The sequence below is a fragment of the Rhinoderma darwinii genome, chromosome 7 (genome assembly GCF_050947455.1).
Source record: "Rhinoderma darwinii isolate aRhiDar2 chromosome 7, aRhiDar2.hap1, whole genome shotgun sequence".
In the NCBI taxonomy this organism is placed as follows: Eukaryota; Metazoa; Chordata; class Amphibia; order Anura; family Rhinodermatidae; genus Rhinoderma; species Rhinoderma darwinii.
Window position 1 is genome coordinate 3,374,232 of NC_134693.1, and position 72,089 is coordinate 3,446,320.

The following is a 72,089-nucleotide window of genomic DNA, read 5'->3' on the forward strand; positions in this document are numbered from 1 at the left end:
AGACATGGCAGGCTGGGAGAGGATGACTGTAGGACAAGTGAATACAATCTATTGTTCTCTGTTGTCAGACATGTCAGGCTGGGGGAGGATGACTGTAGGACAGGTGAATACAATCTATTGTTCTCTGTTATCAGTCATGTCAGGCTGGGGGAGGATGACTGTAGGACAGGTGAATACAATCTATTGTTCTCTGTTATCAGACATGTCAGGCTGGGGGAGGATGACTGTAGGACAGGTGAATACAATCTATTGTTCTCTATTATCAGACATGTCAGGCTGGGGAGAGGATGACTGTAGGACAGGTGAATACAATCTATTGTTCTCTGTTATCAGACATGTCAGGCTGGGGGAGGATGACTGTAGGACAGGTGAATACAATCTATTGTTCTCTGTTATCAGACATGTCAGGCTGGGGGAGGATGACTGTAGGACAGGTGAATACAATCTATTGTTCTCTGTTATCAGACATGTCAGGCTGGGGGGGGGGGGGTGACAGGAGGTGTAGCAATCTCCCCTCCCCCATGATGGTGAAATTACATTCCCTGCCAGACCTCCCTTTTAATAAATACAATCATATACTTCCAGATATCATGTGGCGGACATCTTGCCTCCTCTTCGGTCAGGAACTCCTGAACACGTTGCCCATCGCAGTGAATGTGGGTGACGTCGGCTCTACCCGAGTATGCAGGGATTCTCATGTATCACCCACAGAAATGAGGCATCATTATAACCGGAGAGTATTAGGGGATGTTCACACTCAAACGTAAAATACGTCTGAAATAACGGAGCCGTTTTCAGGCGGAAACAGCTCCTGAATTTCAGGCATTTTTCACGGCGTCCAATATGTACGTAATTGGAGCAGTTTTTCAATGGAGTCAATGAAAAACGGCTCCAATTATGTCCCAAGAAGTGTCCTGCATATAATGTATAGAAGTGTCCCGCATATAATGTATAGAAGTGTCCCGCATATAATGTATATAAGTGTCCGGCATATAATGTATATAAGTGTCCGGCATATAATGTATATAAGTGTCCCGCATATAATGTATATAAGTGTCCCGCATGTAATGTATATAAGTGTCCCGCATGTAATGTATATAAGTGTCCCGCATATAATGTATATAAGTGTCCCGCATATAATGTATAGAAGTGTCCCGCATATAATGTATAGAAGTGTCCCGCATATAATGTATAGAAGTGTCCCGCATATAATGTATAGAAGTGTCCCGCATATAATGTATAGAAGTGTCCCGCATATAATGTATATAAGTGTCCCGCATATAATGTATATAAGTGTCCCGCATATAATGTATATAAGTGTCCCGCATATAATGTATATAAGTGTCCCGCATATAATGTATATAAGTGTCCTGCATATAATGTATATAAGTGTCCCGCATGTAATGTATATAAGTGTCCCGCATGTAATGTATATAAGTGTCCCGCATATAATGTATAGAAGTGTCCCGCATATAATGTATAGAAGTGTCCCGCATATAATGTATAGAAGTGTCCCGCATATAATGTATAGAAGTGTCCCGCATATAATGTATAGAAGTGTCCCGCATATAATGTATAGAAGTGTCCCGCATATAATGTATATAAGTGTCCCGCATATAATGTATATAAGTGTCCCGCATATAATGTATATAAGTGTCCCGCATATAATGTATATAAGTGTCCCGCATATAATGTATATAAGTGTCCTGCATATAATGTATATAAGTGTCCCGCATATAATGTATATAAGTGTCCTGCATATAATGTATATAAGTGTCCCGCATATAATGTATATAAGTGTCCTGCATATAATGTATAGAAGTGTCCCGCATATAATGTATAGAAGTGTCCCGCATATAATGTATAGAAGTGTCCCGCATATAATGTATAGAAGTGTCCCGCATATAATGTATATAAGTGTCCCGCATATAATGTATATAAGTGTCCCGCATATAATGTATATAAGTGTCCCGCATATAATGTATATAAGTGTCCCGCATATAATGTATAGAAGTGTCCCGCATATAATGTATAGAAGTGTCCCGCATATAATGTATAGAAGTGTCCCGCATATAATGTATATAAGTGTCCCGCATATAATGTATATAAGTGTCCCGCATATAATGTATAGAAGTGTCCCGCATATAATGTATAGAAGTGTCCCGCATATAATGTATAGAAGTGTCCCGCATATAATGTATAGAAGTGTCCCGCATATAATGTATATAAGTGTCCCGCATATAATGTATATAAGTGTCCTGCATATAATGTATAGAAGTGTCCCGCATATAATGTATAGAAGTGTCCCGCATATAATGTATAGAAGTGTCCCGCATATAATGTATATAAGTGTCCCGCATATAATGTATATAAGTGTCCCGCATATAATGTATAGAAGTGTCCCGCATATAATGTATAGAAGTGTCCCGCATATAATGTATAGAAGTGTCCCGCATATAATGTATAGAAGTGTCCCGCATATAATGTATAGAAGTGTCCCGCATATAATGTATAGAAGTGTCCCGCATATAATGTATATAAGTGTCCCGCATATAATGTATATAAGTGTCCCGCATATAATGTATATAAGTGTCCCGCATATAATGTATATAAGTGTCCCGCATATAATGTATATAAGTGTCCCGCATATAATGTATAGAAGTGTCCCGCATATAATGTATAGAAGTGTCCCGCATATAATGTATAGAAGTGTCCCGCATATAATGTATAGAAGTGTCCCGCATATAATGTATATAAGTGTCCCGCATATAATGTATATAAGTGTCCCGCATATAATGTATATAAGTGTCCCGCATATAATGTATATAAGTGTCCCGCATATAATGTATATAAGTGTCCCGCATATAATGTATATAAGTGTCCCGCATATAATGTATATAAGTGTCCCGCATATAATGTATATAAGTGTCCCGCATATAATGTATATAAGTGTCCCGCATATAATGTATATAAGTGTCCCGCATATAATGTATATAAGTGTCCCGCATATAATGTATATAAGTGTCCCGCATATAATGTATAGAAGTGTCCCGCATATAATGTATATAAGTGTCCCGCATATAATGTATATAAGTGTCCCGCATATAATGTATATAAGTGTCCCGCATATAATGTATAGAAGTGTCCCGCATATAATGTATATAAGTGTCCCGCATATAATGTATATAAGTGTCCCGCATATAATGTATATAAGTGTCCCGCATATAATGTATAGAAGTGTCCTGCATATAATGTATATAAGTGTCCCGCATATAATGTATATAAGTGTCCCGCATATAATGTATATAAGTGTCCCGCATATAATGTATATAAGTGTCCCGCATATAATGTATAGAAGTGTCCCGCATATAATGTATAGAAGTGCCCCGCATATAATGTATATAAGTGTCCCGCATATAATGTATATAAGTGTCCCGCATATAATGTATATAAGTGTCCCGCATATAATGTATATAAGTGTCCCGCATATAATGTATATAAGTGTCCCGCATATAATGTATATAAGTGTCCCGCATATAATGTATATAAGTGTACGCATATAATGTATATAAGTGTCCTGCATATAATGTATATAAGTGTCCCGCATATAATGTATATAAGTGTCCCGCATATAATGTATATGTGTCCCGCATATAATGTATAGAAGTGTCCTGCATATAATGTATATAAGTGTCCCGCATATAATGTATATAAGTGTCCCGCATATAATGTATAGAAGTGTCCCGCATATAATGTATATAAGTGTCCCGCATATAATGTATATAAGTGTCCCGCATATAATGTATATAAGTGTCCCGCATATAATGTATATAAGTGTCCTGCATATAATGTATATAAGTGTCCCGCATATAATGTATAGAAGTGTCCCGCATATAATGTATATAAGTGTCCCGCATATAATGTATAGAAGTGTACTGCATATAATGTATATAAGTGTCCCGCATATAATGTATATAAGTGTCCCGCATATAATGTATATAAGTGTCCCGCATATAATGTATATAAGTGTCCGGCATGTAATGTATATAAGTGTCCCGCATATAATGTATATAAGTGTCCCGCATATAATGTATAGAAGTGTCCCGCATATAATGTATAGAAGTGTCCTGCACTTCTTTGAGGCGGTCGTCTTTTAATAGCGGCGTATAAAAAAAAAAGCCTGTCTGCACAGAACGCCGGAAGACCCATTGCAAGTAATGGGCAGATGTTTGCCGACGTATTGGAGGCGTTTTTTCAGGCGTAAACCGCCTCCATTATGTCTGAAAAGAAGTCGTGTGCACATAGCCCGACAGCCGCAGATTCCGGGGGGATCATTTATATGGAGACGCAGCGCAGTCCTATGTAAATAAAGCTGAATCTTTGTATAATGAAACATTCTGCAACTTTCTAATGGATTCCGGCTTTTGATTCCCCACAATTTTAAAAATCTCGGTCTGTGGTCGGCAAATGGGAACATTTACATCCAGAAGTTAAAACCCGTCCTGACCTGATCCTTCTCATAGCTGAGGATTTGTCACAATTGTATCCAGTCCAAACAATCCTCTCCTGTTCTGATCCCCTATATGCACAGAAGTATTACCTCCCCCCCTTTATTAATCACTGAATTCAGGTGAGTCCCTCAGTCCATTCCCACAGGTGTATAACATTCAGCGTGGGGGTGGGGCAGGGACACCTAGCACTCCACATAACCATGATGTCCGGCTCCCTGAACTGTGTTTGGTCCGGGAAATGCGGCCGGCATGTGGTCTGTATATCACGGACCAAACGCGGCCGTGTGAATATGGCCTTAGGCTGAGTTCACACAGGGCGGACACGCTGCATTAAAGCGCGCATCGTATCCGGCCTGTGCGCCACATCGAATTCCAGGTGACAAATCACACCGAACTGTGGTGCAGTTTTTCGCCCTCAATGTCCGCTCCGGAAGACTGCAGCACTAAGCCGGCCTGCTAGCAGCCTGTGATTGGCTGCAGCAGTCACATGGGATGAAGCGTCACCCCAGGAGGCCGCGCTGGAGGAAGGAACACAGACTCCTGGGTAAGTACAAGATTTTTTTCCCGCTCAGTATTTACGCAGCGTGTGGAGGAGATTTGTTTTATCTCATCCTCTTTGCTGCGGATTTTCCGCAATAAATTCCGTTGTGGAAAAACCGCAGCATTTACGCAAATTGTGAGCTGAACTTACAGACATTAGTGATAGAACGGGTCGTTGTAAAGAGATGACTGAATTCCAGCGCAGTCCTGTAATAGGACGTCACCGGTGTAAGGCCCCCGGCACACGACCGAAAAATCGCCCTATTTATGGGCCCATTCATTTCCATGGCCGACGGACATGTCCATGCCGTAAAAACCTGGCGAAAAAATAGGACATGTCCTATTTTTTTTATTTTATGGACCGTTCTCCTATACTTTTTAATGGGAGCACGGCCCGTAAAAAGGGCCGACTGTGACTGTAATTACGGGGTCACGGTCGTGTGCATGAAGCCTAACAGGGCGCCGATTACTCAGGAGCATGGTCGGGGGAGTTTGGTTAGTTAGTTGGTTGGTCGGCTGGTTGGTTGGTTGGTTGGTCGGCTGGTTGGTTGGTTGGTTGGTCGGCTGATTTGTTGGTTGGTTGGGGGAGTTTGGTTGGAAGAACTTGATTGGCCGCACAGAGTCCTGACCTCAACCCCATCCAACACCTTTGGGATGATCTAGATCGGAGATTACGAGCCTGGCCCCCTCCCCCAACATCAGCGTCTGACCTCACAAATGATCCTCTGGATGAAGGGGCAACAATTCCCACAGACCCCAAAATATTATAGAAAACCCCAGAAGAGTGGAAGGAATCGGGGGGGGGGGGGGGGATACATATTAATGTCTATGGATTTATAATGGGACGTCATAAAGCTCCTGCAGTGTAATGCGGAGGGGTCACTTACTTTTCTCCATGTACTGTATCTCTTCCCTACACACTTCTACATTGTAACAGAACCCCAGCTGTGGGTCTGGACTAGATAATACGTAGTGTAAACGCTGCAGAATATTCGCAATGGAATTGTGTGTGGAAATTGCGCAGTAGCAGCAAAGTGGATGAGATTTAGTAAATGGCCACAATGCGGGGAAATACGCAGCGTAAACGTTAATAGATTGACGTGCGGAATTTAATGCTGCGTTTTCATTGATTTTCTGCTGTGGGTTTTGACCATTGAATTCAATGGGGATACAAAACCTGTAATAGAAAGCAAAGTGTTGCGATTTTTGCGGCGTCTTCGCAGCTTTTACACCGCAAAAATCGCAACGCCAGAAAAATCAATCACACTTACCCAGAACGCCCTCCTCCTTCCTCCGGTCCGGCCTCCTGGGATGACGCTTTATCCCATGTGACGCTGCAGCCAATGGCCGGAGCGGACGTCAGAGGAGGGAGGGGGTAAGTATGTGCGCTTAATTCCGCAGCACGTTTATCCCTATTAAATGGTTCTGTGTGTGATCGGACGTCCCCTGTAGGGCTTGTCCACACGTAACGGAATTGCTGCAGAGAATGGTGCGGATTTTGCTGCGTTTTTCCCAATGTCGGGGGATGGTGACGTCTCCCTTGAAAAACGCAGCAATTCTGGAATAATTCCGCAGCAGGAATTGACATGTACGAAAAATACGCAGCGCAGGTCAATTTTGGGTTGGAGTTTTTACGCAGCGTGTGGATGAGGCCGGATTTACACGAGCGTGTGCATTTTGCGCGCAACAAAAAACGTGCCGTTTTGCCCGCGCAAAAGGCACTTACCTGTTCCGTGTGTCAGCAGCGTATGATGCGTGGCTGGGTGATTTTCGCGCAGCCGCCATCATTATGACCCTCCGTTTGTATGTTTGTAGCACGTGGTGCTTTTCTGTTTTCATTCATAGTTTTCACTGCTGTTGCGCGAATCACGCTCGTCCCACGGAACTGCTTCCGTGTGCTGCGCTTGATTTTCACTCATCCATTGACTTTAATGGGTGCGTGAGGCGCGAAAAACGTAATATAGGTCCGTGCGAGGCGCGTGAAAATCACGTTCATGTAAATCTGCCCTGAGAGTTGTTAAATCCCACCCACTATGCTGCTACTGTATTCTGCTGCGTTTTTATTCATCCGAAATTCTGGACAGATAAAACGCAGCATGTGGACGACCCCTTACTACGTTATTACTGTCTGAGGCGCGTTCCTGTGAGGGTATGTTCACACGCACTATTTACGGACGTAATTCGGGCGTTTTTGCCCCGAATTACGTCCGAAAATAGCGCCTCAATAGCGCTGACAAACATCTGCCCATTGAAAGCAATATGCAGACGTTTGTCTGTTCACACGAGGCGTGTATTTACGCGCCGCTGTCAAATGACGGCGCGTAAATAGACGCCCGCGTCAAAGAAGTGACCTGTCACTTCTTTGGCCGTAATTGGAGCCGTTATTCATTGACTCCAATGAATAGCAGCGCCAATTACGTCCGTAATGGACGCGGCGTTCAAGCGCCTGCACATGCCGGTACGGCTGAAATTACGGGGATGTTTTCAGGCTGAAACATCCCCGTAATTTCAGCCGTTACGGACGCCCTCGTGTGAACATACCCTAACACGGTGATAACTCTCTGATTACAGATAATGTAGTAGTGTTACCTGCAGTCCTATGTAACACCACAGATAACACAGTGATAACTCTCTGAGTACAGATAATGTAGTAGGGTTACCTGCAGTCCTATGTAACACCACAGATAACACAGTGATAACTCTGATTACAGATAATGTAGTAGTGTTACCTGCAGTCCTATGTAACACCACAGATAACACAGTGATAACTCTCTGAGTACAGATAATGTAGTAGATGTTACCTGCAGTCCTATGTAACACCACAGATAACACACAGTGATAACTCTGATTACAGATAATGTAGTAGTGTTACCTGCAGTCCTATGTAACACCACAGATAACACAGTGATAACTCTCTGATTACAGATAATGTAGTAGTGTTACCTGCAGTCCTATGTAACACCACAGATAACACACAGTGATAACTCTGATTACAGATAATGTAGTAGATGTTACCTGCAGTCCTATGTAACACCACAGATAACACAGTGATAACTCTGATTACAGATAATGTAGTAGGTGTTACCTGCAGTCCTATGTAACACCACAGATAACACAGTGATAACTCTCTGAGTACTGATAATGTAATAGATGTTACCTGCAGTCCTATGTAACACCACAGATAACACCGTGTTAACTCTCTGATTACAGATAATGTAGTAGATGTTACCTGCAGTCCTATGTAACACCACAGATAACACCGTGATAACTCTCTGATTACAGATAATGTAGTAGATGTTACCTGCAGTCCTATGTAACACCACAGATAACACAGTGATAACTCTCTGATTACAGCTAATGTAGTAAATGTTACCCGCAGTCCTATGTAACACCACAGATAACACACAGTGATAACTCTCTGAGTACAGATATTTTAGTAGATGTTACCTGCAGTCCTATGTAACACCACAGATAACACCGTGATAACTCTCTGATTACAGATAATGTAGTAGATGTTACCTGCAGTCCTATGTAACACCACAGATAACAGTGATAACTCTCTGAGTACAGATAATGTAGTAGATGTTACCTGCAGTCCTATGTAACACCACAGATAACAGTGATAACTCTCTGAGTACAGATAATGTAGTAGATGTTACCTGCAGTCCTATGTAACACCACAGATATCACAGTGATAACTCTGAGTACAGATAATGTAGTAGTGTCACCTGCAGTCCTATGTAACACCACAGATAACACACAGTGATAACTCTCTGAGTACAGATAATGTAGTAGATGTTACCTGCAGTCCTATGTAACACCACAGATATAACAGTGATAACTCTCTGAGTACAGATAATGTAGTAGATGTTACCTGCAGTCCTATGTAACACCACAGATAACAGTGATAACTCTCTGAGTACAGATAATGTAGTAGATGTTACCTGCAGTCCTATGTAACACCACAGATAACAGTGATAACTCTCTGAGTACAGATAATGTAGTAGTGTCACCTGCAGTCCTATGTAACACCACAGATAACACAGTGATAAATCTCTGAGTACAGATAATGTAATAGATTTTCCTGCAGTCCTATGTAACACCTGTCTTGTCCTGTGTGGCCTGGGAGGTGTAAGGCCAGGTTCACATGGAGTTTTTTGCAGGCGGAAATTCTGCCTCAAGATTCCGTTTTGAAGTTTGAGGCAGATTTTCCTCTGCCTGCACGCCGATTTTCACAGCGTCTTTCGCTTCGTTTTTCGCCCGCGGCCGTTGAGCGCCACGGGCATAAAACTCTGCACAATACGCTTTCTCTGCCTCCCATTGATGTGAATGGGAGGTCAGAGGCGTAAATGCCCGAAGATAGGGCATGTCTGTAAGGGGATGTTCACACGCAGTATTTTCGGGCGTAATTCGGGCATTTTACGCCTCAAATTACGCCTGAAAAAACGCCCCTAATACACCTACAAACATCTGCCGTTGCTTTCAATGGGTTTTACGATGTTCTGTTCCCACGAGCCTTTATTTTACGCGTCGCTGTCAAAATACGGCGCATAAAATGACGGCTCGTCAAAAGAAGTGCATGTCACTTCTTGGGACGTTTTTGGAGGCGTTTTTCATTCACTCCAATGAAAAACGGCTCCAAAAACGGCAGAAAAAACGCGAGTTGTTAAAAAAACGTCTGAAAATCAGGAGCTGTTTTCGCCTGAGCTCCGTATTTTCTGCCGTTTCTGGTCGCTGCGTGTGAACAGAGCCTAAGGGTATGTTCACACGTAGTCAACCAAAACGTCTGAAAATCCAGAGCTGTTTTCAAGGGAAAACAGACCCTGCTTTTCAGACGTTTTTTACCAACTCGCATTTTTACCAACTCATTTTTTTACCAACTCGTTTTTGGAGCTGTTTTCATTGGAGTCTATGAGAAAACAGCTCCAAAAACGTCTGAAAGAAGTGTCCTGCACTTCTTTTGACGAGGCTGTATTTTTACGAGTCGTCGTTTGACAGCTGTCAAACGCCGACGCGTAAATAACAGGTCGTCTGCACAGTTCGTCGGCAAACCCATTCAAATGAATGGGCAGATGTTTGCCGACGTATTGTAGCCATATTTTCAGACGTAAAACGAGGCATAATACGCCTCGTATACGTCTGAAATTTGGCCGTGTGAACATACCCTAAGGGTTAATGGCTCAGACATTACGTTGGGTCTGTCAGGGGGCTCTTGGGTGGTCTGTGGCCATTGTTTCTGTCCCCTCCCTGTAGATAATTCCCAGGAGTGCTGCCGACCTGGCGACTGAGGTGTCTGCTCCTGGGTGGCCCCCATTACCACCCCAGCATCAGCTGTACATTATCAGGGACTATAAGGGGTTAAAGCCCCCATAATCCAGTACACTATATCACTGTGGTTATCTTTTGGGGGCATTTACTTATAGTCCCAGCTGTCACTGATATAATGCATCTGTCTCCGGGATAGCTTCCACATGAGTTGTCACCCAGCTTTCCCAGGACCCTGAATGGAAGCTCTGGATGATTATCTGATTATACTTTCCCTAATTTTCTTTCATAATATGATGAGGCAGATTTGACTTCAGGAATCGGGGGAGGTTGGTTGTCACCCAGCTTTCCTGGAAACAGATATAACCGAGAATTCATAAGAACAGAACGACCCAATGACTTCACTTTTCCCCAGAGAATGTACGAGAATCCATCCCTAACGATACAATATACAGACCGCACCGAAGTCTCTCACCCACTTGACCAAGAGCTTACATTCTAATGTCATGGTTTGGGCGTATAGGTGGAAACCAAAGACAGAAAACCCATACAGATCATATACAGACTATGTGCTGAAAGCCTCTGTGCTGCAGTTCACTACTAAATACTCCAGTTTTTTTTTACATTGTATACAAAATACAACAGGAGTTCTGTGCATTGCCCTCTAGTGGTCATACCTGGCACAGCGTATTTAATAATTATATATAGCGCCAACGTATTCCACAGCACTTTTCACTATATCCCCCAAACCTGTCGATTAGGTCCATCCTTCAGACCGAGCTGTTTGACCCAGAGGAAGACAAAACACGAATTCCCTGAGCCACTGACACCGGCGGTGGACGACTTCCCTGGATGAATTATTTGTGACTCAACTATGTTATTTGTAACCGCCACCGCCATTTGTCAGTAGAAAAACATCTCGCCCTGTTTTGAATTCCGTCGGTGTATCAGCCATTACTACGTTTTGGGGTTGGATATTCCATTATGTTATTGCTTTTACTGTGAAGAATCCTTTCCCATATTTATGTTGTTGTTGTGATGGATCCCGGGTTTGGACTGCCCACCAGAGTAGCAGAGGATTCTCAGGGGGGGGGGGGGGCAGACTCTGACACAATAATGGACCCCAAAGGTCCAGCAGAAAACAACCTCATTTGGAGATGACAATCATTCACCACTCGGGTCTATTTCTAATAAGATGAATCACAGAAAACCTATTAGACTAAGGCCCTGTTCACATCTGTGTTAGAGGCCTCCGTCACAGATTCTGCTGGAAATAACGGAAACAATGGCGCAGGATGCTACACTATTGTTTCCAATAAAACCACAGACACCCGGACAGAAAGCCGGCGGAACCCATTAAAGTCGATGTGTTCCGTCGGCCGCATGTGGCGTCCGTGGTGCAATGGAAGCACCACTTCCGGTTATTTCCTTGTTCTCTCTTCTGATGGAACAGAACGGAATACCGAACGTGATGTGAACAGGGCCCTAATGACTTTGTCCGGTGTGCAATGTGTCTGTAAACGGGGGGCTCACAATTATATCTTCTGGGGGATACAAGCTACCCGAGTCCAACACTGAACAGCAGGTAGGAAAAAGCATTTCTGGGTGGAAATACCTCTTGACGCTGCATTTAGTAGTGCGGATATTGAAGATACAGTGATCCAATTATATTCAGCGAGGGGGCGGGACTGTGACAACTTCAATGTTTTCATGACAAAATGAGTGACTGTCACAGATGAATGAGCATAATGAGTGCGTGGCACAGTGAACCCCAAGAACAAAACTGAGGGGATCACTTGTCTAGCGAATGAATTGTCTTACAGTAAAGTTTCATATACCTACACTGATACACTGTGCCAAACCTAGACAGACACTGATACACTGTGCCAAACCTAGACAGACACTGATACAGTGTGCTAAACCTAGACAGACGCTGATACACTGTGCCAAACCTAGACAGACGCTGATACACTGTGCTAAACCTAGACAGACACTGATACACTGTGCTAAACCTAGACAGACACTGATACACTGTGCTAAACCTAGACAGACACTGATACACTGTGCCAAACCTAGACAGACACTGATACACTGTGCTAAACCTAGACAGACACTGATACACTGTGCCAAACCTAGACAGACACTGATACACTGTGCCAACCCTAGACAGACACTGATACACCGCGCTAAACCTAGACAGACACTGATACACTGTGCCAACCCTAGACAGACACTGATACACTGCGCTAAACCTAGACAGACACTGATACACCGCGCTAAACCTAGACAGACACTGATACACTGTGCCAAACCTAGACAGACTAATACGCTGCGCTAAACCTAGACAGAAACTGATACACTGTGCCAACCCTAGACAGACACTGATACACTGTGCCAAACCTAGACAGACACTGATACACTGTGCCAAACCTAGACAGACTAATACGCTGCGCTAAACCTAGACAGAAACTGATACACTGTGCCAACCCTAGACAGACACTGATACACTGTGCCAACCCTAGACAGACACTGATACACTGTGCCAAACCCAGACAGACACTGATACACTGTGCTAAACCCAGACAGACACTGATACACTGTGCTAAACCTAGACAGACACTGATACACTGTGCTAAACCCAGACAGACACTGATACACTGTGCTAAACCCAGACAGACACTGATACACTGTGCTAAACCCAGACAGACACTGATACACTGTGCTAAACCCAGACAGACACTGATACACTGTGCTAAACCCAGACAGACACTGATACACTGTGCTAAACCCAGACAGACACTGATACACTGTGCTAAACCCAGACAGACACTGATACACTGTGCTAAACCCAGACAGACACTGATACACTGTGCTAAACCCAGACAGACACTGATACACTGTGCTAAACCTAGACAGACACTGATACACTGTGCCAACCCTAGACAGACACTGATACACTGTGCTAAACCTAGACAGACACTGATACACTGTGACAAACCTAGACAGACACTGATACACCGTGCTAAACCTAGACAGACACTGATACATTGTGCCAAACCTAGACAGACACTGATACACTGCGCCAAACCTAGACAGACACACAGTCTGTATCAGGAAAAGTTCTGCAATTTGCCAATAGTGAAGACTGGATAAGAGAGAGGTCAGACGTTGCAGATTTTCCGTGTGGATTCCAGTTTACAGAACAATACATGTAGCGGGTTTCAGGGCAAGCTGCAGGTTTTCACTTTTTGCAATGCAGAGGGTGAAATCCACATTTAATGTATGCAGATTCGCAGCAAAAAAACTTTGCTACGTCCAGACTTACCCTAAATCAGGGTTTTTTATATTTGTAAATCGTTATGGTAAAAGGTTTTATCAATTTACAGATTGGATCTACATGGGAAATCATTCATGTAAATATAGATTCCACTAGTCATCACCGGTTGGCGCTAGAGACCATACAACTTTCATATAGAGGATGAGCGGCTGCATGACACCTGGAATGCTCTCATACCCCAAGAGATCAGCAACGGGGCGAGCAGCTGCCCACATACGTTAGTTTGTCCTGTTAGGTGATGTTTTTTTTGTGGACCAAAGTTGTGCCCACTAAACGTTGTCTTGCAGGGGGATTGAAAAACATGCGCTCCATTCAGTAGATCCAGCAATACTGCCCCCTACATACAAGAATATAACTACTATAATACTGCCCCTATGTACAAGAATATAACTACTATAATACCGCTCCTATATACAAGAATATAACTACTATAATACTGCCCCCTATATACAAGAATATAACTACTATAATACTGCCCCTATATACAAGAATATAACTACTATAATACTGCTCCTATATACAAGAATATAACTACTATAATACTGCCCCCTATATACAAGAATAGAACTACTATAATACTGCCCCTATATACAAGAACATAACTACTATAATACTGCCCCCTATATACAAGAACATAACTACTATAATACTGCTCCTATATACAAGAATATAACTACTATAATACTGCTCATATATACAAGAATAGAACTACTATAATACTGCCCCTATATACAAGAATAGAACTACTATAATACTGCCCCCTATATACAAGAATATAACTACTATAATACTGCCCCTATATACAAGAATATAACTACTATAATACTGCCCCCTATATACAAGAACATAACTACTATAATACTGCCCCCTATATACAAGAATATAACTACTATAATACTGCCCCTATATACAAGAATATAACTACTATAATACTGCTCATATATACAAGAATATAACTACTATAATACTGCTCCTATATACAAGAATATAACTACTATAATACTGCTCCTATATACAAGAATATAACTACTATAATACTGCCCCTATATACAAGAATATAACTACTATAATACTGCTCCTATATACAAGAATATAACTACTATAATACTGCCCCTATATACAAGACTATAACTACTATAATACTGCCCCCTATATACAAGAATATAACTACTATAATACTGCCCCCTATATACAAGAATATAACTACTATAATACTGCCCCTATATACAAGAATATAACTACTATAATACTGCTCATATATTCTTGTATATATGAGCAGTATTATAGTAGTTATATTCTTGTATATAACTACTATAATACTGCTCCTATATACAAGAATATAACTACTATAATACTGCTCCTATATACAAGACTATAACTACTATAATACTGCCCCCTATATACAAGAATATAACTACTATAATACTGCCCCCTATATACAAGAATATAACTACTATAATACTGCCCCTATATACAAGAATATAACTACTATAATACTGCCCCCTATATACAAGAATAGAACTACTATAATACTGCCCCTATATACAAGAATATAACTACTATAATACTGCTCCTATATACAAGAATATAACTACTATAATACTGCCCCCTATATACAAGAATAGAACTACTATAATACTGCCCCTATATACAAGAACATAACTACTATAATACTGCCCCCTATATACAAGAATATAACTACTATAATACTGCCCCTATATACAAGAATATAACTACTATAAGGGCGGGTTCACACATGGCGGAATTGCACTTAAATTCCGCTGCGGACACTCCGCAGCGTTAATCCGCAGCGGAGCCGTTTCTACATTGACTTTCACTTTAATTTCGCAGTGTTCGTTTACACGATGCGTACAATTCCGCTGCGGAGCATAGGCTGCGGAGCGGAATTTGGTGTCCGCAGCATGCTCTGTCTGTTGCGGAGCAGTGGCGGACTCATGGCGGAATTTCTCCATTGACTTCAATGGAGATTCAAAGTTCCGCAATGAAGTCCGCAGCTGTCATGCACATGTCATGTGTGCTGCGGATGCGTCTTGCTTTTTTTACTTGACATTTCTTCATTCTGGCTGGACCTATGTATTTCTAGGTCTACAGCCAGACTGAGGAAGTCAATGGGGCTCCCGTAATGACGGGAGCGTTGCTAGGAGACGTCAGTAAATAGTCACTGTCCAGGGTGCTGAAAGAGTTAAGCGATCGGCAGTAACTGTTTCTGCACCCGGGACAGTGACTACCGATCTCAATATACATGTATCTGTAAAAAAAAATGAAGTTCGTACTTACCGAGAACTCCTTGTTTCTGTCTCCAGTCCGGCCTCCCAGGATGACGTTTCAGAGTAAGTGACGGCTGCAGCCAATCACAGGCCAAGCACAGGCTGCAGCGGTCACATGGACTGGCGCGTCATCCAGGGAGGTCGGGCTGGATGCCGAAGGAGGGACGCGTCATAAAGACAACGGGCGGTAAGTATGAATTTCTTTTACTTTCACTAGGGAAAGTGCTGTCCCTTCTCTCTATCCTGCACTGATAGGGAGAAGGGAAGCACTTTTCCCGCAGTCCGCAGCAGCTAGTCCGCATCAATTTTCTGCACATTTTGTGCAGATCCGCAGCCGTAATCCGCAACCCGGATTAGGTGCGGCATTGATGCGGACAGTTGCGGAGGAATTCCGCCATGTGTGGTCATGCCCTAATACTGCTCCTATATACAAGACTATAACTACTATAATACTGCCCCCTATATACAAGAATATAACTACTATAATACTGCCCCTATATACAAGAATATAACAACTATAATACTGCTCCTATATACAAGAATATAACTACTATAATACTGCCCCCTATATACAAGAATAGAACTACTATAATACTGCCCCTATATACAAGAATATAACTACTATAATACTGCTCCTATATACAAGAATATAACTACTATAATACTGCCCCTATATACAAGAATATAACTACTATAATACTGCCCCTATATACAAGAATATAACTACTATAATACTGCCCCCTATATACAAGAATATAACTACTATAATACTGCTCCTATATACAAGAATATATCTACTATAATACTGCCCCTATATACAAGAATATAACTACTATAATACTGCTCCTATATACAAGAATATAACTACTATAATACTGCCCCTATATACAAGAATATAACTACTATAATACTGCTCCTATATACAAGAATATAACTACTATAATACTGCCCCTATATACAAGAATATAACTACTATAATACTGCCCCCTATATACAAGAATATAACTACTATAATACTGCCCCCTATATACAAGAATATAACTACTATAATACTGCTCCTATATACAAGAATATAACTACTATAATACTGCCCCTATATACAAGAATATAACTACTATAATACTGCTCCTATATACAAGAATATAACTACTATAATACTGCTCCTATATACAAGAATATAACTACTAATACTGCCCCCTATATACAAGAATATAACTACTATAATACTGCTCCTATATACAAGACTATAACTACTATAATACTGCTCCTATATACAAGAATATAACTACTATAATACTGCCCCTATATACAAGAATATAACTACTATAATACTGCTCCTATATACAAGAATATAACTACTATAATACTGCTCCTATATACAAGAATATAACTACTATAATACGGCCCCTATATACAAGAATATAATTACTATAATACTGCCCTCTATATACAAGAATATAACTACTATAATACTGCCCCTATATACAAGAATATAACTACTATAATACTGCCCTCTATATACAAGAATATAACTACTATAATACGGCCCCTATATACAAGAATATAATTACTATAATACTGCCCTCTATATACAAGAATATAACTACTATAATACTGCCCCCTATATACAAGAATATAACTACTATAATACTGCCCCTATATACAAGAATATAACTACTATAATACTGCTCCTATATACAAGAATATAACTACTATAATACTGCCCCTATATACAAGAATATAACTACTATAATACTGCTCCTATATACAAGAATATAACTACTATAATACTGCTCCTATATACAAGAATATAACTACTATAATACGGCCCCTATATACAAGAATATAATTACTATAATACTGCCCTCTATATACAAGAATATAACTACTATAATACTGCCCCTATATACAAGAATATAACTACTATAATACTGCCCTCTATATACAAGAATATAACTACTATAATACGGCCCCTATATACAAGAATATAATTACTATAATACTGCCCTCTATATACAAGAATATAACTACTATAATACTGCCCCCTATATACAAGAATATAACTACTATAATACTGCCCCTATATACAAGAATATAACTACTATAATACTGCTCCTATATACAAGAATATAACTACTATAATACGGCCCCTATATACAAGAATATAATCACTATAATACTGCCCTCTATATACAAGAATATAACTACTATAATACTGCCCCTATATACAAGAATATAACTACTATAATACTGCCCCTATATACAAGAATATAACTACTATAATACTGCTCCTATATACAAGAATATAACTACTATAATACGGCCCCTATATACAAGAATATAATTACTATAATACTGCCCTCTATATACAAGAATATAACTACTATAATACTGCTCCCTATATACAAGAATATAACTACTATAAGGGCATGCCCCCACGTGGCGGATTTCCTCCGCAACTGTCCGCATCAATGCCGCACCTAATCCGGGTTGCGGATTACGGCTGCGGATCTGCCCAAAATGTGCAGTAAATTGATGCGGACTAGCTGCTGCGGACTGCGGAAAAAGTGCTTCCCTTCTCTGTATCAGTGCAGGATAGAGAGAAGGGACAGCACTTTCCCTAGTGAAAGTAAACGAATTTCACACTTACCGGCCGTTGTCTTGGTGACGCGTCCCTCTTTCGGCATCCAGCCCGACCTCCCTGGATGACGCGGCAGTCCATGTGACCGCTGCAGCCTGTGCTTGGCCTGTGATTGGCTGCAGCCGTCACTTAGACTGAAACGTCATCCTGGGAAGCTGGACTGGAGACAGAAGCAGGGAGTTCTCGGTAAGTATGAACTTCTATTTTTTGACAGGTTGCTGTATATTGGGATCGGTAGTCACTGTCCAGGGTGCAGAAACAGTTACTGCCGATCGCTTAACTCTTTCAGCACCCTGGACAGTGACTATTTACTGACGTCTCCTAGCAACGCTCCCGTCATTACGGGAGCCCCATTGACTTCCTCAGTCTGGCTGTAGACCTAGAAATACATAGGTCCAGCCAGAATGAAGAAATGTCATGTTAAAAAAGCAAGACGCATCCGCAGCACACATAACATGTGCATGACAGCTGCGGACTTCATTGCGGAATTTAGAATCTCCATTGAAGTCCATGGAGAAATTCCGCAATGAGTCCGCAACCAGTCCGCCACTGCTCCGCAACAGACAGATCATGCTGCGGACACCAAATTCCGCACCGCAGCCTATGCTCCGCAGCGGAATTTTACGCATCATCTAAACAAACACTTCTAAATTTAAGTGGAAGTCAATGGAGAAACGGCTCCGCTGCGGATTAACGCTGCGGAGTGTCCGCAGCGGAATTCAAGTGAAATTCCGCCACGTGTGAACCCAGCCTAATACTGCTCCTATATACAAGAATATAACTACTATAATACTGCCCCTATATACAAGAATATAACTACTATAATACTGCCCCTATATACAAGAATATAACTACTATAATACTGCCCCTATATACAAGAATATAACTACTATAATACTGCTCCTATATACAAGAATATAACTACTATAATACTGCCCCCTATATACAAGAATATAACTACTATAATACTGCCCCTATATACAAGAATATAACTACAATAATACTGCTCCCTGTATACAAGAATATAACTACTATAATACTGCTCCTATATACAAGAATATAACTACTATAATACTGCCCCCTATATACAAGAATATAACTACTATAATACTGCTCCTATATACAAGAATATATCTACTATAATACTGCCCCCTATATACAAGAAACTACTATAATACTGCCCCCTATATACAAGAATATAACTACTATAATACTGCCCCTATATACAAGAATATAACTACTATAATACTGCCCCCTATATACAAGAATATAACTACTATAATACTGCTCCTATATACAAGAATATATCTACTATAATACTGCCCCCTATATACAAGAAACTACTATAATACTGCCCCCTATATACAAGACTATAACTACTATAATACTGCCCCCTATATACAAGAATATAACTACTATACTACTGCCCCTACATACAAGAATATAACTACTATAATACTGCTCCTATATACAAGAATATAACTACTATAATACTACCTCTATATACAAGAATATAACTACTATAATACTGCCCCTATAAACAAGAATATAACTACTATAATACTGCCCCCTATATACAAGAATATAACTACTATAATACTGCCCCCTATATACAAGAATATAACTACTATAATACTGCCCCTATATACAAGAATATAACTACTATAATACTGCTCCTATATACAAGAATATAACTACTATAATACTGCTCCATATATACAAGAATATAACTACTATAATACTGCTCCTATATACAAAAATATAACTACTATAATACTGCTCCTATATACAAGAATATAACTACTATAATACAAGAATATAACTACTATAATACTGCCCCCTATATACAAGAATATAACTACTATAATACTGCCCCTATATACAAGAATATAACTACTATAATACTGCCTCTATATACAAGAATATAACTACTATAATACTGCTCCCTATATACAAGAATATAACTACTATAATACTGCTCCTATATACAAGAATATAACTACTATAATACTGCTCCTATATACAAGAATATAACTACTATAATACTGCTCCTATATACAAGAATATAACTACTATAATACTGCCTCCTATATACAAGAATATAACTACTATAATACTGCCCCCTATATACAAGAATATAACTACTATAATACTGCTCCTATATACAAGAATATAACTACTATAATACTGCTCCCTATATACAAGAATATAACTACTATAATACTGCTCCTATATACAAGAATATAACTACTATAATACTGCTCCTATATACAAGAATATAACTACTATAATACTGCCTCCTATATACAAGAATATAACTACTATAATACTGCCCCCTATATACAAGAATATAACTACTATAATACTGCCACCATATACAAGAATATAACTACTATAATACTGCTCCTATATACAAGAATATAACTACTATAATACTGCCCCCTATATACAAGAATATAACTACTATAATACTGCTCCTATATACAAGAATATAACTACTATAATACTGCCCCTATATACAAGAATATAACTACTATAATACTGCTCCTATATACAAGAATATAACTACTATAATACTGCCCCTATATACAAGAATATAACTACTATAATACTGCCCCTTATATACAAGAATATAACTACTATAATACTGCCCCCTATATACAAGAATATAACTACTATAATACTGCCCCCTATATACAAGAATATAACTACTATAATACTGCCCCTATATACAAGAATATAACTACTATAATACTGCCCTATATACAAGAATATAACTACTATAATACTGCCCCTATATACAAGAATATAACTACTATAATACTGCCCCCTATATACAAGAATATAACTACTATAATACTGCCCCTATATACAAGAATATAACTACTATAATACTGCCCCTATATACAAGAATATAACTACTATAACACTACCCCTATATACAAGAATATAACTACTATAATACTGCACCCTATGGATAATAATATGACTTAAATTTGACCTCAGAACAGTCAAGAAATGACACAAATAAACACAAAAAAGAATAAAAACTCTGGAGCCGGTGATTATAATCATATATAATATATATTTTACTCTTTAAAAATAGACTTCGGTTGATGGCTACGACTCCTGTACAATCTACAAAAATAAACCTTTGTTTCCATTTAATATAAATAATTTAGATACATCACAGTGACACCTTGTACCGAGCTTCAGTCCACAGAACAGACACAAACACTTAGAACGACCCTTCACGTCATGGCCGCTGGAAACCGCAGGGAGATACGTCGCAACCTGTGCATCGCCCTGCGGATCCCAGCAGTGACACAAGGGTTAATATTTATATATATATATATTTGTTAGAGAAGCTGCCGATTCACAAAACATTATATATACACCACACTAATAATAACAATAATAATTATATTAATTAACAAACAAACACCAGAATACTATCAAGGTCCCTGAACCGGGACAAATATAACGATGTCCTATAAAGGACAGGCCACATATATATAATCCTATATATTTATATAGAGAGATTTATAACGGTTCACAGCGAAAACAAAGTGGCGATTAACCACTTTAGTGCTGGACAACATTCTGGCAGTGAAGGCATTAATAAAGAGGTTAATTAGTCATGTAGTAATTGAGAATCTGCAGTGCTACAAGTTTTGGGGGGATTGGGGGGTAAACTGAGTACAGGGCAGACAAGAGCTTTATATCTGAACATTGCTGGAGGTAGGGGGGGGGGGGATTCGCGTTCACAATGCCGGACCCTCTGCTTCTTGGATCAAGTGGAGGCGTCCAAAAAAAAAAAAGTAAGGCCATTTGGAGCTTGTAACATAATTGAGGCTCGAGGCATTCTGTACCTCCCACCTCTGGCCAGCTCCACATTAGTGGATAGAGGTCATATTGGCCTTAAGGTGACGCTTTAAAGCTCCAAAATAGAATTTTTTCGTTCACCTTTGAGACATTTGTCACCAACTGCAGGGAAAACAATCAATGTGGGAAGTTGCATAGATGCAGATACAATGTATCCAAAGAGATAAAGTAAATGACGGCGGATTACATATCCCGATACAAAGTAACGACAGCATTGCATTAATAACAGTCAGCGCTGGAACGTCGGGAGCAGAGAAATCGAACATTTTTTCAGGGTAGAAAAGTGCCTTGTTTTATCCTTTTAACGTTTTCTCCCAATTTCCGGAAGTGAAGGAACACTGCGTTCTAAAGAAAACGACTCCAGCAACAAAGGAGTTAACAGATAGCAGCAAAACTGGCGAGTTTGATTTTCAGGAGACATAAAAGGGTGGATGGGAGGGGGAGCAGGGCGAGGTTTGGGGTCTCACCCCTCCCCCATCTCTACAGTACATTATAAGCTTATTAAATAGAAGTTCCTTTACATTTCCGTAATCTGTGGTGCGGTCGCAGTCTCTACTCATTGATTTAATAATATCATGTCTTTAGTATCACTTCTTCTTCTCTTCTTGCAGACGGCTCCAGGGATTGGGGATTTCTGTACAAAGTTGCAGCTTTTCGGAGTTTGCAGCGGACGCTCCCGGTTTACGCTGTAAAAGAATAGAAGAAAATTGTTAAAAAACGTGCCAAGTCTGCGCCATTGAGATACAATGTATGGAGCATCTTATAGGGGAGTAAAGTAAAGGGTCAGCCATGTGTCCACCCCATTGGTCAGTGCATTTTACTGTATGTTGTTATACAAGATGGCGGCTTCAGAGCGAATCTACCACCAACCACAGAGCGAATAAATCATTTCTGACTAGTACAATTCTGCATTGTTATCTACACGCTGCTCACGTTAGTGATGACTGGCAGCTGCAGTTCCACTGACAACCACTTGATGGCAGTGTTCCTCCTGCCTCCATATACTGACCTAGCGTACAACGGACGAGCGCTCCATACTTCGGTTCTGCCCCAGATCCTCCAGCTCAAACACCTCCGGGTGCCGGTTTTTACTCCTGGCCCACGTGGGCCTGTGTTCCATACAGTCCGCATCACTGTCCTCATAGCCCTCGTGGCTGTAAGTCCGCAGAGCACCTGGCAAGCTTGGATGCACTGCAACAGTCACTAAGGCTGTAGCGGTCACGGTGGTGATGGAGCCGCTGGGGCCCGTCACCTTTGTACAGTAGGCTGGAGGTGTAGTTCTGTGGCCCTGGGGCCTACTACTGTACTGAGTCCTGGAATTGGGGAGATGCTTAGTCCATGCAGACCCCTGGTGACACTTTCTCCAGTCTTTAGGCTGCTTTGATTCTTGATTATCGTTCCTGGATGAATCCTGCACAGGAAGCGTTTTGTCACCATTGTCCTGAAGGACTTCGCCTTGGCTCCCCTTGCAAGGCTTTACCAACTGTAACATAATAATAACAGAATTTAGTCTTCCAACCCAATTTGCCACATGCAATAACATTATTGAAATAATCACAGCTAAAAAAAATATTCTAGAAAGTCACGATTGCAATGTTTCATGGTAGTCTGGCCACTAGGTGGCACTGTTCCATTGCAGCCTAAGGGGTATTACTGAGTCTCTTGATAACTCACCATGATTTTGGGGTATGAGGGGCTTTTGCTGGCTTCCAGCAGGATGTGTGATGGTTTTGGGGGGATGATATATGGGTTGCGCTCATAGAGCTGGGGATCATCCTCCTCAATCCCTGATGTGGCAGTGGTCTCAGAGTAATAGTCTGAGGAATCCTCAGGGTCACTGAAGCCCCCAGGTCCTCCGGCCTTGTGCTGCATATAGAAGGCGTGGTGGTTGAGATGTGGCGGTTCCGGCGTGGGGGTTGGGAGGCGGTTACTATTGTCTGCAGGGGTCACCTATGGATACAAGGATCGTGTTATAAAATATCTGTCCACAATCACACAAACAATACCCCAAATATACGCTCAGCTCGACATTCTTCTACTTCTACAATGTCGTCTTTTTGGCGATCTGATCACATGACTCACCTCAGCCGGGGGTCCAATTAGGGACAGCAACACAGGAAGCAAGACCAACCCGTTCAGCAGCCCCAGGATGGTGAGAATTGTGAGCACAGCAAAGAAATATCTGCAGAGAAGAGGGGAGATCATTGACGCACAATTGTAGAAAACATTCCAGACATTTCTAAACTACAACTCCCAGCAAGTTGTATCGGTTAGTAAATCCTGGCCTTGAAGGGGTTAATTAAAGGGCCAGTGCCACTGATATTAGCTTCAGAGCATAGCAGCTTCCCTGAGGATTCCTTCCCTGTCAGTGGGGGTGCCCCGGCTTCCTGAACTCTCCCTCCCCCCTATCCATCCATTACACAGGGAGGGGGAAGGGAGAGTGTCACACACAGTGTGAGAGCACAGGATAGATGGAAAGAAGAGCGTCCTTGGCACGGAATTAAACTGAAGGGTTGACGTGAGCAGAACTGGGTCACCTGTCCCGATGCCAAGAACAGGGTCTGTCCGGACCTTAATGGAGGCTTCAACTCCACAGCAAATAAATATAAAGAATCTCTGGGAGGTCCACATGGCGGAGCGTGACACCAGCGCCACATTACCCCCCTCTATGCACGTGGCGGAGGAAGGGTTAAGTGGCCTCTGTTCCAAGATGTGAATCAGCAAAGTTCTTAGAAGTGGGATGTGATGTTTATGTTGGGTGCAGTAATCTCTCCCATTGAATGTTTGGTTTAGGAGGGGGGGGGGGGGGGGTCTCTGAACGACTTCAGCTGTTTATACCAAACTGTGCACAGAATGTCTGTTTACATGAGGGATCGTTGTGCTATTTCCTGATCAGTCAGGACTTGCTCGGCCTCCCTCCTCCCTGTTCCTCTAAACAAGACCTCCCAAGTGGAAAAAGGCTTTTGGATGAGATTCAGACACTGCGTCTTTAAAAACACAGAACACAGGCTGTAATCTCCCGCCAGCTCAGCCCCCGACCCCAGAAATCGCTGCAAGCCCAAACTATGTCAGACCGCTGTGGAGGGTTTTTCGGAGGGTCTAAATATTTAACTTAACCACTTCATGACAGCGCAGGGCAGAACCTCCAGAACAATAAATATTTCCCTAAAATGCAGTAACTCTAAAGCCTAAAAGGGACAAACATTGAGGTTTTCTGCTGTATAACAAAAAACAAACCTAACAGATCCCAAAGAAGGACGGAGGACGTCAACTTTAAAGTACATGCATTCGTTGCATATTTTGCCGTGGAAAATACGCACCAAAACCGCAGTAATACGCAGGAAATTCGCAGGTAAAAACCGCAACTAATCGTGCATTTTTGGATGCGTTTTTCGGTGCGGTTTTTACATTTTGATGTGTTTTTTGGCGCACTTCCATGCTGCGGATTTTGGGGCTATTTTCCTCTGCACTAGGCATATACAATTCGCAAGTGGAAACGCAAGATAAATTGACATGTTGTGGATTTGAAAATCCGCACCGCAGGTCAAATTACGTGGAGAAAAATACTGCAGCGTGTGCGTGAGATTTCCCAGAATCCCATGCTGATATTGTATTACGCAGCGGTTCTGCCGCACGCAAATACGCGCAGCAAAACCGCACATAATACGACGCATCGTGTGCATTGACCCTAATGGGGATGTTTGAAAAATATTTTTTGGGGTTTGTTTTTCCAGAAACAGCCCCACTCTTACCCATGGGCTCTGTGTGGTATTGCAGCTCATTCCTATTCACGTGAATGGGGCTGAGCTGCAATAACAGACACCACTGTGGTCACCATGCAATGTGTATAATGACCCCGCACGGTGAGAGGCTGAGTACACATAGTCTATGCTGAGGCTGCAAATCAATCACAATATATTTCATGGGTGTGAACAGAGAACACGAGGTTATGACACGACAACCGTACCTTAAAATAAAGTCAAACTCGGATCCGGCCAGCATCAGCACCCCGAGAAGAGTGGAGATAGCGCCATCCAGAACCGGGGCAAACATATGTTCTAAGGCAAGTACACAGCGCTGGTTTCGGTCTCCAATGGCAGTGAGAAATCCCTGCAAGCAAAATAAAGACACTATTCATTTCTGGGGGAAAATGATTCCTATTACTACTGGAATTGTATTCATCCCAAGACATATAAGGTCCCGCAAATGGTTAAACTGGCGACTTACCAATGCCACGTGAACCGTGAACTCTACTCCAATGCCAACAGAAGCGATGAGGATTACCACGGGGATGGCGCTGAGCTTGATACCGATCAATCCCATAATTCCAAACAACTCCACCGTCATCATTGCCAAGATGAAAACCTAGTAATGCACAAAATAGGGGAACATTAGAAGCGCAGTCCTGGTACCTCCAGCATCATTCGGACTGATAATTTAGCATTTTATGGGCTCTTACAATGATTCCGGCCGTCCATGGATTGAGCAGGAGGAGGGCGCACACCAAAAACGTACACGCCAGGACGATGCTGATCGCCAGGAGGAACCAATGACGCAGACCGATGTACTGCTCCCAGAAGAGGAAGGGGTAACCACTGGGGTAGCTGTACACCCCCTGCTCAGCAAACTCCTTGCAGACTGAGCGCACACTCTCAATGGCTTCAATAAAATCTGACGTCTGGCGTAGACCATTCAGGTAGAAGGGAAACTGGGCAAATTCTATGGGTTCTGCAGCTGGAACTGGGAGAAAAAAGGTAAAGGGTATTTTAATTTTCACAGATGACATCACTGGAGAATGAGGCACTGCATGCCTGACGCCTCAGTGACGTTGTCGGCTGTGATAATAGGATCCTTCTACATAATGGGATACGAGGTCCAGAATATAAACTCACTTCTTAGATTTTCCCCAGTGGTGTCATATCGATCATGGATCCATTCCGGAGGTTGGGGGTAAAAATTTGCCTGTGAGGCGGCATAGCCCAGGGGATCATTGCTGACCCACACGGTCAGGTAGATATAAAAAGCATCCTGAGGAATGAGGCCGTTCTCGTCCACCAGCCGCCGACCCGTCAGCTGCGCAGGAGAGAAGAATATGCAACGTATTAAGGGGACAGCTCATTAAGATCCAGAGCAAGAATTCACTAAGGCTGGGTTCACACGAGCATGTTCGGTCCGTAATGGACGGAACGTATTTTGGCCGCAAGTCCCGGACCGAACACACTGCAGGGAGCCGGGCTCCTGGCATCATAGTTATGTACGACGCTGGGAGTCCCTGCCTCGCTGCAGGACAACTGTCCCGTACTGTAATCATGTTTTCAGTACGGGACAATATTTCCACGGAGAGGCAGGGACTCCTAGCGTCGTACATAACTATGATGCTAGGAGCCCGGCTCCCTGCACTGTGTTCAGTCTGGGACTTGCCGCCAAAATACGTTCCGTCCTTTACGGACGTAATGACCTCGTGTGAACCCAGCCTTACAAGTCTGTGAAACTCTCAGCCCTGCGCAGAGAAAGGAATGTACCTGCTCAAGATTGAAGTGGTCCTTCTTATTCCCTGTCTGGATGAGGAGTTTATAAGCCAGGATGCCGTCCTCGGTACCGTTACGGTAATTATCCTGCGTGATGCGGCCCGACTGCCAGTCCTTGTCAAAAGAATCCTGGAGGCCTGGGGGGGGGGGGGGGATGGAAATTATTATAAATCTTTTATTATGTTCTGCATTTCAAACTATCCAACAAAAAAATCCAGCGAATTCCTGAAATTCTTCAATATGCAATAGGCCTTCAGATACAATAATGGGAATGACATTATTTAGGTCACTTGGGATCCTGTCCTGGTCATAGCCGTCCCTCCCGTTATATTACTAGCCCTTGTACAACATTAGTTCTGGGAAACACATCGTGGATACAGTCCGTGCTCACCTCTCAGCCAGTCCTGGAAATAATGCAGCCACATTTTGGGTAATTCTCTTCCCTCCTCTCGGACAACGAACTTGACTGAACCAAAGGACTCGTGGAGTTGGTACAAGGATGTCTGAGCCTTGGGGTAGTCAAACCCCCCCTTTGTAACAATGAACATGTTGTAGAAGGAGAAATATTTGAACTGAGCGGAGATAAAGTTGTATTCCTTGGTCTCTCGAGGAATAATGTCCGTCAGGTAGAGTCCGTCATGAACCATCGTGGTGCCGTACAAGCCGAGGCCTAGGAGCGCCATGAAGAGAGCGACCACGATCCCCTGAGAAAGAAGAGCACGAGGTCTCAGCACAGGAAGATTATCAACTTCTGCCAGATCAGATTATCTCTCGGCCACAGAACTCACCTTCATTTCTGGCTTCAGCAGTAAAGGGGCGTACTTCTCACGGGCGAATTCTGACAGGCTCCACTTCAGGAAGGGAAGAGGGACGCACTCGCGCCTTCCTTTAGTTTCATTCAGCTGAGACAGCAAATCCCGGGTGGAGCTGGAGGGGCTGAAGACCTGAGACCCCAATGGGTCTACAGTGGGGACAATGACAGAGGGCGAGGTGGAGATCTGGGAGGTTGGTGGTAGGATGGTGACCACGTGGTGCCCAGATGAGTCACATTGGGTGAAGGCCTGGACGGTGGTGGTGATATGGGTGCTGGTAGTGATGGTGGGGTTCCCATAAGATGATGGATGGTAAGTGTGATTGTCATTGGCATCGGGCATTTCTTGAGGCTGGATCTGGATCACTCTGGAGGAGCACGGGCTACAAATAGGAAACAGGAGTCACCAAAATGAAGCTTCCAGATATACCCAAAAAACCGGGTGAGAATGAGCTGCCTTATTGTGAGTATAAATCTACAAGAACCCCCAGATTAGTTGGGCTAAAAACATATTCCTGCAATCTTATTCCTATTATACATTGATTGTATGTCATGGGTCTCTGTGGTATCTACCTGTAGAAGCAGCAGAGAATGTCCAGCCTCTGATCCTCTCTACGCTGGAGATCCAAGCTCAAAATGGCAGGAAATATTAGCAAAACCATCGCAAAATTGAATACGACCACAATAGCCGCCTGAGAAAAAAGAGGAAGAATATTGAATTATTATTATCAGTAAATTATTTGGGTGATCACTTATGTAAGGTTTCTTCAGTTAACATTCCAGACTTGACATTGTATATAATTAGATGGAAACTTCCTGTAGTCTCCAGTCCACTCTTATCTCACAGACCACCCACAAAGCCGAACGGATGATCCGGGCCCTCCCCCAGCAGCCCCCAGGGAAGTGACATCTTAATGTATCCGAGGCCTTTGTACTGATGTCACCTTTCACCTGAGCAGCCCGGACAATTCCCATTAGAGACCTCTGAGGCAGTCTCACCTTTCACTACCCTCCAGGGTCACTCGTACAGAATTCTAGAGCTGGACGGACCCTCACCCGTATCTACACTGCACATAAAGTAGGGGGTACCTCCAATGTTTGTTTTACTGTACAGTCCAATAAGTGGCTAATGTTACCTGCAGGGAGAACGCCCGCAATGCTGGGATTGGAACCAAAGCCGCCATGAAAAAAGCAATCATATTATTGATAGAAGTCAGCGCCACGCTTGTACCGGTGCGTCTCAGGCATTCACCCGTCCTTTCCTGCCACAATAAAATACATATGTATGAGATGTGTGGACGTCGGCGGAGGCAGCGTCAGGGGGGGCTCTTTGAAGTTGCGGCTGCTGCAATAAATGAAGATGTGGTCACTCACCTTTAATGGGGTGCTCAGGCTGGTCTCAGTGAAAGCATGCGCCAGCAGGAACATATCGTCTACACCTATACCCAGTGCAAGAAATGGCAGCACCTTTAAAGGAAGAGACAAAACTTGTGTAAGATTGTGATGAGCGTCCAGTGAGCGGGTACGAATCCTGCGCGGCACAACTCTTACAAGATGTCACAAGTGGTTTAGTCGAATCATTATTCATGTACCTGGGTTGTTGCAGCATTGAAGGAGATGCCAAGAAGGGAGCAAAGTCCCAGCCCAGATGCCACAGAGAGAGCCACAAGGAGGACGCCAGCCAGACCCACTGCTCCTTGAGACTTGGAACAATCCCAGCGCAGCATGGTGACGCATGCATAGGCCAACTGTGGGGAGAGCAGGAGATTTACTGCACCATGTTCCCTATGAGACAATATCACTGCCGCCCATCAATCACTAGCAATAATAGGTTTGCATTTAAGTATCAGTCCTTACCATCAGCAGGTACCCGCCGGCCACACGGATGGCACTGACGTCAGAGAAAGACTTCATGATGTCATTCAGGGTGGTGGTGGAGAAGGCGTGGATGTCCTGCGACGCGTTCTGCGGGATCGATTGCTGCGCTTGCTGCGGACAGACGACATATTGTTATTAACACCCTCTGTCAACAATGGATTTATAACATTACAGACATTCGACCACCCATGTGAGTACGAGGAGGCGGCTGGACGCCGGGTGCGATCTGCCGGGCATATAATGTAGATTACTGGAATCTCTTCTCTCCTTGTTATCTTATCCTTCCCACCAATCAAATCTCCCTTCTAAACAAAAGACTGATGACTACAGATGCTGGGGGCATAGGGGGCAGAGGTTGGCTGAGGTCATCTGGTCTCTGGAGAAGTAAAGCCCACCCCCATACATTTACCGAGCCGGCAATGAATGTGACCGGTTGTATCTCACCCATAGGACCATTCTTTATAAAGATATTATAATCATTGGATGTAAATTTACTTAGAAATTGGAGGAAATTAATTAGGTATAAATGTCACAACTGAGAAACAATTTCCCACCTCCACAAACTTTCGCTGCCACGACTCCAAGATGGCGGCTGCCTTCTCCTCATTCCAGTTGATGTCATGTATTTCATAGTCGTCTTTGAAATGTTCGTAGAGCTGCCCCGGACTCATCAGGAGGTACATGGTCTGCAGAGCCTCAGCACTGAGAGAAGCAGAAAAATAATGTCAGCATTGGGGAAAGAGGGGACGGCGGGGCCACGGAGCACTATCCGGAGTCTACATATTGGGGTGGGAGCGGAGTTGCTCTTTACCTCTTCAATTCTCTGCTGGTTCCTTTCGTCATTCCTCCCAGAATCAGCTCTTTCTGCCAGTACATAAACTTCTTAGAAAAGCCGTGGCAGCCATTCTGAAGTGCGGTGACAATGTTCGGGCTCTACAATGAAAAGCGTACGTTATTGATGTGTATCGTGATATCCTCCCGCCTCATTCACACGCAGCGTTTCACTACAGAAAACCGGCCACAATCCCAGCGCTGCGGGTAAAACTGCTAACCTCTTGTGACTTCTTGTTGGGTGAACTTTCTGGACACTCGGAATCTGTGGGGTCGAGACAAGGTCGCTCCATATACGCCTGGCCCACCTCGGCCTTGTCCAGCATCTCTTTGAAGCCATCGAGGCTGGTGAATTGGCTGAGCTCCTCCATCAACTGGATTGGGTCCAAGTTTGTCCATTGAATGTCTCTCCTCCCCCTGCAAAAAAAAGTATTAAACATATTATCCCTGCAGATGGGAGAATTCCTAACACTGACCATCAATATCAACAACAACAACCTCTTTCTATAGAGCCGGCATGCTGGAGAGGGTCTGTATAAGGACCAGGGGTCCCGGGCTAACTGATGGTGGCGGGTTGTCGGGTCCACTCTGATGATGATGACATTGTGATCGTCGCCATCCTAGTGTGCCCCACGGCCCGCCAGCACCAGTGACCCTAATGCCGGGTGATTGGAGCGTCCCTGTATAATGAAGTCTACGCCGCCTGTTTCAGCCTCGCACTTGGTCGCAGCCCTGAATCGCAGACGGTTTACATTCCATCTTAAGCGCTGGAGGGAATTTAAGGTGAAAACAAAAATTGATATTAAATCTCTCTTTGTTATTTAAATCATTTGACTGTCACTTTCTCCCCTTCTTCTTCTAAGACCTGAGCTGCTCCTTGGGGCTGCGTCCCCCTTTACCCGATGAGGCGTGCCAGATGCTGACAAAAAGAGCAAGTATTATCCTGTTACACAGGGGAACAAAGCTGCGTACTCCCATTTCATCAGCACGTAGCGCCAGTCAGGGCAATTATCAGCAACTCGGTAACATCTTGATAGACCGGGAATCCCTGCGAGGAGTGCAGGGAAGGGTGGGGGGATCCACGGCTGCAGAAGAACCATAGAACATGTAGCCGTCTCCAGGAATGAACGTATGTGGGAAATACGAGCAGGTGACCCCAACCCAGCAATATCCCAAAAGACACAGATACTATCTGAATATGAGATCTATTATTAGATGACGCGTCCCGTGATCTGTAAAAGATATCATAGTGTATTGAAAAATAATGTCATTTTAAAATATCATCGTTTGTGCGTCACTTTTTCAAGATCTCTGCTTGCTGTTGGTGAATGGAAACATTCAATGTTTACGTTCAGAGACAGAAATCCTGTCCTGACCTAGTTCTGATGGCCTGGTGACAATGTATCAGTATAGGGTAGCGTTATCATCGTGGGAGTTCAGGGAAGGAGAAGGATTTATGTTGCTGATCTGTTCAGCTTATAATAGATAGTAACAAGCACAGCAGCTGTGTGAGCAAGACTAAGGAAGGGGGTTTACAGCCTTGAAACGTAAACAAGAGCATTTATATTCACTGACAGCAGGCAGAGCTCTTGAAAATGGTGAGAAGTTAAAACACAAAAAATGTTTGGACGTTGGAAAAGTAACACAAACATCTAATTGGATGCGGTTTTTAGGGAATAATTGAAAGGATGAGCGCTGCGGTTCTAGAAAAAGGTGCACGAGATGGATGTGAAGAGACGCCTTGGATGCACTCTCTTATTAGACATCTCGTGCCATGAAGGAGTCCGCGTGCTGAGACCCTGAGAATATCACCGCTGGACCCTCTCTCAGGGTTCTCTGAGCTCGAGTGAGTTGGAAATCCAGAGACTGATGGGTTAACAGTGAGCAAAGAAAATTCTCACATGAAAAGGGGGCATCAACTTCGATCTGTGGGCCCCCCAAACAACTGGCTTATAGAGGCTATGGGTCCTTGCATCCCCTCTTTGGATGCTGGGAAATTCACCATTTTACCCCTCCAAAGGATGTGATGACCCCACGTAACAAGTTCTGTGTTTTCTCAAGCCCCCAGATAAAGGGAGGTGAATGAGGGGGAGGGAGGAGAGGGAGAGGGAGGAGGAGGTAGAGAAAGGAGAGGAGAGGTAGGTGGAGGGGGGCAGCTTTATTTTACTGCCTCTCCATGGTCCAAAACATCCCTGAGCGCAGGGCCAAAAAAACAAGAGAACTGGACCCACCAATCATCAGTCCAACCAGAAAGAGAGCGCTGTAGATTGTGTGTAACAAGAACAAGATACAATGTCCTCCTCCCCCAGACCAACTCCACCGGAGGGACATTAGCGGAGAAGGGGACACAGAGAATCGCTCTGGTGGGTGAGGGAGGGGCAGTGCAATAATTCATTAAATCTGGCCAGAAACGAGGCTGATTCTTCCAGATTCCCACATACCAAGCGGCTGGCAGTTGCTTCCACAGTGAAGTCCCTTTATCCGTCCTTTTTTTGCTTCACTGAAGCCAACTCAACGCTTTTGTTTTTTGCACACATTACTGCTCCTTTGTTCTGCGGCCTCTCCCTCTGAATCTCTTTGCCTTAAAAAAAAAAAAGAGGGAGAGATCCCCAAGGCTGAATTCAAGCGGAAGAGGCAAGAGCCTAAACCTCTTAAAACGCTGAGATAGAGAGCGGCAGGTCAGAACCAGCCCGGACATGGGGCCCCGGCGGCCTGCAGACTATCTCACGGGGCCACGCCAAGTCTTGGAGCTGGACGGATTGTTTTAATATTATAATTACTTTATCTATTAGAAGAATCTTCTCTATTCAGACACTAAACTCAACTGCCGGATGAGATTTAAGAGAATGATCCATCACGTGTAGATTTAGGGGACAATCAAAGCCCAATAACAAGTCAATTACAGCACAAAATCACCTCCCCCTCCTCCATCTTTCCTTCTGGTGTTTCCAGTCTCTCGCAGTCTCTTGCACATTGTCTTGATCTATTTCACCATCTCTCCATCCATTGTTCTCTCTTCTTCTCTCTCTCCATCCCTTGCTCTCTCTTTTCCTCTGTGTTTCGCTCTCCTTCTTGCATTCTCTTTCTTTCTCCTCTCGCGCTCTCTCCCTTCCTCCCCATGTTTGGCTCTCCTTGCACTCTCTTTACTCTCACTCTCCTTCACACTCTCTCTCTCTCACTTCATCCCTTGCTCTCTCTCCTCTTTGTGTTTGGCTCTCCCTCTCACGCTCTCTTTGCTCCCATTCTCCTTTTCCCTCTACCTTTCTCTCCGTTTGGCTCTCTCTTTATTCTCGCTTTCCTTCTCCCGCTCTCTCTTCTTCCGTCTCCGTGTTTGGCTCTCCCTCTCGAGCTCTCTTTACTCTCGCTTTCCTTCTCTCGCTCTCTCTTCTTCCGTCTCCGTGTTTGGCTCTCCCTCTCGCGCTCTTTACTCTCGCTTTCCTTCCCTCGCTCTCTCTTCTTTCGTCTCCGTGTTTGGCTCTCCCTCTCTTTACTCTCACTTTCCTTCTCTCGCGCTCTCTTCTTCCGTCTCTGTGTTTGGCTCTTCCTCTCGCGCTCTTTACTCTCGCTTTCCTTACCTCGCTCTCTCTTCTTCCGTCTCTGTGTTTGGCTCTTCCTCTCGGGCTCTCTTTACTCTCGCTTTCCTTACCTCGCTCTCTCTTCTTTTGTCTCCGTGTTTGGCTCTCCCTCTCGCGCTCTCTTTACTCTCGCTTTCCTTCCCTCGCTCTCTCTTCTTTCGTCTCCGTGTTTGGCTCTCCCTCTCGCTCTCTCTTTACTCTCGCTTTCCTTCCCTCGCTCTCTCTTCTTTCATCTCCGTGTTTGGCTCTCCCTCTCGCTCTCTCTTTACTCTCGCTTTCCTTCCCTCGCTCTCTCTTCTTTCGTCTCCGTGTTTGGCTCTCCCTCTCGCTCTCTCTTTACTCTCGCTTTCCTTCCCTCGCTCTCTCTTCTTTCGTCTCTGTGTTTGGCTCTCGCTCTCTCTTTACTCTCGCTTTCCTTCTCTCGCTCTCTCTTCTTCCATCTGCGTATTTGGCTCTCCTTTTTGCGCTCTCTTTCCTCTGTGTTTTGCTCTGGCGCTCTCTTTCTCTCGCTCTGTCTCCCTCACTCACTCAGTTCGCCCCTCTCTTTTACAGTTCTTTATTCCACCAGCGGCCTGAATAATGGCAGCATTTCAATTTGTTTAGCGACTGAAGCCATTTACAGCATCATTAGCATGAGAATACTTTCTGTTACCATTTGCTGACAAAGCAGGCGCTCAGCTTGGGCCCCATATAGATAAACACACTTGTAAACACAAAGAATAGTCGCCATTGTCCGCGCTTCCATCTTCTGTCGTCGCCCCCCCCCCCCCAAGCCTTTGCAGCTCTCCCCACTCCCTCGGCCTTAATAGACACATAATTGCCAGAGTGAAATTGAGGGAGGGCGAGCCGGGGAGACATGTGAAGTCCTGCAGGGTGACACCGGCTCAGTCAAGGTTGCCACAATGTGTAAATCTCGGGATGGATTCTGGAAGGATGACACTTTCCTGCGCTTCCATGATAGTGACAGAAAGCTGACATGCCCCATTATCCGTCTGTCATGTTTGTTTAAAAGGCGGCTCAGAAGACCACCATCAATTTATTAAATCACCAGCCGACCGGACGCTAAATAGGAACTCACTCCGAGACACCCAAACATTTCCCAGTGCCCAAAACAACCACCAAAATTCTCCCTCAACAGACTGTGACTGTCAGATGAGGGGGTACCAGGCGGGTGTTGCGCCTCATTGCCCCCCATTATGCGGTGAAATCTTATTGGTAAATCACTTACGGTAAGTAGGCGGAGCCTCCCTGCAGCTGCGAACCTTCCCAAAAACAGTCCAAGGGAGTGATGATGACGCACGGGAAAAGCTTCTCGATCATCTGTAAGGCAGAAAAGATCCCAAAGGCCATTAAAACAATCTGCCTTAATATATGACATCATCTATACATTATAACGCCGCTGCAATCACAGGGAGAGACGTTCTCCGCACATCGCACTCACCCGCTCAATCATCCCGTTCTCGATTATTGGGACGCCGGACTTGTAGCAAATCTTGTTCAGATCCCACGACCTGCGAAGACAAGAAAATCATAAGAGATGGTACGAAGACGATATAACAAACAGGTCCGGAGTGGTAAGAAAATACAGGATCGCTGACAAACCCGTCCCATTGTTTGATTGACAGCTCTGCTTTCCAAGAGGTTCTGCAGCATTACAGAACACTGTGATATTATAGGCCATATACAATCCCGGCTTCCATTATAGCCCCTCACGGCCACGTTGCACTTACTTTCCATACATTGAGACTTGCACTTTGCTAGCAGCCAGCGCAGCATTGAGGTGCAGCAGGAGGGCCTCTTGGGTCAGGATATTTTCCCCTTCCTTCTTCGGGGTCTGGATGAGCATTTGTGAGGTGTAGATGGACTCCTCGCCCATCTTTTCTTTCGTGTAGCTGAGCTCCTGGCTCACCCGGCTTCCCGCTGGAGGAGCAGAATAAGGAAGAGCGTTAATATTTTCCTGGCTGGTGTACGAGATAACGCGCGGTACATTATACAAGACAGGAAATTCTGCGCGTTAATACCCTCGTGTGGCTTTATCAGGCTCCACGGCACGGGGGACGCATAAAAAACAAGCAGCTCATACTATCTGCTGGCGCGGAATGGGTTAACGCGGCCATGTCATAACGAGCTCTCGGTCTGTGGGAACTGTATGGCTGGGGTATTCACTGGGCCACTTGCGAACTTTGTGAGCGAGAAAGAAAGTTTCTTGTCATTAGTGTTAATTTGAAGGAGCGCTGGTCCATCTGGGCTTCAAAGCCCATTGAGCGAGGCTGAGGAATTTCAACTCCCTAATTAACCCAGGGAACAGACATGAAAAGAGACGGCAATGGGACCGAGGGGACAAACTTCAAACGGGGAGGTTGCTGCAAAGACGGGAGAAGAGTGTATGGGGGGTAAGACATTGCACCCCACTAACCCTAACTGGCATTAACTGGACTCAACAAGAGGCCTATAATGGCGCCAGCTTCCTGCAGCAGCACCTGGCGGACAGCGTCCATAAATACGGCAGTTTATTAGAAGGAAGCGTTGTAATTACAGGGGGCCCATGTTTTATGTTGCCTCCTGTCCTGTCTTCCTTCATCCATCTGGACCACCCATAGTGGAGGTTCATCTCTCATCTGTTCACCATGTGATGCAGACACATCGCTCGCTGCAGACACACAAACTCCCACGCAAGGAAAAACTGTTCCCTACTGGACGCAAGCAGGAAAAACGGAAAGAAGAGTCTGAACTGTCCAAATCTGAGGAGAGGGAAAGGTCAGGACTCCAGGAAAAACAAGTAGAAAGAATCTCGAGGAATAAAAAGTGACACTAAGTGTCTGTGGAGCGTTCGCTACTCATCTCAATTGTTACTGACTTTCCATCTGTCTGGGACCACCAGGGACCGTCCTGGGGACTGAGGCAAAAAGCAGAATGTGGCCCCCCCTGCTGGTTTAACTCCACTACAACCCATCATCCTGCTGAGACAAGAGTGTCCTGTGCCCCCCCTCATTACAGGGACAACCTCTTTTCCTTTACTAGATCCCTCAAACAATAGTTTATCATGGGGGGGGGGGGGGGCTGCTGTGACCTCCATGTGCTGCACTTACAGGGCAATCCAATGATTTCTGCGGACAAATCAGATCCTACAAAGGGAGAGGTGCTCTTTCACTCTGAGACTTGGAGGACCCCTACTCTATTACCTCTATTACCCCACAGAGGCGGAGAAGAGTGGCTGCTGCTCGGAGAGATCTGTGCCGGATATAAAAGGGTATTGGGGTCAACCTGAACTTGTGCCCCATAATCAGAGGACCACATGCAATAAAGCACTAGATATAAATACCCAACAGAAAGTGGGCACTTATTGCCATCTAATTACCCACAATCCTCTTGTGTTTTTTCGGCCTCTGAGGCCTGACATGAGGCTCCTATGGCCACTAAATATTTCCTGTATATATTGTATGGGGGGCTCGAGCAGACACACGCACTGATGAATGGGATCTTTACAAGTTCTGCAGCGAGACTTTGCCCAGACCGGCCGTTTGCTTCACCCCGGTTGACTGCCGCTCTGGAATGGCCAAAATTTCCTGACACAGGAATCGGAGCCGCACGTGTGCGTTGTATATTATGTTAGCGGAGGCGCTGGCTGCACATCAACCCATGCCGCGAGTCTTAAAACGGGCAGGTGAGCGTCCTATGTGCGCACATTCTGCCATTTCTAGTTGTTTTTTTTTTTTTCTGCGTCATTAACCCCTCTCTGTCTGCAAGGCCCCGAGCCGAGGGAAAAAAAAAATAGAAAATGACCAAATATTCCCAATATTGTTATGCTTAGTCTGGATCTCGCGGCTGCGTTAAATCTGTCAGTCGCGGTCGACTTGCAAAACAAACAGCGGCATTCCTCGGTGTTATGTCTGGAGGCCTCGAAAGGGTTAAAGCTTCTTTTTCCATCGTCCCCTGCACCCAGTCATGTTTAAACAGGAAATATTCCCACCCGACGGTTAAGTTTCCTCTCAGTTACAGATGTGATAACAAGCGCTGAACAACCGCACACACAGAGTCTTTCCACGCCGCTCAGACGCTGCCAGCGCGCACACCACCTTGGCACAGGCCGCGCAAGTAAAATAAAAAAACAATGGCAGCAAACCAACGAGGGCAGCGATCCCAACTAGGAACGTGTAAGTGTCCGTGATTCTGACCAATCACACGCAAACCTGTAATGACCGCGCAGTCCGTGTACCCCAAACCTACAACATATTAACCCTTTAATCCGGCATCAATGGGACCTGATATGTTCCGGATTATAAAATATTCTTCATTATTGGACGGTCACAGAAATGTCTATAAAACCTGTAAATGGAGAGAACCTTCAGGAGCGGTGACCGCAAAATCTGCCGGATAATCGGACTTTCTGGATTACTAGAAGTCAGATGGTCACTGCATTTCCAGCACTGGGATCTGGTAACTTCCGATGGGGATTACCTTTCATGGGACACGTTAACCTAAAGTCCGGATCACAAGGAAATATTAGGCCCTTATGGGAACGTAATAATTGATGCGAAGGCGAGAAATTCTGCGGGGGGACGACGACGTTGTGTTACAAGGTCACGAATATCATCAGCCCCATGTCATTATATATAGAGATGGATATCGTATAGAATTAGAATTTTGTTACCATTTTTCTACAATGAAACGACTGATACCCCCCCCCCCCATTCCTGCCCCGAGGGCTCCCTTTATCCCCCTGACGCCACCGCCAGCAGCACCCCCACAAGGATATCTGCAAAAGTGTCGCAGGGACAAGCATCGTTTAAGTGTTTTTGGGTGGATTATGTGGATTAAGGAGCGTGTGAAAGGCACCACGTTGCTTGAGAGGATGCGTCTCACCGAGGGTATTCTACCTGCTCCAGACGACACAATGAACCAAAAACTCAGCCGCTTCTATTATTGAACCACTAACCAATCACCTTCCAGCAACCTACATAATCCCGTTTACAAAAAAAATAAAAAAAATCGAATAAGAAGGAGACGATTCTGGGTGTTTTTCACAAATTCCTCCAATAATTGACGTGGAGTAAAATGGCGCAGTCAGAAAGCGTGTCTCCCAAGACCTTAATGACAGTGTTTATTGTATGAGATTAGAAAAACATGGCTGCCTTATCCCAGAAACAGCACCGCGCCTGTCCACGTACTATTATTCAAGTGAATAGGACTGAGCTGCAATACCAGATAGAACCATGGACAAGGGTGGCGCTGTTTCTGTGTGAATAGTCAGTTTCTTCGTTACCGGATGTCGCTATTGTGCATTACAAGATTCTATCTATCTGGGAAGAGGCGTAATGAAACGTGGTCAAGCCACGCCCACTGCGTCAAACGTATAAAACTCAAATGCCCCTGTGTGTCTTTTTATAATGTCAGAACAGTTTTAAACATGCGCCATTGCCGTACACGAGGTTTATCGCCGGCTCCTAAAATCAGATCAATCCTGGAGCGGATTCTAGATATTTCAGGAGGAAAAGAAAATCCAGAAACTGGAAAAATGATGAGAAGTTTCAGGACTTCAGGGCGTGTTGGCAACAAAGAATTTCAGACCAACATCTTAACCACAGGCTCAAACGCTTTTTTTTCCTTTTTCCCACACCCAATATAAATGCTGCCGTAGCACTTAAGATGGAGCCAAGCGCTGCAACCCATAAATACCAGCACCAGATGCACCGTCCTCCGAAGCCTCAAAAGGTCTCTGGCCGTCAGACTTGGGTCTTTTGTCCTCCTATAGATTGTTCTACCACAAACAAGACACAAGGAATGAGAGGGAAAGGAGAGGGGAAAAAGGAGAAGAGGGTTTAAGGCCCCCCCTCCAAGACCCCTCACTTATTTGTCCCAAGCTTCTGCTGAAACTCCTGAAACGGGGGGTGTAACGTCCTGGACATCGAGCAGGTCACCCCTGGGATAAATGATAAGATTTATAATAAGCAGAGGGGGAGCAGCTTTTTATATATTCATTTGTGGAGTAGAAGTGGCGCAAAGGTTTTTTTGTTTTTTTTACGATTAGGTGACAATTATGTGTTTGTACTAGTTCTACCGTATGGCGGGTTTATTATTATACAATACACTAGTTATACCGGGTGTACTATTATACTATACACTAGTTATACCGTATACCGGGTGTACTATTATACTATACACTAGTTATACCGTATACCGGGTGTACAATTATACTATACACTAGTTATACCGTATACCGGGTGTACTATTATACTATACACTAGTTATACCGTATACCGGGTGTACTATTATACTATACACTAGTTATACCGTATACCGGGTGTACTATTATACTATACACTAGTTATACCGTATACCGGGTGTACTATTATACTATACACTAGTTATACCGTATACCGGGTGTACTATTATACTATACACTAGTTATACCGTATACCGGGTGTACTATTATACTATACACTGGTTATACCGTATGGCGGGTGTGCTATTATACTATACACTAGTTATACCGTATACCGGGTGTACTATTATACTATACACTAGTTATACCGTATACCGGGTGTACTATTATACTATTCACTAGTTATACCGTATACCGGGTGTACTATTATACTATACATTAGTTATACCGTATACCGGGTGTACTATTATACTATTCACTAGTTATACCGTATACCGGGTGTACTATTATACTATACACTAGTTATACCGTATACCGGGTGTACTATTATACTATACACTAGTTATACCGTATACCGGGTGTACTATTATACTATACACTAGTTCTACCGTATACCGGGTGTACTATTATACTATACACTAGTTATACCGTATACCGGGTGTACAATTATACTATACACTAGTTATACCGTATACCGGGTGTACTATTATACTATACACTAGTTATACCGTATACCGGGTGTACTATTATACTATACACTAGTTATACCGTATACCGGGTGTACTATTATACTATACACTAGTTATACCGTATACCGGGTGTACTATTATACTATACACTAGTTATACCGTATACCGGGTGTACAATTATACTATACACTAGTTATACCGTATACCGGGTGTACTATTATACTATACACTAGTTATACCGTATACCGGGTGTACTATTATACTATACACTAGTTATACCGTATACCGGGTGTACTATTATACTATACACTAGTTATACCGTATACCGGGTGTACTATTATACTATACACTAGTTATACCGTATACCGGGTGTACTATTATACTATACACTAGTTATACCGTATACCGGGTGTACTATTATACTATACACTGGTTATACCGTATGGCGGGTGTGCTATTATACTATACACTAGTTATACCGTATACCGGGTGTACTATTATACTATACATTAGTTATACCGTATACCGGGTGTACTATTATACTATTCACTAGTTATACCGTATACCGGGTGTACTATTATACTATTCACTAGTTATACCGTATACCGGGTGTACTATTATACTATACACTAGTTATACCGTATACCGGGTGTACTATTATACTATACACTAGTTATACCGTATACCGGGTGTACTATTATACTATACACTAGTTCTACCGTATGGCGGGTTTATTATTATACTATATACTAATTCTATCTTATGGCGGGTGTACTATTATACTATACACTAGTTATACCGTATACCGGGTGTACTATTATACTATACACTAGTTATACCGTATACCGGGTGTACTATTATACTATACACTAGTTATACCGTATAGCGGGTGTACTATTATACTATACACTAGTTATACCGTATACCGGGTGTACTATTATACTATACACTAGTTATACCGGGTGTACTATTATACTATACACTAGTTATACCGTATACCGGGTGTACTATTATACTATACACTAGTTATACCGTATAGCGGGTGTACTATTATACTATACACTAGTTATACCGTATACTGGGTGTACTATTATACTATACACTAGTTATACCGTATACCGGGTGTACTATTATACTATAGACTAGTTATACCGTATACCGGGTGTACTATTATACTATACACTAGTTATACCGTATACCGGGTGTACTATTATACTATACACTAGTTATACCGTATACCGGGTGTACTATTATACTATACACTAGTTATACCGTATACCGGGTGTACTATTATACTATACACTAGTTATACCGTATACCGGGTGTACTATTATACTATACACTAGTTATACCGTATACCGGGTGTACTATTATACTATACACTAGTTATACCGTATACCGGGTGTACTATTATACTATACACTAGTTATACCGTATACCGGGTGTACTATTATACTATACACTAGTTATACCGTATAGCGGGTGTACTATTATACTATACACTAGTTATACCGTATGGCGGGTGTACTATTATACTATACACTAGTTATACCGGGTGTACTATTATACTATACACTAGTTATACCGTATACCGGGTGTACTATTATACTATACACTAGTTATACCGTATACCGGGTGTACTATTATACTATTCACTAGTTATACCGTATACCGGGTGTACTATTATACTATACACTAGTTATACCGTATACCGGGTGTACTATTATACTATACACTAGTTATACCGTATACCGGGTGTACTATTATACTATACACTAGTTATACCGTATAGCGGGTGTACTATTATACTATACACTAGTTATACCGTATACCGGGTGTACTATTATACTATACACTAGTTATACCGTATGGCGGGTGTACTATTATACTATACACTAGTTATACCGGGTGTACTATTATACTATACACTAGTTATACCGTATAGCGGGTGTACTATTATACTATACACTAGTTATACCGTATACCGGGTGTACTATTATACTATACACTAGTTATACCGTATGGCGGGTGTACTATTATACTATACACTAGTTATACCGGGTGTACTATTATACTATACACTAGTTATACCGTATACCGGGTGTACTATTATACTATACACTAGTTATACCGTATACCGGGTGTACTATTATACTATACACTAGTTATACCATATACCGGGTGTACTATTATACTATACACTAGTTATACCGTATACCGGGTGTACTATTATACTATACACTAGTTATACCGTATGCCGGGTGTACTATTATACTATACACTAGTTATACCGTATGCCGGGTGTACTATTATACTATACACTAGTTATACCGTATACCGGGTGTACTATTATACTATACACTAGTTATACCGTATACCGGGTGTACTATTATACTATACACTAGTTATACCGTATACCGGGTGTACTATTATACTATACACTAGTTATACCGTATACCGGGTGTACTATTATACCATACACTAGTTATACCGTATACCGGGTGTACTATTATACTATACACTAGTTATACCGTATACCGGGTGTACTATTATACTATACACTAGTTATACCGTATACCGGGTGTACTATTATACTATACACTAGTTATACCGTATACCGGGTGTACTATTATACTATACACTAGTTATACCGTATACCGGGTGTACTATTATACTATACACTAGTTATACCGTATACTGGGTGTACTATTATACTATACACTAGTTATACCGGGTGTACTATTATACTATACACTAGTTATACCGTATACCGGGTGTACTATTATACTATACACTAGTTATACCGTATACCGGGTGTACTATTATACTATACACTAGTTATACCGTATACCGGGTGTACTATTATACTATACACTAGTTATACCGTATACCGGGTGTACTATTATACTATACACTAGTTATACCGTATACCGGGTGTACTATTATACTATACACTAGTTATACCGTATACCGGGTGTACTATTATACTATACACTAGTTATACCGTATACCGGGTGTACTATTATACTATACACTAGTTATACCGTATACCGGGTGTACTATTATACTATACACTAGTTATACCATATACCGGGTGTACTATTATACTATACACTAGTTATACCGTATACCGGGTGTACTATTATACTATACACTAGTTATACCATATACCGGGTGTACTATTATACCATAATATGCAGAATGCAGAGCAGCCCGCTTTAGCTAACACTAGCGGCATTACAAATAGGCTGTTATTCGGCAAGTTACGCCATGCCTGACGACCAGCACATTATCCCTCCACGTATTACACATAGTACTGACACCCCATGTACTATTCACAGCACTGACCCCTATTCATCACATTTATTTATTTTTATTACATTATTACACAGTTCTGACACTTTCATACATACATATTTATTTTTTACCATCCATTCACACCCTAGCACCACACTGACACTCATTTATCGCACACCTTTGAGCACTTAGTTTGCCACTCCCCTCAAGACTAGTGGGAGGGGCTATCACTATTTAATGCACACTCCTTCTGCAGCATTCTTTGACCCGTCTGCGTCCTGATGGGAACGGGTTTTCACCCACCAACCCACCCACCTAGTGAGTATGGCCTTTTTGGTGGTTTTGATGATATCTATGTCCCATTTTTTCTGTTTGTATTATACCATACACTAGTTATACCGGGTGTACTATTATACTATACACTAGTTATACCGTATAGCGGGTGTACTATTATACCATACACTAGTTATACCGTATACCGGGTGTACTATTATACCATACACTAGTTATACTGTATACCGGGTGTACTATTATACTATACACTAGTTATACCGTATACCGGATGTACTATTATACTATACACTAGTTATACCGTATACCGGATGTACTATTATACTATACACTAGTTATACCGTATAGCGGGTGTACTATTATACTATACACTAGTTATACCGTATACCGGGTGTACTATTATACTATACACTAGTTATACCTGGTGTACTATTATACTATACACTAGTTATACCGGGTGTACTATATATCTCTGTCTCCAATATCAACCACAGACAATAACATTTCAAACACTGAAGCAACCGCCATATTTGATAATTACAGGTCACTGCCAGCCAGGCTTCGGCCTACACAGGTCCTGGGCGTATCAACCCATCCACCCTGCTGCTTGGCAGACACCAGAGTCTAAAAAAACCATTCCTCTTATATATAAAAGACTGTAGGCAAAAAAATGAATGAAGCTCCTCAAAGTAACTGTTGACCTCACTGAGCCGCGAGGCACGTCAGACCTCATGTACAGAAATCAGTAGAGGTAAAAATTGGAGCTTTTACCTGTAGCAACCAATCAAATCACTGCTTTCATTTTCTAACAACCAATATCATCACTGCTTTCATGCTCTCCCATAACATCCAATCACACCACTTCATTTATATTCTAATTATGTACTAGAATAATTGAATCTCATTGGTTACTATGGGCAACCTCTACAATGGAAGAATGAAAGCAGTGATTTGATTGGTTGCTAAGGGCAACACCTGCACTTTCTTTCTGCATTAGTTTTAATACAAACGTTTGGAAGAAAATCAAATGAAGCTTTATTAGTCGTGACAAAGTGATACAATGCAGTCCTGATCCCTTTATTCACCCCCACGTGGAGTAGTTCTGTGATTAGACATGGAGGTTCATTTTTTCGCTTGCTGTCGAACGTGCAGGTTATTGTCGCCACACACATCTCAGAGCTGTCACCTCGGACAGATGTTTACACTTTGTCGGGGCCTAATCTACAATCTGTTCTTTATTTCAGCAACTAATTCACTGGAAATTGAAGTTTATATATTCCAGATCCCCTTTAAAATGTCTGCGCCGCTCGGGTCTCCAGATTAGACGCCCAGCTTCCCTCGCCACAGAGAATACAGCTCTACGTGAAGGCAGCGGACCAGATAAAATCACGGATATGAGATGATAAATATTACTCGTTTACACAGTGGCCTGAGAACATTTGTTACGGTTGCGCCAAATCAACTTCATCGCCGCCATCAGTATCTTATAATGGAGACTATACACGAAAATAAACTATAATGACCGGCCAAAAACAGCACAGACCAATGGCAGCAACGCGGCTCACGACACCACTGGCGCTGCCAAGATAAAACCGTTAACAAAACTGATAGGAAAGTTCTGGAATCTGACCGTAGGAAAGGATTCCATGCTAAAAAAAAAAAAAAAAAAATAGGCTGAAGAGCTTACACTTCAATGAGTAAGAATAATCGAGTGATTGTATATATATAATGGAGATGATCGGCCGCGCACGTCGCATACAGACACGTACACAGGGACAGATGCGCAGAAACTTGTATCCGCCGACCTATAAAGCGTCCATCATGTGGCTTATTTTTAATGTATAGAGAGCGGTATATGTTTAACAGGCCTCCCCTCCCCCCTCCTTACAAGACACAGCTGCTCACCATCTACTCAGCTCCAGCAACAAGCCTTTTGTGGTCCCCCTATTAGGTCCTAGACCACCCACTACCTATGGTGACCACCCAGGCATTCCCCGCAGCTCCCTCCGCCCTGCTCTTCCTGCTTACAGAAAGGAGCCTATAGGAAGGCCGGTCCTTAATGCTCAGTTTGTTTTCTCTGTCTGTCTATGGTGCGTTGCCTTGTTCTGCTGCCTTCCTGCTGGTAAAAAAAAAACACAACACACTCAGTCTGCCGCCCTCTCCTGCACCTCCTTGTACCCCCAAAAACTGGGGACAGTGCAATGAACCAACCCGGGATTGATGTATAACGTCCCCTCTGGGAGACCCCGCTCATCATAAAACACAATCCAATAAGGAAGATCAAAGCCCAATCATGGGAGAAACAAGCGAGTCTGCCATAAGGAAGCCGGGACTACTCCACCCATCAAGCAGGAACCATCCACAGAGATCCAAAACAATCTGCTGTCCAAATAACCCGCTGACATCTAGAGGACGCTTTAAGAGGTTCTGCAGCAGCTGCAGGGGGAGGCGTTGCATGGCAGACACGTCCAGCGCCGTGAACGCGTCGTCCTGTTTACCGAAGCTTCTCCCTCCGGCAGACGTGAGAGCTGCGAATATTAAACACTGCGCTCTGTGCTGCCGGGAACACTGGGGCTCCTGTGCTGGCCATTTATGAGCGCGCAGAAACCACCGCCAGGAAGCGCAGCGGCAAATCCCAAACTCCACGCCATAAATGACGAGATCAACGCATTGAAGCAACGTGATAACAGGCAGCGATATCTGATCAGGAACAATCAATGATAAGACATTCACCGTCACTATGGAAACACAACACCCCAAAATGCAGATCCTTCCACCAGACGAAAAATCTCATCCTGGAAAAGCTGGGTGACAACCAATGCGGCCACTATTAGAGCTCCTGCAAGGTTGTCATCCAGCTTTCCTAGAATTCCCAGAACCCAGAACAGCAAATCTTCCTATCTATGCAGTGATATTTAGCAGCCATGTATCGCTGTGTGACTAGGCAGATCTGACATTCAGGAGTCTAGGAAAGATGGGTGACAACTCCGGGAGATGTAACGGCGGCCCTATTAGTTGTCACCCAGCTTTTCTAGAAACATATATCACTAAGAAACACCTAACAAGCACTGTGGGAGCAGCAATGGGCAGCCATACTGGATGTCACCCAGCTTTCCTAGACAAGCAAATCTTCCTATCTATGCAGTGATATTTAGCAGCCATGTATCGCTGTGTGACTAGGCAGATCTGACATTCAGGACTCCAGGGAAGATGGGTGACAACTCTGGGAGCTGTAATGGCGGCCCTATTACTTATCTGTTTCTAGGAAAACTGGGTGACATCACTAAGAAACACAGAAAAAGCCCTGCGGGTGCAGCAATGGGCGGCCATATTAGATGTCACCCAGCTTTCCTAGGCACAGATAAGACTATCAGAATTTTTACCAATTTTATCAAATGAATTCAATAATTTCTGGGGAAATGCGCTTTGTTTTTGGATGTAAGGAGTCATTATGGGACTTGTAGTTCAGCAGTAAGAGGTTACAATACATCACAGGCCACATACTGAATGTGAGGCACAGATAAGCACAATGTACATCAATGGCCGCCGGACTCACCTTCCACCCATAGACGTTCAATGTCGGTCTCGATGGAGGCCACTCGTAGGCCCACGGCCAGCGCTCCGAACACCAGCAGACCGATGAACAGCACCTTCCCGCAGTGTCTCTGAATGGAGCATCCCAAGCAGAAGAGCAGGGCCTGGAACTGAGCGCGGAGCCAGAGCGGAGCCTTCTGACCCACAGCTTTACCCTAGAGAAAGAAAGAACAGGTCACAATGTGATGGCGGTCACTACCGGAGCACCACTGTCTAAAGGGGGACTACAACTCCCAGCATCACAATTAAAGTCCAGTTCACATCACTTGATCACCCCTCTTTTCTCATGTTCTGAGCCGGGTCCATGAAGCCCATGGACAACTGCCCCCTCTATGCAGCAAGTGAGACCCGGACCTGATGCCAGGATGCCTGGCGTGGCGTGCTGTGCCAGAGGAGAGGATTAGGAGCAGATGTTGGCGCACAGGAGCCGTGCCGACCATGTGTCATGAATGACCTCTAATTCCTAGCAGGTTGTTGTGAGTTTTATGGGACGACTCTTTATAGAAGTTGCTCATGAGCTTTCAAGGTCATAAAAAACTCTTCTGATGATGTGAAAACCCAGACCACTTATTAAAGGGCCCACCTGGCCGGCTGTGCCCGCGCCCACTATGTCTGGGGTGTTTGACAGGTGACCAACCAGGAAGAGGGAAATAAGGAGAAAGGAAGTTGTGGAAGTGGAAACAAAGTAACAAAAAAATGACAGGTAAAAGCTGGAGGAGAATGGGACCAGGACCCTCCCCCGCATTTCTTGTGGCCTTGTCCCAGTGCCAGTCCCCTGTGGCTGGAAAGTTATGCCACCCACAGAGCAACCAGAGCTGGCATCCTGGGCAGGGAGAAGGAGGTTTATGCCGACACAGGTGGTCCCGCTAATGCAATGGCCGCAATGTTCCCTCTGACAGGACGAGGAGCCCACACTGTGCCAGCCTGTGCCCCTATTAACTCTTCCTATGCCACTACTCGTGGAGAACTCATCATCTTCATCACACTGGGCATTCACTGGCCGCCTGCAAATGTCGCGCTCCCCGGAAAAAACGCAGCATAGAAAACAAAACAAACCGCAGATGTCACAGCGTCCTCCTCTTATCACCACCGAGTGTCAGCTCTGCGGGTCACAGCAATGTCATCTACAGGGCTGGAGACAGGTGACTGTGCGAGCCCCTGAGGGTCCATGTGTTTGACCCTTTAGCGGCTGGACTATAATAACCGGCACAGAGCTGCGACCCCGCTCCAGCCGGCACCGGAGGACGCACAATAACAACGACTGTTCTATTAAGACAAGTCCCGGAATGCAGGGACCCCCCCCCCCCCCCCCATTTATGAAAACAAACGTGAACATTGGGCCCCGGGCGAGCGATGAATGAGCGGGTGTCGTGCGCGGGGAGATACAATGTAACAAAGTCATTCTCAATGTGATAACAGTAACTGCATTGTGCAACTGAGTGCGAGCTCTGCGGATCAGCGTCAGAACACGTCCTGTCAACCTGTGCTGGCCCAATGCCATGACATGGAGATGCCAGTGTCCCCAGCGATGACCCCTAGGGGCCCGTGACCCGGTGACTACCCCCCGATGACAGATCGTGACAACTTACCTTAGAGATTTGCTTAAGTGCAAAGGCAGCGTGACAATAACTGGGTCTCCGCAGCAGATCAGACCCCGGAGCCGGGTACGAAGTTTTGTAGCCCGGGGGAAAATCTGTAAAACCTCTTTCCCCCGTGGTGGGGGGAACAGAGGCCATTGGTTCCTATAGCGAGCAGCGGGGGTATCACAGGCGACAGCGATTACGATTCGAGGGTCGTCCAGCCGATTTGTCACAAATCACCAACTCAGGAGATAAATCAACACCAAATAATCCAGCCAGGGGGAGTACAGGGGGCTGCCGGGTGACGTGCGGGGGTCTCCATCTAGGTGGGCAATTCCTTAGGTCCTGAGGTCTTCTCCTTCATGCTTCCCAGCTCCGATCCAATACAAGAGGCAGAGAGATGCGAGGAAGATGAGGGCTGAGCTCTGCCCTGTGTGACTCTGTGTCCGGCCTCTCAGCATCTGGTGAAGGCTTCTCTCTACTGAGCCTGTAAAGAGAGGACGGGAAGGAGAGGGGGGCCTGGAGATGTGTGCAGCCTCTCATTGGCCGGGGCAGAGGCAAATTACTCTCTAAACAACTCCTATTATTAGCTGCTAAGCAACAGCTCCCCAAAGTGAGGAGGGAGAGGAGACCACCCAGGCTGCTCCCTGCAAATCAATGAGGGGAGGGAGGAGGGGGCTTCAGCATACAAGCCGCACAACTTTTACAGGAATTCTGCTCCACAGACCTCCAAATGCTACAAATTTCTTACCACCCTGCTCTGTCCAAACAGCCCGAACCCACCCTTCCCACATCGCCCCTCATCTCTTATTTAGTGGTGCAAACAGACAGAGTGCCCAGAGACAGCTGCACCCGCTATTGTGAGACAGAGACAAAAACACACAAGAGCCCCCCAGACATCGGGCCCCCACATGACTAATGAGACATTACAGAAAAATAGGATTAAAGAGAACAGAAAAATAATAATTGGAAAAATTCAAAAAGAATTCGATACAATGTATCACTCGGAGGCGTCTTGTTTCTATTTTATTGGCTGATTTTTCTTCCTGCGTTTTCCTCCAGTTCAGATGATTTTTCAGACAGATGTTTATAGAACACGATTGCAGAGTTGAGCTGATTATTTATATAAGGGATGTGTGTATTTCTAGAAAGCCGGGGCCCCTCTCCCTCCCAGCCGCTAAATGATCCATTTCACACGCATCACATCCCTGCACAAACATTGTCAGAAAATACAGCCCCAAAAATGTGCCCGCTGCCCCGGCCATCCTGCAGTAATTACAGAGAACTGATGAATTGTCCCTTCTCCGGTGTCTCCGGACTGACATCCATCCCATTGTTCCACATGTGAGCGCTGCTATGTACAATCCTATGTATGCAGTAAACTGATATACACTCACGATGTGCAGCATTTCGGGATTATACATCAGATTTATTGGTGTTTACACCTGCAGGACATTATTCTCACCTTTTTCTACCATAATTCACTATATAAATCGCAAGCAGTGACAGGTGCAGTACCCGCCTGTGGCCAGCAGAGGGAGTGTTCGCTCAATGCTGTCCATGTGCTCCCGCTGTCGGGGGTCTATGTCCAGGCTGCACTTATTATCCAGCAATGAAATAGAAGACAGAATGTATCAGTGTAATCTACAATCCAGAACTATTACCCCCATCATTCCTGCACATGCTCAATATATATTATATCATTACATACATTCTTATATAGAACACATATTGCTGGTTTACAAAATACATGATCATAAAAAGATGGAGATCAAAACCGCAGAGTAACATTCCCCATAAGGCTGGGTTCACACGTGGCGGAATTTCACTTGAATTCCGCTGCGGACACTCCGCAGCGTTAATCCGCAGCGGAGCCGTTTCTGCATTGACTTCCACTTAAATTTAGCAGCGTTCGTTTAGACGATGCGTAAAATTCTGCTGCGGAGCATAGGCTGCGGAGCGGAATTTGGTGTCCGCAGCATGCTCTGTCTGTTGCGGAGCAGTGGCGGACTGGTTGCGGACTCATGGCGGAATTTCTCCATTGACTTCAATGGAGATTCTAAATTCCGCAATGAAGTCCGCAGCTGTCATGCACATGTTATGTGTGCTGCGGATCCGTCTTGCTTTTTTGACATGACATTTCTTCATTCTGGCTGGACCTATGTATTTCTAGGTCTACAGCCAGACTGAGGAAGTCAATGGGGCTCCCGGAATTACGGGAGCGTTGCTAGGAGACGTCAGTAAATAGTCACTGTCCAGGGTGCTGAAAGAGTTAAGCGATCGGCAGTAACTGTTTCTGCACCCGGGACAGTGACTACCGATCCCAATATACAGCAACCTGTAAAAAAAATAGACGTTCATACTTACCGAGAACTCCCTGCTTCTGTCTCCAGTCCGGCTTCCCAGGATGACGTTTCAGTCTAAGTGACGGCTGCAGCCAATCACAGGCTGCAGCGGTCACATGGACTGGCGCGTCATCCAGGGAGGTCGGGCTGGATGCCAAAAGAGGGACGCGTCACCAAGACAACGGCCGGTAAGTATGAAATTCTTTTACTTTCACTAGGGAAAGTGCTGTCCCTTCTCTCTATCCTGCACTGATAGAGAGAAGGGAAGTACTTTTACCGCAGTCCGCAGCAGCTAGTCCGCATCAATTTACTGCACATTTGGGCAGATCCGCAGCCGTAATCCGCAACCCGGATTAGGTGCGGTATTGATGCGGACAGTTGCTGAGGAAATCCGCCACGTGGGGGCATGCCGTATCTAATCCTATCATGTGTGATACTGTCTGCTGAGCTGTGTATATAATCCTGTCATGTGTGATACTGTCTGCTGAGCCATGTATCTAATCCTATCATGTGTGATACTGTCTGCTGAGCTGTGTATCTAATCCTATCATGTGTGATACTGCCTGCTGAGCCACTGTATCTAATCCTATCATGTGTGATACTGTCTGCTGAGCTGTGTATCTAATCCTATCATGTGTGATACTGTCTGCTGAGCTGTGTATCTAATCCTATCATGTGTGATACTGTCTGCTGAGCTGTGTATCTAATCCTATCATGTGTGATACTGTCTGCTGAGCTGTGTATCTAATCCTATCATGTGTGATACTGTCTGCTGAGCTGTGTATCTAATCCTATCATGTGTGATACTGTCTGCTGAGCTGTGTATCTAATCCTATCATGTGTGATACTGTCTGCTGAGCTGTGTATCTAATCCTATCATGTGTGATACTGTCTGCTGAGCTGTGTATATAATCCTGTCATGTGTGATACTGGCTGCTGAGCCGTGTATCTAATCCTATCATGTGTGATACTGTCTGCTGAGCTGTGTATCTAATCCTATAATGTGTGATACTGTCTGCTGTACCGTGTATCTAATCCTATCATGTGTGATACTGTCTGCTGAGCTGTGTATATAATCCTATCATGTGTGATACTGTCTGCTGTGCCGTGTATCTAATCCTATCATGTGTGATACTGTCTGCTGAGCTGTGTATCTAATCCTATCATGTGTGATACTGTCTGCTGAGCTGCTGTATCTAATCCTATCATGTGTGATACTGTCTGCTGAGTAGTGTATCTAATCCTATCATGTGTGATACTGTCTGCTGAGCCGTGTATATAATCCTATCATGTGTGATACTGTCTGCTGAGCAACTGTATCTAATCCTATCATGTGTGATACTGTCTGCTGAGTAGTGTATCTAATCCTATCATGTGTGATACTGTCTGCTGAGCTGTGTATCTAATCCTGTCATGTGTGATACTGTCTGCTGAGCCGTGTATCGAATCCTATCATGTGTGATACTGTCTGCTGAGCTGTGTATCTAATCCTATCATGTGTGATACTGTCTGCTGAGCCCTGTATCTAATCCTATCATGTGTGATACTGTCTGCTGAGCCGTGTATCTAATCCTATCATGTGTGATACTGTCTGCTGAGCTGTATGTCTAATCCTATCATGTGTGATACTGTCTGCTGAGCCGTGTATCTAATCCTATCATGTGTGAAACTGTCTGCTGAGCTGTATATCTAATCCTATCATGTGTGATACTGACTGCTGAGCCGTGTATCTAATCCTATCATGTGTGATACTGTCTGCTGAGCTGTATATCTAATCCTATCATGTGTGATACTGTCTGCTGAGCTGTGTATCTAATCCTATAATGTGTGATACTGTCTGCTGAGCCCTGTATCTAATCCTATCATGTGTGATACTGTCTGCTGAGCCGTGTATATAATCCTATCATGTGTGATACTGGCTGCTGTGCTGTGTATCTAATCCTATCATGTGTGATACAGTCTGCTGAGCCCTGTATCTAATCCTATCATGTGTGATACTGTCTGCTGAGCTGTGTATCTAATCCTATCATGTGGGATACTGTCTGCTGAGTAGTGTATCTAATCCTATCATGTGTGATACTGTCTGCTGAGCTGTGTATCGAATCCTATCATGTGTGATACTGTCTGCTGAGCCGGTGTATCTAATCCTATCATGTGTGATACTGTCTGCTGAGCTGTGTATCTAATCCTATCATGTGTGATACTGTCTGCTGAGCTGTGTATCTAATCCTATCATGTGTGATACTGTCTGCTGAGCTGCTGTATCTAATCCTATCATGTGTGATACTGTCTGCTGAGCTGCTGTATCTAATCCTATCATGTGTGATACTGTCTGCTGAGCTGCTGTATCTAAGTCCATCATGTGTGAGAAATAACACACACCAGGGAAGAGTTAATGTTCCCAGCCCCCCTATTATCTGATACTGTTGTATACACCCGGCATTGATAGATATAGTCTAAACACAGACGTGCTGGTATATACAATGCACAGAACCGGCCCCTCACCTGTACCGTGCGGCTCACGTTTCTCCCCCGCTTAGCGCAGCATGGTATTCCCATCTTATACACATCGACAGTATATAACATAAATATCTGATAGGTGGGGGTTCCACTTATCGGTAGTATAGGGGTCCCCAGCGCCCCTGTTAATCACTCCAGAGAGTAGGAATCAAGTGTGCCGCGTATGAGCGCCGCTATCTCTACCGCCGTCTTCTATCACCCCCATAAACTACAATGGATGGAGCCGCATTTATTCACTGCCCCCTCCCCATCTCGTCTACGAACTGAGGAGTCCACAAATGGGGGTGCCAGGGAGCGCAAAACTCAACATGGCAGGCCGCGGGTTGTGCTCCTGACATCACAGTGAAGGCGCCGGACTGCAGCAGACGTGGCGGTAACTCGCTAATAAGGCTGGGTTCACACGACCTATTTTCAGACGTAAACGAGGCGTATTATGCCTCGTTTTACGTCTGAAAATAGGGCTACAATACGTCGGCAAACATCTGCCCATTCATTTGACGTACTGTGCAGACGACCTGTCATGTACGCGTCGTCGTTTGACAGCTGTCAAACGACGACGCGTAAAAATACAGCCTCGTCAAAAGAAGTGCAAGACACATATACATTATATGTGGGACACTTATATACATTATATGCGGGACACTTATATACATTATATGCGGGACACTTATATACATTATATGCGGGACACTTGTATACATTATATGCGGGACACTTATATACATTATATGCGGGACACATATACATTATATGTGGGACACTTATATACATTATATGCGGGACACTTATATACATTATATGCGGGACACTTCTATACATTATATGCGGGACACTTCTATACATTATATGCGGGACACTTATATACATTATATGCGGGACACTTATATACATTATATGCGGGACACTTATATACATTATATGCGGGACACTTATATACATTATATGCGGGACACTTATATACATTATATGCGGGACACTTATATACATTATATGCGGGACACTTATATACATTATATGCGGGACACTTATATACATTATATGCGGGACACTTATATACATTATATGCGGGACACTTATATACATTATATGCGGGACACTTATATACATTATATGCGGGACACTTCTATACATTATATGCGGGACACTTCTATACATTATATGCGGGACACTTCTATACATTATATGCGGGACACTTATATACATTATATGCGGGACACTTATATACATTATATGCGGGACACTTATATACATTATATGCGGGACACTTATATACATTATATGCGGGACACTTATATACAATATATGCGGGACTCTTATATACATTATATGCGGGACTCTTATATACATTATATGCGGGACACTTATATACATTATATGCGGGACACTTCTATACATTATATGCGGGACACTTATATACATTATATGCGGGACACTTATATACATTATATGCGGGACACTTATATACATTATATGCGGGACACTTATATACAATATATGCGGGACTCTTATATACATTATATGCGGGACACTTATATACATTATATGCGGGACACTTATATACATTATATGCGGGACACTTATATACAATATATGCGGGACTCTTATATACATTATATGCGGGACACTTATATACATTATATGCCGGACACTTATATACATTATATGCCGGACACTTATATACATTATATGCGGGACACTTATATACATTATATGCGGGACACTTATATACATTATATGCGGGACACTTATATACATTATATGCGGGACACTTATATACATTATATGCCGGACACTTATATACATTATATGCGGGACACTTATATACATTATATGCGGGACACTTATATACATTATATGCGGGACACTTATATACATTATATGCGGGACACTTATATACATTATATGCGGGACACTTATATACATTATATGCGGGACACTTATATACATTATATGCGGGACACTTATATACATTATATGCGGGGCACTTCTATACATTATATGCGGGACACTTATATACATTATATGCGGGACACTTCTATACATTATATGCGGGGCACTTCTATACATTATATGCGGGGCACTTCTATACATTATATGCGGGACACTTATATACATTATATGCGGGACACTTATATACATTATATGCGGGACACTTATATACATTATATGCCGGACACTTATATACATTATATGCGGGACACTTCTATACATTATATGCGGGACACTTATATACATTATATGCGGGGCACTTCTATACATTATATGCGGGGCACTTCTATACATTATATGCGGGACACTTATATACATTATATGCGGGACACTTATATACATTATATGCGGGACACTTATATACATTATATGCGGGACACTTCTATACATTATATGCGGGACACTTATATACATTATATGCGGGACACTTATATACATTATATGCGGGACACTTGTATACATTATATGCGGGACACTTATATACATTATATGCGGGACACTTATATACATTATATGCGGGACACTTATATACATTATATGCGGGACACTTATATACATTATATGCGGGACACTTATATACATTATATGCGGGACACTTCTATACATTATATGCGGGACACTTCTATACATTATATGCGGGACACTTATATACATTATATGCGGGACACTTATATACATTATATGCGGGACACTTATATACATTATATGCGGGACACTTATATACAATATATGCGGGACACTTATATACATTATATGCGGGACACTTATATACATTATATGCGGGACACTTATATACATTATATGCGGGACACTTATATACATTATATGCGGGACACTTATATACATTATATGCGGGACACTTATATACATTATATGCGGGACACTTATATACATTATATGCGGGACACTTATATACATTATATGCGGGACACTTATATACATTATATGCGGGACACTTATATACATTATATGCGGGACACTTATATACATTATATGCGGGACACTTCTATACATTATATGCGGGACACTTCTATACATTATATGCGGGACACTTCTATACATTATATGCGGGACACTTATATACATTATATGCGGGACACTTATATACATTATATGCGGGACACTTATATACATTATATGCGGGACACTTATATACAATATATGCGGGACACTTATATACATTATATGCGGGACACTTATATACATTATATGCGGGACACTTCTATACATTATATGCGGGACACTTCTATACATTATATGCGGGACACTTCTATACATTATATGCGGGACACTTATATACATTATATGCGGGACACTTCTATACATTATATGCGGGACACTTATATACATTATATGTGGGACACTTGTATACATTATATGCGGGACACTTGTATACATTATATGCGGGACACTTGTATACATTATATGCGGGACACTTATATACATTATATGCGGGACACTTATATACATTATATGCGGGACACTTATATACATTATATGCGGGACACTTATATACATTATATGCGGGACACTTATATACATTATATGCAGGACACTTATATACATTATATGCGGGACACTTATATACATTATATGCGGGACACTTATATACATTATATGCGGGACACTTGTATACATTATATGCGGGACACTTGTATACATTATATGCGGGACACTTATATACATTATATGCGGGACACTTGTATACATTATATGCGGGACACTTCTATACATTATATGCGGGACACTTATATACATTATATGCGGGACACTTGTATACATTATATGCGGGACACTTGTATACATTATATGCGGGACACTTATATACATTATATGCGGGACACTTGTATACATTATATGCGGGACACTTCTATACATTATATGCGGGACACTTATATACATTATATGCGGGACACTTATATACATTATATGCGGGACACTTATATACATTATATGCGGGACACTTGTATACATTATATGCGGGACACTTGTATACATTATATGCGGGACACTTATATACATTATATGCGGGACACTTATATACATTATATGCGGGACACTTATATACATTATATGCGGGACACTTATATACATTATATGCGGGACACTTATATACATTATATGCGGGACACTTATATACATTATATGCGGGACACTTGTATACATTATATGCGGGACACTTATATACATTATATGCGGGACACTTGTATACATTATATGCGGGACACTTATATACATTATATGCAGGACACTTATATACATTATATGCAGGACACTTATATACATTATATGCGGGACACTTATATACATTATATGCGGGACACTTATATACATTATATGCGGGACACTTGTATACATTATATGCGGGACACTTGTATACATTATATGCGGGACACTTATATACATTATATGCGGGACACTTCTATACATTATATGCGGGACACTTATATACATTATATGCGGGACACTTGTATACATTATATGCGGGACACTTGTATACATTATATGCGGGACACTTGTATACATTATATGCGGGACACTTATATACATTATATGCGGGACACTTATATACATTATATGCGGGACACTTATATACATTATATGCGGGACACTTATATACATTATATGCGGGACACTTATATACATTATATGCGGGACACTTATATACATTATATGCGGGACACTTATATACAATATATGCGGGACACTTATATACATTATATGCGGGACACTTATATACATTATATGCGGGACACTTATATACATTATATGCGGGACACTTATATACATTATATGCGGGACACTTATATACATTATATGCGGGACACTTATATACATTATATGCGGGACACTTATATACATTATATGCGGGACACTTATATACATTATATGCAGGACACTTATATACATTATATGCGGGACACTTATATACATTATATGCGGGACTCTTATATACATTATATGCGGGACACTTATATACATTATATGCGGGACACTTATATACATTATATGCGGGACACTTATATACATTATTTGCGGGACACTTATATACATTATATGTGGGACACTTATATACATTATATGCGGGACACTTATATACATTATATGCGGGACACTTATATACATTATATGCGGGACACTTATATACATTATATGCGGGACACTTATATACATTATATGCGGGACACTTGTATACATTATATGCGGGACACTTATATACATTATATGCGGGACACTTATATACATTATATGCGGGACACTTGTATACATTATATGCGGGACACTTATATACATTATATGCAGGACACTTATATACATTATATGCGGGACACTTATATACATTATATGCGGGACACTTATATACATTATATGCGGGACACTTATATACATTATATGCGGGACACTTATATACATTATATGCGGGACACTTATATACATTATATGCGGGACACTTATATACATTATATGCGGGATACTTCTATACATTATATGCGGGACACTTATATACATTATATGCGGGACACTTATATACATTATATGCGGGACACTTATATACATTACATGCGGGACACTTATATACAATATATGCGGGACACTTATATACATTATATGCGGGACACATATACATTATATGCAGGACACTTATATACATTATATGCGGGACACTTATATACATTATATGCGGGACACTTATATACATTATATGCAGGACACTTATATACATTATATGCGGGACACTTATATACATTATATGCGGGACACTTATATACATTATATGCAGGGCACTTCTTTGGACGTTTTTGGAGCTGTTTTCTCATAGACTCCAATGAAAACAGCTCCAAAAACGGACGTAAAAAACGCTGCGAAAACGGCGCGAAAAACGCAGCGAAAAATGCGAGTTGCTCAAAAAACGTCTGAAAATCAGGGGCTGTTTTCCCTTGAAAACAGCTCTGTATTTTCAGACGTTTTTGGTCACTACGTGTGCACATACCCCAAGTGTGATTGAGACGTCTTACATCCCGAAAAGGAACCAATCACATCGCTGCTTTAATAGAGAAGGGGAAGGCGAGAAAGTCAAAGCAGTGATCTGATTGGCTCCGCAAATCACACGAGGCCTAATGTGTTTTACTGAGGTCAGTCCTGATATCCTGAGTGTACAGAAAACGGAGAGAAGTCAAAATCTATAATAATTACTGTAATACATGACCGGCTTAGATACAGCGGCTCAGAAGACAGTATCACACATGATAGGATTAGATACACAGCTCAGCAGACAGTATCACACATGATAGGATTAGATACACAGCTCAGCAGACAGTATCACACATGATAGGATTAGATACACAGCTCAGCAGACAGTATCACACATGATAGGATTAGATACACAGCTCAGCAGACAGTATCACACATGATAGGATTAGATACACAGCTCAGCAGACAGTATCACACATGATAGGATTAGATACAGCGGCTCAGCAGACAGTATCACACATGATAGGATTAGATACAGCGGCTCAGCAGACAGTATCACCCATGATAGGATTAGATACAGCGGCTCAGCAGACAGTATCACACATGATAGGATTAGATACAGTGGCTCAGCAGACCGTATCACACATGATAGGATTAGATACAGCGGCTCAGTAGACAGTATCACACATGATAGGATTAGATACAGCAGCTCAGCAGACCGTATCACACATGATAGGATTAGATACACGGCTCAGCAGACAGTATCACACATGATAGGATTAGATACAGCGGCTCAGCAGACAGTATCACACATGATAGGATTAGATACAGCGGCTCAGCAGACAGTATCACCCATGATAGGATTAGATACAGCGGCTCAGCAGACAGTATCACACATGATAGGATTAGATACAGTGGCTCAGCAGACCGTATCACACATGATAGGATTAGATACAGCGGCTCAGTAGACATTATCACACATGATAGGATTAGATACAGCAGCTCAGCAGACAGTATCACACATGATAGGATTAGATACAGCAGCTCAGCAGATGGTATCACACATGATAGGATTAGATACACAGCTCAGCAGACAGTATCACACATGATAGGATTAGATACACAGCTCAGCAGACAGTATCACACATGATAGGATTAGATACAGCGGCTCAGCAGACGGTATAACACATGATAGGATTAGATCCAGCGGCTCAGCAGACGGTATCACACATGATAGGATTAGATACAGCGGCTCAGCAGACAGTATCACACATGATAGGATTAGATACAGCGGCTCAGCAGACGGTATCACACATGATAGGATTAGATACACAGCTCAGCAGAGAGTATCACACATGACCGGCTTAGATACAGCGGCTCAGCAGACGATATCACACATGACCGGCTTAGATACAGCGGCTCAGCAGACAGTATCACACATGATAGGATTAGATACAGTAGCTCAGCAAACAGTATCACACATGATAGGATTAGATACACAGCTCAGCAGACAATATCACACATGATAGGATTAGATACAGTGGTTCAGCAAACAGTATCACACATGATAGGATTAGATACAGTAGCTCAGCAAACAGTATCACACATGATAGGATTAGATACACAGCTCAGCAGACAGTACCACACATGATAGGATTAGATATAAGGCCCAGCAGACAGTATCACATATGATAGGATTAGATACACAGCTCAGCAGACAGTATCACACATGATAGGATTAGATACAAAAGCTCAGCAGACAGTATCACACATGATAGGATTAGATACAGAGCTCAGCAGACAGTATCACACATGATAGGATTAGATACAGTGGCTCAGCTGACAATATCACACATGATAGGATTAGATACAGTGGCTCAGCAGACAGTATCACACATGATAGGATTAGATACAGTGGCTCAGCAGACAGTATCACACATGATAGGATTAGATACACGGCTCAGCAGACAGTATCACACATGATAGGATTAGATACACAGCTCAGCAGACAGTATCACACATGACAGGATTAGCTACAAAGCTCAGCAGACAGTATCACACATGATAGGATTAGATACATGGCTCAGCAGACAGTATCACACGATAGGATTAGATACACAGCTCAGCAGACAGTATCACACATGATAGGATTAGATACACGGCTCAGCAGATAGTATCACACATGATAGGATTAGATACACAGCTCAGCAGACAGTATCACACATGATAGGATTAGATACATGGCTCAGCAGACAGTATCACACATGATAGGATTAGATACACGGCTCAGCAGACAGTATCACACATGATAGAATTAGATACACGGCTCAGCAGACAGTATCACACATGATAAGATTAGATACACGGCTCAGCAGCCAGTATCACACATAATAGGATTAGATACAGTGGCTCATTAGACAGTATCACTCATGATAGGATTAGATACACAGCTCAGCCGACAGTACCACACATGATAGGATTAGATACCCAGCTCAGCAGAGAGTATCACACATAATAGGATTAGATACAGCAGCCCAGCAGACAGTATCACACATGATAGGATTAGATACACAGCTCAGCAGAGTATCACACATGATAAGATTAGATACACGGCTCAGCAGACAGTATCACACATGATAGGATTAGATACACCGCTCAGCAGACAGTATCACACATGATAGGATTAGATACACCGCTCAGCAGACAGTATCACACAGGATAGGATTAGATACACAGCTCAGCAGACAGTATCACACATGATAGGATTAGATACACAGCTCAGCAGACAGTATCACACATGATAGGATTAGATACACAGCTCAGCAGACAGTATCACACATGATAGGATTAGATACACAGCTCAGCATACAGTATCACACATGATAAGATTAGATACACGGCTCAGCAGACTGTATCACACATGATAGGATTAGATACACAGCTCAGCAGACAGTATCACACATGATAGGATTAGATACACAGCTCAGCAGACAGTATCACACATGATAGGATTAGATACACGGCTCAGCAGACAGTATCACACATGATAGGATTAGATACACAGGTCAGCAGACAGTATCACACATGATAGGATTAGATACACAGATCAGCACAGTATCACACATGATAGGATTAGATACACGGCTCAGTAGACAGTACCACACATGATAGGATTAGATACAGCGTCTGAGTGGCCAGTATCACACATGATAGGATTAGATACAGCGTCTGAGTGGCCAGTATCACACATTATAGGATTAGATACAGTGGTTTAGGAACAGATTAGTTCTATATATAATAAATACGGTGTTGGTAGCCATGAGACACTTCAGTCACACTTACCTCTGTGGCCTCCTAGGAAGAAATCTAAATTTGGGTTAAAAAAATATAAAACTAAATTGCCCGTCAGTAGTGAGGCATCATGGGATTTGTAGTTCACTCTTAGCCCTATGCGATTAGAATAATGCCCACTGAACTACAAAGAACAGCCTAACCACGATCAGACCCCACCCCCGCCTGCGTAGAGTACAGCCAATAGAGGAGAATCCCGCCCAGTCAAAGTATGCAGTAGAGGAGGCCGTATGCATGATTGATAGTTACAGCAGCCAATCAGTGATGCGTGTGGTTTTGTGTGTATAATTGTGAGGTAAACTTCAGAAGGAGCCGTGTGAGGGCGGGTAACAGGTAGGGGCGGGGTCAGCGATGATATAATTATCAGGGGGTGTGGTCAGCACGTTGTACCTGCACCGTTTACCTCAGCGCACTGTCTGCCTTATTATTATTGAAGAGTTGCAGTTTTTCCCCATTGACTTAAACCACATAAATATCCATAAGCAGCTCCATCAACATTTCGCGGTACTAAAGATGCCAAAAAACGCATTAAAACCGCGTGTATTTACCATGTGACTACCACATTTTATTTCATAGAGCCATGACTTCCTTACACGTCTGAACGGAGCCGCATGCCCGAAGACGCTGCATAACCCCGTACTGCAAAAAAGAAGACCCCACCCCAAGCAATATGTGCGATGTATCTAATCCTATCATGTGTGATACTCTGCTGAGCCGCTGTATCTAATCCTATCATGTGTGATACTGTCTGCTGAACCGCTGTATCTAATCCTATCATGTGTGATACTGTCTGCTGAGCCACTGTATCTAATCCTATCATGTGTGATACTGACTGCTGAGCCATGTATCTAATCCTATCATGTGTGATACTGTCTGCTGAGCCGCTGTATCTAATCCTATCATGTGTGATACTGTCTGCTGAGCCATGTATCTAATCCTATCATGTGTGATACTGTCTGCTGAGCCGCTGTATCTAATCCTATCATGTGTGATACTGTCTGCTGAGCCGCTGTATCTAATCCTATCATGTGCGATACCATCTGCTAAACTGTGTATCTAATCCCCATCATGTGTGATACTGTCTGCTGAGCTGTGTATCTAATCCTATTATGTGTGATACTCTGCTGAGCCGCTGTATCTAATCCTATCATGTGTGATACTCTGCTGAGCCGCTGTATCTAATCCTATCATGTGTGATACTGTCTGCTGAGCCATGTATCTAATCCTATCATGTGTGATACTGTCTGCTAAACTGTGTATCTAATCCTATCATGTGTGATACTGTCTGCTGAGCCATGTATCTAATCCTATCATGTGTGATACGGTCTGCTGAACCACTGTATCTAATCCTATCATGTGTGATACTGTCTGCTGAGCAACTGTATCTAATCCTATCATGTGTGATACTGTCTGCTGAGCTGTGTATCTAAGCCCATTATGTGTGTGATACTGTCTGCTGAGCTGCTGTATCTAATCCTATCATGTGTGATACTGTCTGCTGAGCTGTGTATCTAAGCCCATTATGTGTGTGATACATCCTCAGAGAATCTGCCTCCTCGCAGAGTCAAAAACGTCTCAAAATACGGAGCTGTTTTCAGGAGAAAACAGCTCCTGATTTTGAGACGTTTTTTGTGCCACTCGCGATTTTCGCTGCGTTTTTGGAGCTTTTTTCAATAGAGTCAATGGAAAACGGCTCCAAAAACGTCCGAAGAAGTGTCCTGCAATTCTATTTCGCGGCCGTTTTTTTACGCATAAAGAAACGGCGCGAAAACGCTCCGTCGGAACAGAACGCCGTTTTCCCATTGAAATCAATGGGCAGATGTTTGGAGGCGTTCTGCTTACGATTTTTCGGCCGTTTACGGCCGTGTGAACAAACCCTAATGAGTGGTGGGGGAAGTATTTTCGGATGTCCCTGTATGAATCCTGTTCGTTGTGCGGTTCTGACCCGGTGACGTCCCGCGGCTTCACAAGACACAACACTAGAAATTAATTCCCAAGAAAAGTCCCGGATCCTGAGCCTGGAAAATGTGCTTTTATTTTCGGCTCGGCCTGTAAAGCGGCTGTGGATCGGCTCCTATATTTATTCCAGAGGATGAGGTTGGCGTTAGTGGTTAAACTCTGCTGACCTGGGTATGTTCCCGCCACTCACCATGTGCTGGGTGACTGCTGTGTACACGACCCACGTCCTGGCAGCAGGAGAAGTTGTACTGTGCGCCCGTCATATAGACCAAGAGAAGTGGTACTGTGCGCCCGTCATAGAGACCAAGAGAAGTGGTACTGTGCGCCCGTCATATAGACTAAGAGAAGTGGTACTGTGCGCCCATCATATAGACCAAGAGAAGTTGTACTGTGCGCCCGTCATATAGACCAAGAGAAGTGGTACTGTGCGCCCGTCATATAGACCAAGAGAAGTTGTACTGTGCACCCGTCATATAGACCAAGAGAAGTGGTACTGTGCGCCCGTCATATAGATCAAGAGAAGTGGTACTGTGCACCTGTCATATAGACCAAGAGAAGTGGTACTGTGCGCCAGTCATATAGACCAAGAGAAGTGGTACTGTGCGACCGTCATATAGACCAAGAGAAGTGGTACTCTGCGCCCGTCATATAGACCAAGAGAAGTGGTACTGTGCACCTGTCATATAGACCAAGAGAAGTGGTACTGTGCGCCCGTCATATAGACCAAGAGAAATGGTACTGTGCGCCCGTCATATAGACCAAGAGAAGTGGTACTGTGCGACCGTCATATAGACCAAGAGAAGTGGTACTGTGCACCTGTCATATAGACCAAGAGAAGTGGTACTGTGCGCCCGTCATATAGACCAAGAGAAATGGTACTGTGCGCCCGTCATATAGACCAAGAGAAGTGGTACTGTGCGCCCGTCATATAGACCAAGAGAAGTGGTACTGTGCGCCTGTCATATAGACCAAGAGCCTGTTGTGTTGGGGCACTGGGAGGCTGGCGCAGTTGTGGTGGGGCACTGTGGGGCTGGTGCAGTTGTGGTGGGGCACTGTGGGGCTGGCGCAGTTGTGGGGCACTGTGAGGCTGGCGCAGTTGTGGTGGGGCACTGTGGGGCTGGCGCAGTTGTGCGGCACTGTGAGGCTGGCGCAGTTGTGTTGGGGCACTGTGAGGCTGGTGCAGTTGTGGTGGGGCACTGTGGGGCTGGTGTAGTTGTGTTGGGGCACTGTGAGGCTGGCGCAGTTGTGGTGGGGCACTGAGGCTGGCGCAGTTGTGGTGGGGCACTGAGGCTGGCGCAGTTGTGGTGGTGCACTGTGAGGCTGGTGCAGTTGTGGTGGTGCACTGTGAGGCTGGCGCAGTTGTGGGGCACTGTGAGGCTGGCGCAGTTGTGGTGGGGCACTGTGGGGCTGGCGCAGTTGTGGTGGTGCACTGTGAGGCTGGCGCAGTTGTGGGGTACTGTGAGGCTGGCGCAGTTGTGGTGGGGCACTGTGAGGCTGGCGCAGTTGTGGTGGGGCACTGTGAGGCTGGCGCAGTTGTGGTGCACTGTGAGGCTGGCGCAGTTGTGGTGGGGCACTGTGAGGCTGGCGCAGTTGTAGTGGGGCACTGTGAGGCTGGCACAGTTGTGGGGCACTGTGAGGCTGGCGCAGTTGTGGTGGGGCACTGTGAGGCTGGCGCAGTTGTGGTGGGGCACTGTGAGGCTGGCGCAGTTGTGGTGCACTGTGAGGCTGGCGCAGTTGTGGTGGTGCACTGTGGGGCTGGCGCAGTTGTGGTGGGGCACTGTGGGGCTGGTGCAGTTGTGGTGGGGCACTGTGGGGCTGGCACAGTTGTGGTGGGGCACTGTGGGGCTGGCGCAGTTGTGGTGGGGCACTGTGGGGCTGGCGCAGTTGTGGTGAGGCACTGTGAGGCTGGCGCAGTTGTGGGGCACTGTGAGGCTGGCGCAGTTGTGGTGGGGCACTGTGGGGCTGGTGCAGTTGTGGTGGGGCACTGTGAGGCTGGTGCAGTTGTGGTGAGGCACTGTGAGGCTGGCGCAGTTGTGGGGCACTGTGAGGCTGGCGCAGTTGGGCACTGTGGGGCTGGTGCAGTTGTGGTGGGGCACTGTGAGGCTGGTGCAGTTGTGGTGGGGCACTGTGGGGCTGGCGCAGTTGTGCTGGGGCACTGGGGGCTGGCGCAGTTGTGGTGGGGCACTGTGAGGCTGGCGCAGTTGTGGGGCACTGAGGCTGGCGCAGTTGTGGGGCACTGTGAGGCTGGCGCAGTTGTGGTGGGGCACTGTGGGGCTGGTGCAGTTGTGGTGGGGCACTGTGACGCTGGTGCAGTTGTGGTGGGGCACTGTCTGTGAGGCTGGCGCAGTTATAGTGGGGCACTGTGGGGCTGGTGCAGTTGTGGTGGGGCACTGTCTGTGGGGCTGGCGCAGTTGTGGTGGGGCACTGTCTGTGAGGCTGGCGCAGTTGTGGTGGGGCACTGTGGGGCTGGTGCAGTTGTGGTGGGGCACTGTGGGGCTGGTGCAGTTGTGGTGGGGCACTGTGGGGCTGGTGCAGTTGTGGTGGGGCACTGTGAGGCTGGCGCAGTTGTGGTGGGGCACTGTGGGGCTGGCGCAGTTGTGGTGGGGCACTGTGGGGCTGGTGCAGTTGTGGTGGGGCACTGTGAGGCTGGCGCAGTTGTGGTGGGGCACTGTGGGGCTGGTGCAGTTGTGGTGGGGCACTGTGGGGCTGGTGCAGTTGTGGTGGGGCACTGTGGGGCTGGTGCAGTTGTGGTGGGGCACTGTGAGGCTGGCGCAGTTGTGGTGGGGCACTGTGGGGATGGTGCAGTTGTGGTGGGGCACTGTGGGGCTGGTGCAGTTGTGGTGGGGCACTGTGAGGCTGGCGCAGTTGTGGTGGGGCACTGTGGGGCTGGCTCAGTTGTGGTGGGGCACTGTGGGGCTGGCGCAGTTGTGGTGGGGCACTGTGGGGCTGGCGCAGTTGTGGTGGCGCACTGTCTGTGAGGCTGGCGCAGTTGTGGTGGGGCACTGTGGGGCTGGTGCAGTTGTGGTGGGGCACTGTTGGGCTGGTGCAGTTGTGGTGGGGCACTGTGAGGCTGGCGCAGTTGTGGGGCACTGTGGGGCTGGCGCAGTTGTGGTGGGGCACTGTGGGGCTGGTGCAGTTGTGGTGGGGCACTGTGAGGCTGGTGCAGTTGTGGTGGGACACTGAGGCTGGTGCAGTTGTGGTGGGGCACTGTGAGGCTGGCGCAGTTGTGGGGCACTGTGAGGCTGGTGCAGTTGTGGTGGGGCACTGTGAGGCTGGCGCAGTTGTGGTGGGGCACTGTGAGGCTGGCGCAGTTGTGGTGGGGCATTGTGAGGCTGGCGCAGTTGTGGGGCACTGTGAGGCTGGTGCAGTTGTGGTGGGGCACTGTGGGGCTGGCGCAGTTGTGGTGAGGCACTGTGAGGCTGGCGCAGTTGTGGGGCACTGTGAGGCTGGCGCAGTTGTGGTGGGGCACTGTGGGGCTGGTGCAGTTGTGGTGGGGCACTGTGAGGCTGGTGCAGTTGTGGTGAGGCACTGTGAGGCTGGCGCAGTTGTGGGGCACTGTGAGGCTGGCGCAGTTGGGCACTGTGGGGCTGGTGCAGTTGTGGTGGGGCACTGTGAGGCTGGTGCAGTTGTGGTGGGGCACTGTGGGGCTGGCGCAGTTGTGCTGGGGCACTGGGGGCTGGCGCAGTTGTGGTGGGGCACTGTGAGGCTGGCGCAGTTGTGGGGCACTGAGGCTGGCGCAGTTGTGGGGCACTGTGAGGCTGGCGCAGTTGTGGTGGGGCACTGTGGGGCTGGTGCAGTTGTGGTGGGGCACTGTGACGCTGGTGCAGTTGTGGTGGGGCACTGTCTGTGAGGCTGGCGCAGTTATAGTGGGGCACTGTGGGGCTGGTGCAGTTGTGGTGGGGCACTGTCTGTGGGGCTGGCGCAGTTGTGGTGGGGCACTGTCTGTGAGGCTGGCGCAGTTGTGGTGGGGCACTGTGGGGCTGGTGCAGTTGTGGTGGGGCACTGTGGGGCTGGTGCAGTTGTGGTGGGGCACTGTGGGGCTGGTGCAGTTGTGGTGGGGCACTGTGAGGCTGGCGCAGTTGTGGTGGGGCACTGTGGGGCTGGCGCAGTTGTGGTGGGGCACTGTGGGGCTGGTGCAGTTGTGGTGGGGCACTGTGAGGCTGGCGCAGTTGTGGTGGGGCACTGTGGGGCTGGTGCAGTTGTGGTGGGGCACTGTGGGGCTGGTGCAGTTGTGGTGGGGCACTGTGGGGCTGGTGCAGTTGTGGTGGGGCACTGTGAGGCTGGCGCAGTTGTGGTGGGGCACTGTGGGGATGGTTCAGTTGTGGTGGGGCACTGTGGGGCTGGTGCAGTTGTGGTGGGGCACTGTGAGGCTGGCGCAGTTGTGGTGGGGCACTGTGGGGCTGGCTCAGTTGTGGTGGGGCACTGTGGGGCTGGCGCAGTTGTGGTGGGGCACTGTGGGGCTGGCGCAGTTGTGGTGGCGCACTGTCTGTGAGGCTGGCGCAGTTGTGGTGGGGCACTGTGGGGCTGGTGCAGTTGTGGTGGGGCACTGTTGGGCTGGTGCAGTTGTGGTGGGGCACTGTGAGGCTGGCGCAGTTGTGGGGCACTGTGGGGCTGGCGCAGTTGTGGTGGGGCACTGTGGGGCTGGTGCAGTTGTGGTGGGGCACTGTGAGGCTGGTGCAGTTGTGGTGGGACACTGAGGCTGGTGCAGTTGTGGTGGGGCACTGTGAGGCTGGCGCAGTTGTGGGGCACTGTGAGGCTGGTGCAGTTGTGGTGGGGCACTGTGAGGCTGGCGCAGTTGTGGTGGGGCACTGTGAGGCTGGCGCAGTTGTGGTGGGGCATTGTGAGGCTGGCGCAGTTGTGGGGCACTGTGAGGCTGGTGCAGTTGTGGTGGGGCACTGTGAGGCTGGCGCAGTTGTGGTGGGGCACTGTGAGGCTGGCGCAGTTGTGGTGGGGCACTGTGGGGCTGGCACTGTTATGGAGAGGTGTCCGTGCCTGCAGGGTAATTTATGGGAGTTGGGAAACGCTTGGTTGTTTCTGCAGCGCTCATAATACAATGGAGAGATACATATGTGCGGTCTCCTCCTCTCTGGGGTGCTGTAAGAGGGTCAGGAGACCTCCATTCTCCCAATAGGTGGGAGCCCAGATGGGGAACCCCGGACTATCACACATTAATGACACACTGACATTATGCCATAAATGTCTCAAATGGGAATTCCCTTTTAAGTTTTATTTTGGCCCTTGGGAGTGGT

At 44.4% G+C, this 72,089-nt stretch overlaps 1 protein-coding gene across 1 annotated transcript; it reads right to left on the reverse strand.

Annotated features, from left to right (window-relative positions):
- Window positions 1–21,659: 21,659 nt before the first annotated feature.
- PTCH2 (patched 2) lies at window positions 21,660–51,296 on the reverse strand. Its single transcript, XM_075832581.1, has 24 exons — window positions 50,714–51,296; window positions 49,087–49,279; window positions 36,821–37,010; window positions 36,532–36,601; window positions 36,319–36,410; window positions 31,737–31,932; window positions 31,496–31,617; window positions 31,239–31,386; window positions 30,664–30,795; window positions 30,399–30,554; window positions 30,181–30,273; window positions 29,943–30,068; window positions 29,380–29,498; window positions 28,784–29,189; window positions 28,387–28,699; window positions 27,990–28,132; window positions 27,360–27,540; window positions 26,927–27,207; window positions 26,695–26,832; window positions 26,435–26,577; window positions 24,550–24,649; window positions 24,142–24,417; window positions 23,477–23,950; window positions 21,660–23,153 (listed from the first exon to the last, which is right to left on the reverse strand). Exons 1-23 carry the CDS (start codon window positions 50,858–50,860, stop codon window positions 23,477–23,479), a joined length of 4,239 nt encoding a protein of 1,412 aa, XP_075688696.1. The 5' UTR covers window positions 50,861–51,296; the 3' UTR covers window positions 21,660–23,153.
- Window positions 51,297–72,089: the final 20,793 nt, after the last annotated feature.

Bases quoted from the DNA above. Each gene is read 5' to 3' on its own strand.
- PTCH2 (XM_075832581.1), bottom strand. From the start codon at position 50,860: ATGGCCTCTGTTCCCCCCACCACGGGGGAAAGAGGTTTTACAGATTTT. The intron at 49,280-50,713 runs GTAAGTTGTCAC...TTCTTTCTCTAG, and splicing joins CACTTAAGCAAATCTCTAAG to GGTAAAGCTGTGGGTCAGAA. The intron at 29,499-29,942 runs GTAACATTAGCC...CTTTTTTCTCAG, and splicing joins TGCGGGCGTTCTCCCTGCAG to GCGGCTATTGTGGTCGTATT.